Source organism: Euleptes europaea, chromosome 20 (assembly GCF_029931775.1).
Source record: "Euleptes europaea isolate rEulEur1 chromosome 20, rEulEur1.hap1, whole genome shotgun sequence".
In the NCBI taxonomy this organism is placed as follows: domain Eukaryota; kingdom Metazoa; phylum Chordata; class Lepidosauria; order Squamata; family Sphaerodactylidae; genus Euleptes; species Euleptes europaea.
In genome coordinates, this window is record NC_079331.1 from 7531654 (window position 1) to 7587312 (window position 55659).

Consider the following 55659-nt stretch of genomic DNA (forward strand, 5'->3'; position numbering starts at 1 on the left):
TTTTTTATTGCAGCCCTAAGCTCGTTGGACAGAGCTCACTGATTCCTGCTAAGGAAAGAAGCAGCCTTCCTTCAAAAGCAGCCTTCCTTCCTCCCTCTTTCCACTGGAGGAAGGCTCCTCACTTTGCCGATTAGCGTTACCAACTCCAGGTTTGGAAATTCCTGGAGACTTTGGGGGTAGAGCCTGGTGAAAGTGGAGTTTTGGGAGGGAAGGGACTTCTGTGGGAAATAATGCCATAGAGTCCGCCCCCCAAAGCTGCCATTTTCTCCAGAGGATGTCTGTAGACCGGAGATCAGTTGTAATTCTGGAAGATCTCCAGTTCCTACCTGTAGGTTGGGAACCCAATTGCAAACAGAAATCATTGGATCCAACCCTTCTGATTTGAACAAGGTTCTGTACTTATTCATTTGGAATTCTGTTTGTTTATCTAGATCATCTTTATGCCTCATTTCTACCCCAAGATGGATTTCTGATTAACTTCTTGAATTTTCTCTTCAAAGAATCCTAAACTGTAATCAAATGCCACTAAAAGAGTATATTCTCAGTTTTAAACAGGTTGTTAAAAACAACACCCAGGCACAAGGTTACTGTTGATTTAAGTTCAATTTTTACAGTTATTTATTATAGTCATACCAGTCAATCAATTACCACATCTTCTCTCAGCGAGCCACTCTGTTAACCGTATCCAATCTACCACACCGTATCCAATCTACCACAAATCCTACCACACAATCTAACAAATCAGCCACACTTTACCCATTAATATAGAATAACAAAGAAGAGGACAAAGAAAAAAAAACGAATGTGGAAAACCTGACAAACAAGCTCAATTGTTTAGAAGGTTTAGTTTAGTTTATTGTTGTTAGGGTCGTAGGCCAGCACAGTTGTTTAGAAGGAGAGAAAAATCGGAGGTGAAAAATAAATTCCTGCACTAGTACCAGTGAGCAAAAACTATACAAAGTGAGGCTGGTGAAGCTCTGTGGCACCCAGGCGCTGATGGAAATACCCCCCTGTGCCACCCTAAGTGCCCACTATCATGGGATAAATGGGCACTTACGCCAGCTCGGGGTCACGTCGGCTCCTAAGCTGGTTCGGGCCTCCCCTTAGGAATGCGCCCAAAATCTTTTAAAAACCCATATCACTAAATAGGATGAAAAAAGAAAGGTTTAAAGATGGCCTTTCCTTCAGAGTAATAATGATGGTTGCTCAAATTCCATCACACCTAAGGGGCAGCTTTTGCATTCTTACTAATCTCTGTTTTGCAATATGTGAATGTTCATTGGTGACATTGGTGAATGTTCATCTTGTTCTGGTCAATATTTTCATTGGAAATGAAGACAGGAGAACATTGATGATGATAAATATTTTGCCTTTTACTAAGGATTTTGTGGACAGGAGCAAGTTGATGAAATGTGCTAATGAAGAAGGCATTGTTAATAACTATCAGGACCAGGAAGCTAGGAACAAGGAACAAGGTGATTCATGAAACAAAGGACCAGAAATAGAAAGGAATTTAATATTACTAAATCGAAATGGAAGGTCAATAAGTCGTGGAGATAATAATCATGTTAGCCGTTTTCTGGAAACAGCTAAGCAAATAATACTAAAGCAAACCTGGGAATCTCGGTTGATCATAGGTTTATTATGGGCCACTTAAAACAAATACTGTAATTGCTTATGGTGAGCCAGAATTCCCCAATAGAGGTTTTAAAGCCATGGAATGAGATATTAGTGAGACCACATTTGTACCTGTATAGCCAGGTCTGGAGATCAATTCTAAAATGGTCTACTCAGGATTAAGTCCTATTTATTCAATGGGGCTTACTCCCAGGAAACTGTTCTTAGGGCTGCAGTCTTATAGTGTAATCCTTAGCAGACCTGTGCTCTTCTAAGTCCACTGATTTAGAATCATAGAGTTGGAAGGGACCACCAGGGTCATCTAGTCCAACCCCCTGCACAATGCAGGAATTTCACAACTGCCTCCCCCACACACTTCAATGTAACTTCAACGTAACTCAGCTGTAACTCTGCTTAGGGTGGCACTAGATATGAACGCAGAGTGCAGTTATTTAGATGGCAGGAGTTAAAGTATCATGGGCCGAGTTTCCAATACGTCTCAATAAAAACATCCTGCAACTTTAATAGAAGTTTAATGGGATATTATTGACCAGGTAATGTGACTTACCCCCAAGCCATGAAAAGCCTCAACTGTCCATTTGCACACAATAAGGCTCTATTAAAGGAACTGAACATCTTTCTCCAGGCCGGGTTTTTTCTTTGTTCCAACAAACTTCCTAGAGTGGCTATTCCAGAATTTGCATCTCTGTCACATAGAAACAAAAGAGTCTAGAACAAAAGAGCTGCAGCAAGAACTCAGACATGAACACATGAAGCTGCCTTATACTGAATCAGACCCTTGGTCCATCAAAGTCAGTATTGTCTACTCAGACCAGCAGTGGCCCTCCATGGTCTCGGGTAGAGGTCTTTCACATCACCTACTTGCCTAGTCCCTTTAACTGGAGATGCTGGGGTTTGAACCTGGGACCTTCTGCATGCAAAGCAGATGCTCTACCACTGAGCCATTGCCCTTCCCCAAAGAGCAAATGGTCACATTCCCCTCCACTCCACAGAGTCCAGCCAGTCATTTTCCCCTAATATTTGAGTTCCCTTTCAGTTTCATGGACTTTGTTATGCATTCTCCTTGACAAGTGTTAGCTAGGTGGGAATTAAAGGTTTGCACCTCCTCGACTCAGCCACCCTGAAAAGCCTATCTAGGAGAACATATGAGGTGTCATGGCTAGAGTTTTGGATTAGGACTAGGAAGACCTGAGTTCGGATCCTCACTTAGCCATGACGTGACCTTGGACCACCATCAAACGTGCACTGATATGTTGCCCATTCTACCACGAAGTTAGATCAAAGCTGATTTCCCCCCTACTTGGTAAATTCCCTGAAGAGTCAGTTGAGCTTTTGGCAAAGAAGCCCCTATTAGGAGAAGACCCTCAGCTTACGCTCCAAACTGCCAAGTTCTGTGCTGTTGCTATTAAAATATGCAGAATTTTATTAAGAGAATGATTGTTAGAATATTTTACAATTTTATCAATTATAAGATGATAATTTGAAAAACAGGGGTTGTTTTTATTGATCTTACACCTTAATATGTCTGTGATTCTGCGGTGCAAAACTATGGAGTCTGGAAATTTTGTCATGTTGGCATGTGATTGGTCAGTCGACCATATTAACAAATTTGAATTTGACCTTGGACGAACTGCTCTCTTGCAGGCTTGTTGTAAGGATAAAAAGAATGGGGAGAGTCACGTCCACCATCCGGAAGTTACTGGAGGAGAGATGCAATAAAAACGTCATTGATGGGATTCTCGGCAGGAGTGTAACATGTACTTAGTGTACTTTTCTGATTGTTTCTCTGCTTATTATTTCTTCCTTATGGTTTGGCTGAAACCTAGATTTTTGGGGAAATAGCATTACAAACAACGTTCTCCGGGAATCGCTGTTGTGAATCCCAGCATGGATTTGTTGCATCAGGGCGTTGTGACCTTCATGATCATTGTCTCTAGAAACCTACGTTGTGTACGTGCTCAACGGTGAGGAAAGGCTAATATTGCAATTGTGTCATAATTATGAAAGGTAACGTTTATGACAATAAGGAAATTGGGGTGTGGCTTTCTAACAGGGTTGGTGGATTTGCATTTTTCGTCTCTGTTTGCAGGAGGCTGAAGGCCAAAAGGTTACAGGAGACAGGGGACTTAGATGTGAGTCTAGAGAGAGCCCCACCTATCCTTCAAGCGCAGTACAGGGCGATGATGCAGTGTTTTGGCATCATGAGTCTGGTTTTGCCAATCACACCCTGTGGAGGTACTGCCAGGCATCATTTCTCTGGCATGCCACTTGAAACATTGGGTCCATTTGAATTGTACTTATTCTCCATCTTGAGATAGGGTTGTCAGCTAGGCAGTAAAGCAGAATTAGTTCTCATTGCTTCCAATTTGCAGGGCTTAGTTATTAGGGTTTTTCTCCTTCGGTTTGGGTACTGAACTGCAGCATTTCCCCTCCAAGCTTTCTACATAACACTGCTGCCCGTATTCTTGTCTTTCCTTGGTTTGCTCCTCCCTCCTCCCTACTTTCTCAAAAATCGGGCCAAAGGCAGTTTGAGAAAGCACAGGGAAATTATAAGGAAACCACAGAAAGATAACCAATGGGCACAAATGTTGTCAGGAAGCTTGGAGAAAAACTGCAGGCATATGGCACCCAAAGGTCAGGAAAACTTCTATGTCAAAGACCCTGCAGGGTACTAAAGGGCTTCAAATCAGATCCACTGTCATCATTATGATTGTAATCAAGAGGAACATAAAGGCGGAGACCTTCACTGAACATGTGGAGGAGAGAAACATTGGGAACACCCACAATGCTCTTCCTTCTGACCTCCACATGTTAATTCACACAAAGGTCTGCATTTTACCTCAAGCGCTGCACAGTGGGGTTAGGAGGTCAGTGAGATTTATCGCTACATAGGACGGTTGCCAGTAAGCAAAGGTGAACACATTGAGGCCAAAAGATGTACAACGCTACAAGTATCCGGGTAGAGCTCAGTTTGCCCAGTGTTGAATCATCGTTTTTGACTCTGTCCATTCAGAAAATTTGACTGCTGCAATTTCTGCACCCAAGGGTGGGGTTTGGTTTCCTCTTCTTTGTTAGACTTTGTTAGACCCTCTGGGTTTCCTCTTCTTTGTTAGACTTCCCTGTCCACTAGCGTGAGTTGAAACTATTGCTTGGAAGGGGTTGCCCAATGGAAATGTCAACCAGCACATGACCCTAGAGGGATTTTGGATGGCAGCTAAAGAATTCATAGGTTCTTGTGTTCCTTATTGCATACTGAACAGCAGAGAGCCCAGACTTGGTGTTTTTCCACATCAGCATCTAAAGCAAAAGTATTTTATTAGGCCTGTGACATGTAATCAATTAATTGGTCTAGTTAATGGATCAAAAACCTTTTGATCAGCTAAAAAGGTATGCCAAGGAACTGGTTGGCAGATTTAAAAAAATATATGGTTTTTCAAAACATGTACACAAAAAAATTAAGAGCAGAGATCCCCGACTTTTTTGAGTCCGAAGGCATCTTTGGAATTCTGGCACAGCATAGTGGACGCAGCCAAAAAATGGCCACCACACAATTGCTGGTTCAGTAGGTGGTCCCAACCACAAAATGACTGTTGCATCCGTCCTTCAGTTACACAGTGAAGATCCTTGTACTGTGGAGGCAGCTGCTGTCAAAGCAATGCTTTTAAATAGCTACACAGCCAATCAAATCTCTAGGGGCCAATCAAAAGCCTTGCCTGCCCTAGGGACGCCAGCCTCCAGATGGGACCTGGGGATCAGTCGAAATTACAGCTCATCTCCAGACTACAGAGATCACTTCCCCTGGAGAAAGTGGATGTTTTGGAGGGTGGACTGTATGGCATTGTACCTCACTGAGGTACCTGTCCTCCCCAGGCTCTGTCTCCAAATCTCCAGTACTTTCCCAACCTGGATCTGGCACCCCTGACCCCCCCATCCTCCACTGGTGGCCCTACCCTAACTGGCCCTACCCACTTTCTAAAAGCACTTGGTGGGTGCCAGGAAAGGTGCCAGTGGGTAACATGGTACCCACTTTGAAGACTCCTGTCATAGACGGCAAATGCCATCATAAAAGAGAGACCGCACATTCTCCTTTTTTCTCACTTACAGTGCATTCCTAAAGAGAGTTACTCCAGTCTAATCCCGTTGAAATGAATGGGCTTAGACTGGAATAACTCTCCTTAGGAATGCAGTGTTAGAGAGCGAAGGCCTTATGACAAGCAGTGTTGCCAAGAATGATAATTGCTTCAGAGGGGCAGGACTGCCAAGTCATGCCATTTGACACCAAAATATTGTGTCACAGAGATTTCTATGTTTGTTTGGTTCCTCTTCAGGTTTTTCTGAAAAAGTTCCTACTTCCTGATAAAGGACCTGCAAGAACCGGTGTTTGGGCTGCAGATTACTAACCAGCATTTCCGTTCTTAATAACGTTAATTAGCATATTTTCAGTGATGCGAATGGGCTTTCTAACACTGGCTGGTCGTTGTTCTCACAGGAGGCACTTAGATTGTTTTAAACGAGGAGTCTTGTGGCAACAGATTTATTACGTGGATCTGAGCCTGCTTTAGTCAGATGCCCTAAACATTGTGGTTAACTTCAGTTGGCAGACAGAGAAAGAGGGGGAGAGAGAGAAGGGAAGGTACAAAATGTAAGCAGTAAAGGGCAATAAAATGCAAGAAGGCATTGCGAACGGCAAAAACCTGTTGCTACACTTTTGTATTACATGGACATTTGACCTTGTTATTTATAAAAATTATATATAACTCCAGATTCTGTCTCCCTCCCCCCGCATTTCCCAAGAGCCAAGTTCGTTAGAGTTGAAATTCTGCTTAAAAATTGCCCTCTTTCTTTTTTTTGTATCACGTTGAAAAAATTCCAGCGCGACTCTTTGGATGCTTAAAAGTATCTCTTGTGAAATCTTGCAGTTATCCTGCCAATAAGCACCATTATTCTTATTAAAGGGTGCCACCTAGAGGCCGTGGTTATGAGAACCTTGGGAATGGAGACTTTGACCCGAAGCTTAAAAATGTGACTTTAATTGCTCAAACTTCTGCTCCTGTCTTTCCCTTGGACTGAATGCTCCTTCCTCTCTTGATCAGAGACGATCTTTGCAAACAGTCAGCGACCCTGAAGTCAAGTGGTAATTCAGTACTAGAGTTCTCGAATGGGTAATCAAGAAGCTATACAGAAACAATTGTCATTTTGCTTAGAATGTTCCAAAATCCAAAGCAGAAGCCAGTATGAACACACTGAAGCACATTTTTTTGGGCATTTCTAAGAGTATAAATGTAAACAAGATCTTTAATCACTAGACTTTTCAAGAACATCGAGTCATAGGAAATATCACAAATCAGTTGAATATAGGGCCAGAGAAGTGCATTTTTTATTTTACTTTTTTTATTTCTTGCCTGCCCTCCCCAGCCAAGGCCAGCTTCAGGGCAGGTTACATCATTTAAAATACACATCAGTGCACATAAAAAAACCCATTTAATGTACATTTGGCAACCCTTCCAGTAGCAAAATTCAGAGTAAAAGTAACCTGGCAGAATGAGAACAAGAACCACAAGGAAGAATATTGCGAAACGGAGTGCGCTCTTCCTAAGAAAATGTTGTTTATAACTTTCGTTTCAAGTTTGGTTTCTTATTAGATAAAAAACTAGTATCATTCTGTATACAGTACACCAGGTAACCAGAGCGGCCTGGGATGAAATCCCGTATCTCCCCAAGATACTTCTTCATCTCTTTAGCAGAAGCATAACCTAGAGCAATTTAATACATAAATAAAGTAAACACGAAGAGGCATACCCATGACAAGCACAATACCATGAGGTTTGGGTTTAGAAACTGTTATTTTCAAAAATACAGGAAGACCAAAGAAAGAAGGCTAAGCCAAAAGAAAGAAATTATGGTCACAAATATTATAGTCTGGAGAAAATAAAAGGCCATGCCGGTCACTAAGGGATGAAAAATAAGGCCAAGGACTTTACTTTCCAAGTAAAGGAAAAATTTAAAAAGTATATTTTATTACTAAGTTAACCCCCCCCCCTTTTTAGCTGAGTAATAAATTATATTTTTCCTTTACTTGCTTTGGCCTTATTTTTATCTAGAAGGAGGAGGAGGAGGCTTTTATATGCCAACTTTCTCTACCACTTAAGGAAGAATCAAACTGGGTTACAATCACCTTCCCTTCCCCTCCCCACAACAGACACCCTGTGAGGTAGGTGGAGTGGAGAGAATTTGGAGCAAACTGTGACTAGCCCAAGGTCACTCAGCTGGCTTCATGTGGAGGAGTGGGGAAACCAACCTGGCTCACCAGATTAGAGTCTGCCGCTCTTAACCACTACACCACACTGGCAGAGCACGAGTGGGGAGGCCAGTAGGTACATTGTCCCACCTTGAACACTAATTTGCCCTACCTAAGACTTTATTTAAAAACAAGTTTTCACTTCTATCTCAGGGAAGAAAGCTTGTTGAAAGGGACAGTGTCCGATTTTAAAAATTCATTCTGCTGCAGCCCACTGCAGTAAGATTTCAGTGGATTTAGAATGGAGTAACTCTGTGTAGGATTACAGTATCTGTCAAGCTAAAATGAAACCCACACTTTTTGCTTAATGAGTACGCTGGACAGATGACATTAAACAGTAGTAATTCCTTTGAAAAACACCCTCTTTTACCTGTCACCATGTTACTTGCTGGATAATCCTGCAGTGGAATATAGGCCACCCTCGTTCTTTCTGGTGTCCCTGGGGTTTGATGGCCTTCACTGTAATGACAGCAAACTGTGTTATTTGTGATAGTAGGTGACTTCTGTTTTGTTTGGTTCAATTTTTTTTGCCTCAGAGATGGAACTGACAACCAGAATTCATCTGTAAAGGCTTCCTGGATCACACCACAGCACACTGCCTACCTAGGGCTGCCAACCTCCAGGTACTAACTGGAGATCTCCTGCTCTTACAACTGATTTCCAGCCGATAGAGATCAGTTCACCTGGAGAAAATGGACGCTTTGGCAATTGGACTCTATAGCATAGGTCCTGGCAATGCTATACCTACTCTTAATATGGCTCTGAGACAATCAAACTGAGAAAAGGATTTTGTCCCAGGCCTCTTGTCCATATGCAAGTCTTGAGTTTTTAATCCTGCCCTTCCTCCAGGGATATCAGGGCAACGTACAAAGGTCTTCTCGTGTGATAACGGAAACCGTGACCCTACCAATGCCCAACCCACAAGTCAGACAGCAATCTCAATGGAAAGAAAATGTACCTTCTCTCCAACCCTCTCGTGTCATTTAGCTCTTGGTCATTCCTGCCATGCCTCTCTTCAGCGAGTAAGCTGGGCTGCAGATGTTCAATAATTATCATTAAAACTCAGCACAAAACTCACGATGTGTTTTTATGAGCAAGCTGGGAAATCAGGTCCATAAATATTCATTTTATCCTTCACTAATAAATACACCAGGATTAAAATCATAGATATTCTTCTTACCTGAGGCTTCAGGGGTTCAGTTAGTTGCTCCCATATAAAACTGCCAATTTTCCCCCTAATTTCTGTATTGAATGTAAAAAAATATTCATGAATGCCATTTTACACTGAGTCCCCCTTCAAGGAAAAAAAATAGCAGTTATCGACAGCACAGTACCGCCCTGCAATTCGTCGTTGTGGTTCTGAGTTTTGAACAGTAGTGCTGACTTCCCAAGCACATAAATACAACTTTCCCCAACAGAAGAATATCTGCATTAGTATAAAACTCTTGAAAGAGCATGCTCCCAGCTCACCAGACATATTTGGGAATGTTCTCTGGTGAGTTGCAGGTTCATAGATGTAATTTGCAAGACAGATATACTTATTTCTTTATTCCAAGTGGCTTGTGACATTTTAAAAATGTAATTTCTCTTTCCTTTTCTTCTAGTTCCTAATATATTACCCCCCATTGTTAGGTATGGAGGGGTAGTGACTTAATGCAGTTACCCCTGTATTTTCACACAGCATATGTGTTTCCAAGTGAAATCAACACAACACAGGAAAGACCTTTAGGCTCTTGGGTATATTTGAACTGCTGACTACATGTAACTTTTTAGACAATTTCCATGAACAGGGAGACACCCACACCCACATGCACTAACCTTCTTGTAGGCAGGCAGGTGGAAGGAGGAAATGTCCCAGTGGAACCGTGGTTTTAATTTCAGAGTTGGCACTTGCATTGAGAAAACAGGAATGAAAAACTTCAATTCTGTCTTCTAGATAATCTAAGCTCTCATGTATTCTAGAGGGGGAAGAAGGAAAGGAATATAATTTTAAGAATAAAGAGAAAACAACCAAAGGCAATTATTTTCATTGTTGTTTTAAATTAATGTTGAAACAGTTGAATTCCAAGTTAAGCAGCTGAATCCCCAATGTCATTTGGCCCTTGAATTGTTACTGAGCTAGTAAATCTGTCTAGAAAGCACCCCCTCAATTTGCAACTAGCGGCTTGCATGATTGAATTATTCTCAATAATAAACAAACAAAATCCCTTTACATTGAGAACTGGCACGCAAGGAAGAAGGGTGGACTAGAAATCTTGCCTTTGTCTTCTATATGCAAAGTTTTAAACACGAATTTTTGCTTTCAGGAGCATTCAGTTAAAACAGAATGCATCTGATGAATTCCTATGTTCACCTGGCTAATGAGAGCACCTGAATATGGCCCAAAAAATAAATAAATCTGTCCCTTTGCCCTTTCCTTGTATGTGTTATTTTCATGTTTGCAAGGCTCTTTATCTTTTCCCTTGTGGGATTAATAGTTATTCATGGAATAGTATATTGATGAAAGCTGAACCAAACAGGCAGCGTAGAACATACCTTTTTGTGTCAGGGTGGGAAGCATCACTGCTGAACAGGTAATCGGCATCCTTGTGGTTTGTGATCACCCCTCCTTCAGCAACTGCAGAAAAACGCCACAGTCTTGATTTGGCAATGTAGACGTTGAATGTTCAAAAGTGTATGCTTTTAGTATGCAGATTTTTGGCTGCATCAATAAAATCATGGCATCCAGGTCACCTAGAAGTAATAATTCTACCCTATTCTACTAGTGAGCTCTGATTTGGAGATCCATGACCAGTTCTGGGTGCCGCATTTTAAGAGAGATATTGACCAATTGTAATGGGTTTGGAGGAGGGCAAATGAACATGAGGATAAATTTCCTAATGGTAAGAGTGGTTTGATAATGGAACCAGTTGCCTAGATGGGGTGGCCTGCCTCTCTGGAGGTTGTCAAGCAGAGACTGGACAGCCAATATGTTGTAATGGACTGGATTTCCTGCATTGTGTGGGAAGTTAGACTAGATTACCTATAAAGTATGAGAGTTGGTGGGCTCTGAAGGGCTTTAATACCATCCTCTTGCATTAGGGTCAGAAGTGTGCACAATGGATGTAATACAATCTGAATGCCGCTGAGTCTCTTAACATTTGTCAGGAGATACGTAACCACGTTCTGCAGCAACTGAAGCTTCAGGGTTGCCTTCAAAGGCAGAGCCGCATATCCTGTGGTACGAATCTGGCCTGAAGTTACAATAATGAATCAACATTGCAAGATCTCCTCTATCCAGGAGGAGGCAGCATCTGCATGGGAAATGAAGCTGTTAAAAAAGCATTTCTAGTTACCGTGGCCGCAAAGATTTCTACTTCTGTAACAGACCTAATGTTGAACTAGATTTCAATGTTAACCCTACTTTATTTGCTTACTTCATTTTTACCCCCCCTTTCTCCTCACAACAACATTGTGAGGTACTTTGTCTATCTAAAATAGTCTGCAGGTGCTGGGGTTAGATCTGGGCCCCTGAGGATAGTTCAGCTAGCTAGGGTTGCCAGCTTTCGGCAACCATTGGCCTACCAGTCGCCAACCCAAAAGCAAGTGAAATGGCTAAGAGGAACTACGGCTATAGTGTTGCGATGCTCTATTTTCCATTATCTTGTCTCGTTTTTCTCTCACCGTTCCTCCGAGAAGCTCAGGGCAGAATGTACGGTTCACCCTCCTCTGTTTTACCCTCACAACAACCTTGTGAGGTGGGTTAAACCGACAGAGAATGACTGGCCCCCGTGGACATCCAGTGAGCTTTGAGGGGTCTATAGAGTCCTTTAGGAAAAGTGGAGGGCAGCAGGAAAAGAGGAAGACCCAACAAGAGATGGACGGACTCAATAAAGGAAGCCACGGCCCTCAGTTTGCAAGACCTGAGCAAGGCTGTTAAAGAGAGGATGTTTTGGAGGACTTTCATTCATAGGGTCGCCATGAGTCGGAAGCGACTTGATGGCACTTAACACGCGCACAGAGTCCTTGTCTGACGCGCTACACCACACTGTCAGCCACGACCTGCCGGCTGGCTGAAAACACGATAAGAGATCAGTTCGCCTGGAGGAAAACGGGCCGCTTTGGCCATTGGGCTCTATGGCGTCGAAGCCCCTCCCCAAACCCTGCCCTCCTCAGGCTCCACCCCCCCAAAGAGGGACCCGGCCCCCCTCACCCCAGAGGTCGCAGAGCTCCCGGGTGACGCTCTGGGAGAACCAGGCCCGGCGGCCGCCGAACATTTCGCTTTTCCCGCCTTTTTCTTCGGAGCCGGACGCCCGGGAGTGGGTCGTGGGGGGCGCTCCGCCCCGCCCGTTTGTCACACCGAGCCTTCCCCCCACACACACCCACGGGTGCGATAATCACTCCCTTTGCAAGCGCACGGATCCCGCTGTGTGCCCCCGCAACAGTGCGCTCCGCTGAGTAGCCAAAGACACCAAATCCCTGTCAGAGGTTAAAAAGGGCCAGAGTCCAGTAGCACCTTAAAGACTAACAAAAATATTTTCTGGTAGGGCGTGAGCTTTCGTGAGCCACAGCTCACTTCTTCAGATAACAGCTCGAATGTGAATCCATCTGTCTTTAATTCACAGTGGGTAGCCGTGTTAGTCTGTCTGCAGTAGTAGAAAAGGGCAAGAGTCCAGTAGCACCTTAAAGACTAACAACAATATTTTCTGGTAGGGTGTGAGCTTTCGTGAGCCACAGTTCACTTCTTCAGATAACAGCTTGAATGTGAATCCATCTGTCTTTAATTCACAGTGGGTAGCCATGTTAGTCTGTCTGCAGGAATAGAAAAGGGCAAGAGTCCAGTAGCACCTTAAAGACTAACAACAATATTTTCTGGTAGGGTATGAGCTTTCGTGAGCCACAGCTCACTTCTTCAGATACAGCTCGAATGTGAATCCATCGGTCTAAGTAGAGGAACAGTATGTTCCTCTACTCACGAAAGCTCATACCCAACCAGAAAATATTTTTGTTAGTCTTTAAGGTGCTACTGGACTCTTGCCCTTTTTGACTACTGCAAACAGACTAACACGGCGACCCACTGGGAATTACCTGTCAGAGGTGGTCTTTTGATTCTTCACTGAATGTCTCCCGAGTCCTTTCCTAGCCGTGCTGGGGCTGGCCCGTACAAGAGGTCAGGCTCCTGACGTGAGTTAGGCCGGTGTTTGCATGTTTCCGTTGCTGTTCATTTACTCTGGTGTTCCCGTTCCCTGTTCCCTTCCCCCCCCCCCCCGCTCCCTTTGCCTTGGCCTTGAGTGGCTAAGGAGCAGTACTGTGTTTAGGCTCCCTTCTCCCTCCTTCCGGCCAAGCACCATTATCTATTCCGTTCCCAGGCCGTTTGAAACCTGCACCTGTGATGTAACCACGCTTTAAGTTATGCCTCTTAGTCTGGCTCGTCATTAGCAGCTTTGAACCTGCAAGTTGCCTTAGCTGCACCTGTTGCTTCTTCAGTAAAGTTTACCTGCTTCTGACCTGACAGTCCGAGCGAGTGGCTTTTTTGGGAATTGCCCAGGTTGGCTGGAGAACCTGACAATCCCAGTACAGGAACGGATTTGTCCCTGTGGGTTCCAACTCCCTGGATACAATTGAACACACACTGTTTGACTGTTCGCTGTACAAAACATCCCGTGGGAAATGGTTAAAAACGTGGTTATGTTCAAAACATCACCTGTCTAATAAAGTGAAACGTCCATTTTTATTGAATGGTTCGGTACCGGAGATTACTGAGGGTGTTGCCAATTTTCTAGTGGATGTGATGAAAGTGCAAAAACGTGCAAGCTCTGATATTTGATTATATTGTTCTTTGTTTTATTTCACTGTTTTTGTTTTATGATCCCTTTTTGTAACAATCATAATAATTTTTATGCCATTAAAGGTTTATGATGATGATGATGATGAGTAGCCAAATACAATATTCACGCACACCACGAGAGCTGCTGGTCACTTCAATCGGGGGTCGGGGTTGCCAATTGGTCAGGGGTGGGTGGGAACTGGCTTTATTCGCTCCTTGTGCTTTTCACAGCAATTTGACCTGCTGGTGAAACTTTTCACAGCCAGGAGCTAAATGTGGAGGTTTTGGCTGGAGCTGGCGTGGCGTAGTGGTTAAGAGCGGCGGTTTGGAGCGGCGGAGTCCGATCTGGAGGACCGGGTTCGGTTCCCCCACTCCCTCCGCGTGAGCGGCGGAGGCTAATCTGGGGAACTGGATCTGTTTCTCCCGCTCCCACACACGAAGCCGGCTGGGTGACCTTGGGGCTAGTCATGGCTCTCTTAGAGCTCTCTCAGCCCCACCTACCTCACAGGGGGGGGGAGGGGAAGGGAAGGTGATTGTAAGCCGGATTGAGTCTCCCTTAAGTGGTAGAGAAAGTCGGCATATAAAAAACAACTCTTCTTCTTCTGGAAAGCCTATAAGGCCTGTGCCTGTCGTGGATACCAACCAATTGGGGGGCACAAAACAGCTTACATCCTTCTCCTCGCCTCCATTTTATCCTCACAACAACCCCGTGAGGTAGGACAGGCTGAGAGTATGTGCCTGACTCGAGGTCACCCAGCAAGCTCCCATGGTGGAGAGGGGATTCGAACCTGGGTCTCCCAGATCCTAGTCTGACACTGAAACCACTAGACCACTCTGGCTGTCACCATTGACCTGTTGGGAAGGAGCAATTTGAAAAGTTGGCAACCCTCCTGAGGGGGCCCCAGGAAGTCTCCTGGCCAGGCACTGACCTGTTTAGTGATAGTGTATGACAGCTGTGTGACTTGTCAAGCTTTCTAACTATGTACATGTCATCACATCTGTTTGTCTGACTGCATATATCTGTTGACGTAACACATTTATGTGTGTATGTATGGGGTGACAGTGAAATGTAGGGCTTGATTTCCCAGTGCACTACTATAAATCCATCCAAATTCATCATTTGTTTACCATAGAACTGGGATAAGGCAAACAAAGAGCATACACGCAAAGCCAGCTGGGTGACCTTGGGCTAGTCACAGCTCTGAGCCCCACCTACCTCACAGGTTGTCTGTTGTGGGGAGGGGGAGGGAAGGTGATTGTAAGCTGGTTTGAGTCTCCCTTAAGTGGTGGAGAAAGTCAGCATATAAAAACCAACTCTTCTTCTTCTACATAAATATCTGCCCCTCAGGAGCTGATAAACGTAGCAGTGAAATTGAGATTATTGCTCGTTGGTTGGATTTTACCAAAAAAAGACAAGGGATAAATGTAAACTTTTTTTTAATTGGGAGATGCCCATTATTGGAGATTTCTTAACAGTTCAAATTCCGACCGTTGCAGAGTGTCAAATTTTATCTTTATTTCTGCTCTGGATAAGACATCCTCTTTTGCTCTTTCCCCTACTGGACACATCTAAGGTCAAATTTAAAAAAAATGAATATATCATGTAGACAATTTTTAATAGCGGGATAAAATTATTTAGCAAAATTAACTCAATTTTTTGTTGTTGCTCTCATTTCAAATAGCGGTTAGTATAATGCATTCTTCTCGCACTAACAGCTCCTCTCCACTGCTGCAATTCAGAAGAGACAGACAGATGATACTATTGCAGTCCAGGTATACTGACCCTCTCCATCAGCATGAGGTCACCTGGCCCTGGATCTTATAAATTGCCTTCATGTAGCCACTCAGCAGATTCAGACTGTAAAGAGGCTTGCTCACAGCCCGTCTACACGCCAAAAGTCACAATTTTCAGTGGTTCCCTGTTTTCCCCAGAGTCGTTCAGACACGGGCAGAAGTAGGGGTAAAGCTTCTCTTCGAAAGTGTCCATGAAAGTGTAGACATGAGTCAGTCTGTCCGCATCATAAAAGGACACCTGGCCCGCCTCGTAGTCCAGGTACACCCCGACTCGATGGAGCGTACTGGACAGGGAGAGCTGGCGGGGAGGCATATCTACAGCCTTTAACTCTTTCTTGCTCCTTAGCTTTATAAGCCAGTGGCCCGCCTTGGGGGACAGCGGATAGTTGCCTTTACGGTTAATGCTCTCCTTCACGACTCCTAGGGTCCACTTGGTCTTGTTGCCCACCATCACTTCCCAGTAGTGCTTCCCGGAAGTAAACCCTTCGGATCCCAGGATGGAAACGCTGCAGTCGAATCTCGCGGGGGTGTCTGGCAGCGATAGCTTTGTGTCGTCGTGTCTTACGCAGGTCAGATCGTCAGAAAGAACCAGGTTCGGATGTGCCGTTGCGGGGTCCAGAGTCAGGAAGGAAATATCTGGTTAATAAAGCATAGGAAAGCGATTATAAAAGTGCTAAGTGAGAGCCAGCGTGGTGTAGTGGTTAAGAACGGTGTTTTGGAATGGTGGATTCTGAAATGGACTACTTAATCCGCTGAATGTAAATTCTGCGGGAAATCCAACGGGGACGGATTAAGTAGTCCATTTCCTGATACGGACCTACCATAGAACAATTAGGAATTATTTGCATCTAGAGGACCAGCTCTTACAAAGACTGTTATTATACAGGGAAAGTCCTAAGGACTGAGAGGAAAACTTATGACATAGATTTTTTGTACATAGAATTGTTCTTTGTTACGGTACTTGTTGTACCACATTTTCCTGTTTGATGACCTTTCACTTGTAGATATTGTTGCACTACCTTTTGTATTGACTATCTCTCTTTTGAATACATGCTTAGAACTGAGCCCAGTGCTGATTATTTTTGCATAGCCATTCATATTGCACAGTGAATTGTTTTGTTAACCTCCAGGTAGTAGCTGGAGATCTCCTGTTATTACAACTGATCTCTAGCCGACAGAGATCAGTTCCCCTGGAGAAAATGGCCACTTTGGCAATTGGACTCTATGGCACTGAAGTCCCTCCCATCCCCAAACCCCGCCCTCAGGCTCCGCCCCAAAAACCTCCCACTGGTAGTGAAGAGGGGCCTGGCAACCCTAGCTGAGCCTGTGTGGTGTATTGGTTAGAGTTCTAGGCTAGGACTGGGGAGACCTGGATTCAAATCCCACTCTGCCAAGAAACTTACTGTGTGATCTAGGTCTAGTCACTGTTGGCATAACCTGCCTCACAGGGTTGTTGTGAGGATAAAATGGAGCAGAGGAGAGCCATGTATGCTGCTGTGAGCTCCACAGATGAAAGGTGGTTTTAAAAATGCATTAAATAATAATTAATGTAGATTAAATTATATTTCTGTTCTGGTTTAAGACCACCACCCGCATTGGAACACAGAAGAATCCTCAAGAGTTCCATTCACAGTTCTCCCAGCAAGCTTGGCTCTCATTCTCTAAACTTAGCATTCATCTATTTGGATGCCTCCTCATGCCCTTTAATTGAAAGAAGGCTTTCCTCTCCCTAATGTAAACGCAAATATTTCCAGTAATGAAACTATTGCACAAACAGAATTACTGCTCTATAAAGCATAGTCGCCTTCTTTCTGAAACTTCCTTTTCTAAGTTAAAGGGGTGAGGTTGATTTTAATTTAGGCCTTTTACGCATGGGTTGTTTCTGTGGAGGTCACCCCTGACTCCTTCAGAGTTTAATTTCATCATGCACATCTTTTTTGACCTTTAGAAGACGCTTCACTCTCCCCCCTGCGTTTCCCCCGCGTTTTCTTAACAAACAGGAGGAATTCTGAACATGGATATAACGCAACTTGGCCTTTACTCCACTTCGGTGTGATTTAGCGATGGATAACCAGGAACCAGGCTTACCTGGGCTGAGCGTGGACTTCATTTCCTTCCACACCATGTATTGTATTGGCCCTTTGAAATGCCCTGTGCTCAAAGATCCCGAGACCAGCTCTCCCATAGACGAGTCTTCTGTTTTCTTCTCCACCCTGCACAGATTATTAATGCAAGCTACCGTTAGGAGGCTGTGATAGTGTTTGTGTGTGTGTGTGTGGGTGGGGGGAATTGTTCTAGAAAATATTAATTAGAGTAATTTTAATATTATTACTTGGTTAAAGTTAAGGGACAGTTTCGGCCACACACGAACACAGGAAGCTGCCTTATACTGAATCAGGCCCTTGATCCATCAAAGTCAGTATTGTCTACTCAGACTGGCAGCGGCTCTCCAGGGTCTCAGGCAGAGGTATTTCACATCACGTACTTGCCTAGTCCCTTTAACTGGAGATGCCGGGGATTGAACCTGGGACCTTCTGCATGCCAAGCAGAGGCTCTACAAACTAAGCCATAGCCCCTCCCCTCGGAATGCATCCGAATGCTGTGAAATTGCCGCCTGTGTTTTGAATCGTTGTATGGGGTTTGGCCAAAAAGTGACATAACCGTGTGGGAGCTAAGACTGGGGATAAAACAAGAGTCATCTTCCTCAGATCTGGATAGCCCAAGCTAGTCCGATCTTGTCCAGATTTAGCTGGATCAACGTGCCAGACACCTTAATATATATTTTTTTGGTATAAGCTTGAAGCCCTCCCAAGGTCAGCATTGGATTTGGAATCAGGGGCAAGTGTTGTTATGAGAGCCAACAAAAAGGGAAGCCATGCTCAACCTGGAACAGACTTCCGTAAGTAAGGACAAGCACCGCAAGGGTGGACTGATATGATTGTTTGAAAACACCTGCTATAGACCCACACTTACCGATCCATGAAGATTTGTATATCCTGTAAGAGAAAGGAGGGGGGGAAACCTTGTTTACTAACTGACTTCTTTAGAATGTATAGTATGTGCATAACCCAGCAGATAAACTGGGTGATTTTTGAGGGTACCAAATGCAGGTGTTTCCTCGAAACCCACAAACATGAGTTTGTCCCCCACATCCAACCCACCACAACAACTGTTATTTGGTGGTACACTGCCTCCAAAAATACAGGTTACATTTGATAATGATAATGATGATGATAAGGTTTGTTTGGAGCCCCGTGGCACAGAGTGGTAAGCTGCAGTACTGCAGTCCAAGCTCTGCTCATGACCTGAGTTCGATCCCGACGGAAGTCGGTTTCAGGTAGCCGGCTCAAGGTGGACTCAGCCTTCCATCCTTCCGAGGTCGGTAAAATGAGTACCCAGCTTGCTGGGGGTAAAGGGAAGATGACTGGGGAAGGCACTGGCAAACCACTCCGTAAACAAAGTCTGCCTAGGAAACGTCGGGATGTGACGTCACCCCATGGGTCAGGAATGACCTGGTGCTTGCACAGGGGACTTTTACCTTTTTAATGTTTGTTTATATTCCACCCTCACAACACAGCATAAATACATTATGATATATATCAGCAATAACAATGAATACACATTAAATAAAAACGAGACATAACCACAACTTTAAAAGCACTAATAGCCATTGATCGAGTCAAATGTATCCCCCTTTAATTTGCTTGGACTATCTCTCTTATGCTCAGGGATTAACCGAGGAACAATATTTCAGACCCAGGTGTGCTATCAAGTCTGGATTCCTTACTTTTAGGAAGCTAGCAGAATTCTGCTGGTACAGCCGGGACTGAATGTGCCCCAGGATATCCTTCGCATTCTGCGATTGATCTTGGAGCCGGTTTAAATTCCCCTCCATCTCCTGGAGGAGGATTTCACCCTCTTCCTTTAACTGTTTGATTAACATTTTCTCCTTGCCGTGAAGAAACTGGTGCAGTTTTAGGAATTCCAAGGAGATGTGGTATTGAAGTTGCAATTTGTCCTCCTGGAAAGGCATGTAAGAACATTTATTAACCATAAAATATATTTATTGAAGGCAGCAACAAGCACCCGGGCAACTGATAATACCTTTGCTTTTTAAATTGTTAATCTGTTACCTGCCTCATAAGAGTTCTAAGAAGGCAAAACCTGCCTTGGGGAAAAACAGAATTGACTTCGGTGTATGCTTCCTACATCCTACAGTGGGTACAATCAAGAGAAAGTTAAGATTTTCTGCCCTTGGAGAGGAAATCTAGAATCTCAGTGCCACCAGAGAAAAGGTGTAACCCTCACTGTATCTCAGACTTATAGAGGCATATTGGAAAATCTGATGACCAAAGTGTACAGGAGCACGCATGTCTATATGTGAGCATGCAATCCTCAAAATATCCTGGACTTAGGCCTTTGAAACTAGCATTTAGACTTTTCCCTGAGACTAACCGGGAGCCAGTGCAGTTGGTAAAACATGAGAATTCTATGATCCAAGTAGCCAGCCCTAGGTAACAAAGGGGGCTGCAAACTAATAGATATAGGAGGGGTTTCCTGTATCAACGTTACCCACTTTATGACTCGAAATCTTCTCTTCCTGAGCGTTCTTCAACACCTCTAGCTTCACTAGGATAGACCTCAGGTGAATTCTCAGGGAGATCAGTTTTTCCTGCAGAGAGAACGCCACAAGGGTTATTCTGGTTAGGTTTCCTGAGAAAGGGGTCATTCACACCTATATCGTGCAATGAACAACATGAAAGAGCCATGTGAAATACTGCAACAAAGTAGGGTGCCCCACTTCGTACTTTTAGAAGGTACCAACCCAAGGAGATGGTTCTTAATACCATCCTCAAAACAAGCTGAGGGCCCATCAGCTGTTACAAAGGGTGGGATCTTGTGCTATCTGCCTGGAAACAACATATACATAAAGAAATCCATCGTTATAACAGGCCTACGAAATGCATGGGCTACAGCTGTGGGGATCCAAGTATGATACAAACGTCTGCTCAGCCATTTGTAAGGCCTACTGCTTGTCAATGGACAAGTCAGTCTAACAGGCCTCTCTTGGCTGAACGAAGGGTAAATTGTAAGCTTCCCTGGGAAAGGGTGCGAGTTCTCTAAATATTAAGATTGACTCTCAGCAAAAATGCTGCCTCGAATCGTTTGACAATAATTTTGGTATGATACATCATTGTTTGCAAAGGCCATCAAGCTGCTTCTGATTAGTAGGAATGCTCTTTCAGCAAAAGACCTACTTGGTGAATTCCATTGAACACATGAAGCTGCCTTCTACTGAATCAGACCCTTGGTCCATCAAAGTCAGTATTGTCTACTCAGACCAGCAGCGGCTCTCCAGGGTCTCAGGCAGAGGTCTTTCCCATCACCTACTTGCCTAGTCCCTTTAACTGGAGATGCCAGGGATTGAACCTGGGACCTTCTGCATGCCAAGTAGATGCTCTACCGCTGAGCTATGACCTTTCCCCACATTGCTCCTGTGTTAGCAGCAGTGTAGTTTCTCTCTCTCACTTTCTCTCTCTCTGGGTGCGGGTACTCATATGCAAGGTTGTGCCACTTTCCACCAATTCCCCCCCTCAGGACTTTGGAGAGCCCCTCCCCCCCAAAAAAAGGTGCTGCTACACAATACTGGTGAGCACTACCACAAAAAAGCCCTGATTTATATACAGGGCCCATTAATTTAGTTTTAAAAAATCAACATGGCTTTTTAAAAAAGCTTATATACATCTGGAGCATCTCCTAGATAACGGGCTGGACCCAGACTAAATTTTCTGATGGCAGAATGGAATTTTCCTGCATTCCTTTCCCCCCCCCCCCCAGAGCCCACCACAAAATACTGCTTCTGGGGAACAGGAGACCCTGAGGAATGAGAGGAGAGGGTCTGCAGCAGAACGTTTGTGCCCGTTACCGTATAGATCTGCACAGCGTCCGGAATTAGGAGGAACTGGGTGCTTTGGTCTTTGGGCTTCTGAGCTTCTCTGCAGCTGAAGCAGGCGAGTTTCCCTTGCGGCTTCCAGTAGAGCGTCACAGTTTCGTTGTGCTCCATGCACTTCTGCTGGGCGCTCCCCACGTGAGAGCCCTTGAGCTTCTCCACCATCTTCTGCAGCACAATGTTCTCGACGTACTTTTGGTCCGAAAACCTCGTTTGGCACTCCGGGCAGATGAAGGCTCCTTTCTTCAGCCGCATGTTCTCAATGCACTGTTTGCAGAAGTTGTGGCCGCAGGGCAGGATCATGGGGTCTCTGAATAGTTCCAGGCACAGGGTGCAGGTCAGTTCTTTGGTGAAGTCTTCCGCTTTCTTGTCCCATAAAGAGTCGGATGAGCTGTGGAGGATGGGGAGCGGCTCTCTGTCGTTGCCGGACGTCATTGAGGAAGTGGAAGGGTTTTTGCCGATGGAGGACATGGCGGTGGTAACGTTCATGACTTGATCATCCTGCTGGAAGAAAAAGCCCTGCAATGAGATTTCTATTCCTGCCATCAGGCACAGATGCCAGAACACCATAATGGTGGTGTGATAGCTTCGTCTAACTAACTGTAGAATAACTGGCGCCCATTGTGAGAACAAAACCTGGGATCTCCCGGAATTACAGCTCATCTCCAGACTACAGAGATCAGTTTCCCCGGGAGAAAATGGATGCTTTGGAGGGTGGACTCTATGGCTTTGTACTCCACTGAGGTCTTTGTTCTTCCCGGGTTCCACCCCAAAGCCTCCAGGAGTTTCCCAACCCAGAGCTGGCAACCCTACCCCCCCACACACACACACTGGTGGCCAGGGGGTGACCTGGCAACCCTAGCATCCAAACAGGCAACCCTGGACCACTCATGGACAAAACAAGGATCTCTACATACCCAGGAATGCAGGAAAGGAGGAGATTTGTGGGGAGAGGGTTTCCATATTGTTCCTCCCCTCCTTTGAGTTCCCTCTGGCCCCCAGTTTGTCAATTAAGAAGGGTTGCCAGCTCTGGGTTGAGAAGTACCTGGAGATATTTGTGGAGGGGAGGGTTTGTGGAGGGGAGGGACCTCAGAAAGGTATAATGCCATTGGAGTCCACCTTCCAAAGCAGCTGTTTTTTCCAGGTGAATTGATCAATCAATCAATCTTTATTTAAAAAAAAAAAAAAACAGTCATAGACCAGCTCAGCTCTTTGCAATTTAGGTGAATTGCTCTCCATCGCTTGGAGATCAGTTGTAATCCCAAGAGATTACGTGCCAGACTAGGGACTAAGACCTGACTTTCCTAGACCCTTGTCAGACACTGTAACCACTACACTTCCTACCACCATCTGCTTCCAGGAGGCCCCGATTCTCATTTGCGCACCGTGCCAGCTCATGAACACATGAAGCTGCCTTATACTAAATCAGACCCTTGGTCCATCAAAGTTAGTATTGTCCACTCAGACCAGCAGCGGTTCTCCAGGGCCTCAGGCTGAGGTCTTTCCCATCACCTACTTGCCTGGTCCCTTTAACTGGAGATGCCAGGGATTAAACCTGGGACCTTCTGCATGCCAAGCAGAGGCTCTACCACTGAGCCACAGCCTCCCCTTTAGAAAGTAGACTTAGCTACTGTCACACATGAACACATGAAGCTGCCTTAGTCCGAATCAGACCCTTGGTCCATCAAAGGCAGTATTGTCCACTCAGACCGGCAGCGGCTCTCCGGGGTCTCAGGCAGGGGTCTTTCACATCCCCTACTTGCCTGGTCCCTTTAACTGGAGATGCCAGGGGTTGAACCTGGGACCTTCTGCATGCCAAGCAGAGGCTCTACCACTGAGCCACGGCCCCACCCTTTCTCACTGACCTCGCCTAGCGAAGCCCTGGGTTTCCCGGCGGTCCCCGTGCCCTTTCCAGTGCACCACATTGTGCAGCCGCGGAGTCCTCCCTAACTGTCGTTTGCCAACTGTTCCCCTCTTCTAGAAGCTTCTCTCTGCATTCCTGTGTGGCAGTTTGCTCTCGGCCGCCGCTTGAGCCTCTTGAGGATGGAAATCGGGTTTTGGGATCGAGCCTGTCTTTGCCTTTACTCCTTTCTGAAAAATAAAAAGGGTGGAACTATAGTTGTTCGACTTGTAGTACCCACAAAACCAAAAAAACAGCTCTGGCTATATCCAGCTGTGCACTAAATTATATTTCAAAGGTTTCCAATACAACTATATTATTTGTCATATTCACTATAAAGATTCTTAACAGTTCCCAGTTTAACAACATTCACAACGGAGATTCACATGACACAAATTACAATAGGATACTAATATTAATATTAAAGTTGTATATTTCATGTACTATAGAGTGGCCATTCTATGCAAGTTGAATTGGTGTTATACAGGGCATAGCAAGGTGTGTTGTTTTAATTGAACAAATTACAACATACCATGAAATATTACTCCTTTCTGAGCTCTGTCTTGCTGGAGGCTCACGTGCACAGAAGTACCTTTCAAAACAAGACAGATCAGTAGAGAACCGTTTACAGAGCTGGGTGTTTAAAAATGGCCAGTGCAATTGCCGCAGATTTAGTATGGGGTGTCTTCCTGAGCTCAGTCTTTTCTTCTCTATGAGGAGGCTTTGGAGTGGACCAATATGGGATCCCTTTGCCTCAGTTTCCTGTCTGTATTATGTAATCAAAGATGTAAAAAAAATTTTTTTTTACTTCATCTATACTCTGCCTTCCTCCCCAGTCGGGGACCCAAAGTGGCTCACGTCATTCCCATTTTTTTTCTATTTTACCTTCACCACAACCTGGCGAGGTACCGGTAGATTAGGCTAAGAGCGTGTGAGTGGTCCACGGTCGCCCAGCAAGTTTCCATGGCGTAGGGATTCGAACCGGCATCTCCCAGATCCTAGTTAGACTATACCACACGTCACCGTGTCTTGTAAAGCTACAAAAATGATTGCTGATAGCTAGGAATTGTACTTTATTTCAACAGGTGATTAAAAATAAAAAATAAACTCTCATCCCAGATTAATAGCTCCCCTCCCCAGGATTGGTGCCTGGGCTGCATTGACCTAAACACTCATCCCACATTAATAGCTCCCCTCCCCAGGATTGGTGCCTGGGCTGCATTGACCTAAACAGTCCTGTTAACTTCAGAGGATTGAATCTCTCCTTATCCGTTGTTTTGTGAGAGGTATTTCTCGCATCCAATATTCTGTGCCCATTGGGGCAGGGAGGCGGTTTGTGGCATTCCCCTCTTTACTCATACATGGGCAGTGAATGGCACAGCCCTCGTGGGTGTGCTGGTTAGAATGAACATAAGAACATAAGAAAAGCCCTGCTGGATCAGACCCAGGCCCATCAAGTCCAGCAGTCTGTTCACACAGTGGCCAACCAGGTGCCTCTAGGAAGCCCACAAGCAAGACGACTGCAGCAGCACCACCCTGCCTGTGTTTCACGCCACCTAATATGCATGCTCCTCTGATCCTAGAGATAATAGGTATGCATCATGACTAGTGTTCATTTTAACTAGTAGCCATGAATACCCCTCTCCTCCATCAACATGTCCATTCCCTTCTTAAAGCCTTCCAAGTTGGTTGCCGTCACATCCTGGGGCAGGGAGTTCCACAATTTAACGAATGCCCCACTCTGCCATGGAAGCTCGCTGGGTCACCTCTCTCGGCCTAGCCGACCTCACAGGGCTGTTGTTGCGAGGATAAAATGGAGGAGCAAAAAATGATATGTAAGCTGCTGTGGGTTCCCATTGGGGAGAAAGTGGGGGATGAATATCCAAATAAGTAAATGACGGCTGCTTTTGGTCGGGGGAAGGAAGCAGCTAACTGGGATTTTAAAAGGTGTTAATTGGCTGCTTTATTGTGCGCTGGTGCGCTCACGTAACCTTCCTTTCCCTGTTTAAAAAAACAAAAAGCCGGTACACATTGGATCAATCGTGCATACACCCTGCAATAAAAATTTAAAAAAAAATTATAAAATTAAAAAAAAATTTTTTAGAAAAAATTTAGAAAATTTAGAAAAAAACTGAAACAGCACCTACATCACAGCTGGCCGCTGTTTGAGAGCAGTTCCCACCCCCTTCCGCTTCCTCCCCGTAACCACACACACAAAAAAAACCCCTCCAAAGACGTGATGAATTTTCTTCCTTTTAAGAAAACATTTGCTTTCCCAATTCAAAAGTCCAGCGACTCCTTAAAGACTGATGACAATTGTCTCAGTATGAACTTCCATGAATCTCCACTCACTTCTTCTGATACTGATAACCTTTCTTTATGGGGCATCTGTAGGGTTGCCAGCTCTGGATGGGGAAATAGGGGGGTTAGAGGCTGGGAGGGTGGGGTTTGGGGAGGGACCTCAGCAGGGTACAGTACCACAGTCCTACCTCCAAAGCAGCCCTTTTCTCCAGTCAAGAGGGGCCAATACTGAACTTGCCAGACCCAATAGTCTTACTCAGTATAACACTGTTTCAGCCAGCATGGCGTAGTGGTTAAGAGCGGTGGTTTGGAGCGGTGGAGTCTGATTTGGAGAACTGGGTTTGATCCCCCACTCCTCCACATGAGCGGCGGAGGCTAATCTGGTGAACTGGATTTGTTTCCCCGCTCCTACACACGAAGCCAGCTGGGTGACCTTGGGATAGTCACTCTCTCTCAGCCCCACCTCCCTCACAGGGTGCCTGTTGTGGGGAGGGGAAGGGAAGGTGATGGCAAGCCGATTTGAGTCTCCCTTAAGTGGTAAAGTCGGCATATAAAAACCAGCTCTTCTTCTTCATGTATTCATTGAGCTCAGCCTCAGATTGAAGCCACGTGTATGGTGAGTGTACAAATTTAGAATGTAATTATTCTCCTTCTTTGGGTCCTCCCAACCATTAAGGCCTATGGGGTGGGTGGGGGGATTTCTAGTCCTTTCACCTGAGAAGGAAGACAGGTAGGAACCCAAAGTTGTTTTTTCTTCTTAGTTATGGCTCTGTGTGTATGTGTAGTGCCGTCAAGTCGCAGCCGACTTATGGCGACCCCTTTTTGGGGTTTTCATGGCAAGAAACTAACAGAGGTGGTTTACCAGTGCCTTCCTCTGCACAGCAACCCTGGACTTCCTTGGTGGTCTCCCATCCAAATACTAACCAGGGCTGACCCTGCTTAGCTTCTGAGATCTGACAAGATCAGGCTAGCCTGGGCCATCCAGGTCAGTTATGGCTCTAGGATTCTGGAATTCAGTGCAGCAGCAGATGTCTGAGCCTTCCCTAGCACATTTTTAGAAACATTCGCTAAACCTTTTGATACCTAAAACTATGCCGGTTCACAAGTCTGGGTATCGCTTTTAACCCAGTTAAAATGCCTTATTGTTGGTGCCTTATTGTAACTGAGCGAGTTATAGAAATATATGATTTTGTTTTGCATAAACACTTATTTGATGTGAGATTCCCCCCCCCCCGTGTATGTTGCCTGAAATTTTTGATTAAAGGATGCAATATTAAATGATGGAATAATCAAAAATCGCTAGGTCTGCTAGGCAGAGGCTGTAGAAGTGAAGTGAAGGGGTAAACTTGGGGCCAGTGTGGTGTAGTGGTTAAAAGCGGTGGTTTGGAGCATTGAACTGATCTGGAGAACCGGTTTTGATTCCCCACTCCTCCACATGAGTGGCGGAGGCTAATGTGGTGAACTGGATGTTTTCCCACTCCTCCACATGAAGCCAGCTGGGTGACCTTGGGCTTGTCACAGTTCTCTTAGAGCTCTCTCAGCCCCACCTACCTCACAGGGTGACTGTTGAGGGGAAGGGGACTGCAAGCCGGTTTGATTCTTCCTTAAGTGGTAAGAGAAAGTCGGCATATAAAAATCAACTCTTCTTCTTTGTATCTCTGGTGTAACCGTGCAAAATGTAAATTGGATCCAAGAAGTGTAGGCCTATGGGAGCAATTCTAAGCAGGTCTACTCAGAAATAAAAGTTATTTTATTCAGTGATGCTTACTCCTGAGAGAACACTTCTAGCCACCTTCATGAGCTAAATTAGCTCCTTATGACTGAAACTCGAATGTGGAGAGACGTTGCAGGTTGGCCTAAGAGGTTGACACCAGATTATTTGGCTGACTAATACACCATAAATCCTCAAATTAATAGACAATCACAAAGAAAACATTAAAGGTCAGTAGATGAACTTTATTGTGAGGGCATTTCAGATTCACAAGATAAGTGGTCTGAACCCAATTTATATATCTTCGCAGCATACTTCCCTTTTCAGCATACTTCCCTTCACCAGTACATTCCAACAAAATTCCAGAAGATATTAACAGATGAATTTAAAACAAAAGCAATACAATAGCTAAATTACTATCAAAATTAAAGTTGCAAAATCTCTGCATGTTGCAATAAATGCATGATAGCTCTACTTTTCAGGGTGCTCCTCAATTCTATGCCTGCCTTGGAGACGCATAAAGGAAAGCTCTATTTCCGCAGCCACTTCTGTCTGTTAATCTAGAACGGCTTATGATTGTCTGTCCCAATTCATTGGGCAGTTCCTTTTTTTAAAAAGTGATTATTTTTAAACAAAAACTTAACCAACACCGGGGGGGGGGGGGAGCAAGCATCCTCTTAGAAGAGACATTTCAAATTTTTGTCTTGTGACATGTATGGGAATACTCCTTAAACAAGAAAATTATTTCTTTCTCCAGCAATACTGTTTCTTTCATGTGCTAATTTACACAGGTTTAACTGACTGACTTTACGGCTCTAATTCATTCGATGGTTTGACTGACATTTCCTTAACTAGATGACAGTCCTTCTAAATCCACGTGACTCAAAATCTCAAGCTTCATATAGCAACAGGCCTCAGGAGACACCCGGCACACTTAATTCACTGTTCACACACGTAAAAATTGTTTCCATAGTTCTGCAGTCATTTGAAAGCAGGGACAGAACAGGAAGAAAAGTTAAGGATTGCATGGCTGGAAATCGCCTCAAATGGCCAAGGTCTTCCAACCTGGAGAGAGGGAAAAGATCAAGTTTTATATTCAATCATCTCAGAACTGCTTTGCTTTAAAAAGTCTGCTGCATCGAGTTTGAAACAACAAATGGAATGGTGCAGTGCTAGATTGGCAGACCCAGGGCCACGGTGCACGTGACACTGGGGGCCCGCGATGAGATCTCCTGCTGTGGACTTAAAAAGCATCCATACAGCTGCCAATCTGGAATTTGGCCATGGTGCTGGGGAAAGGGGCAGCTGTTTCTCTGTGCAGGATTCTCCCGACAGAAATTGCACTGGCGTACCCCAATATTAGGCTGGGGTGGGGAGACAGGTACAATGCAGGTGTCCCAATCCAAATCAGAGGGGCCCTGCGACTGCTTTTTAAAGCAGATAGCCAGCATGGTATAGTGGTTAAGAGCAGTGGTTTGGAGCGGTGGACTCTGATCTGGAGAACCAGCTTTGATTCCCCACTCTTCCACATGAGCGGTGGACTCTAATCTAGTCAGATTTGTGGATTTGTTTCCCCACTTCTGCACATGAAGCCAGCTGGGTGACCTTGGGCTATTCACTCTCTCAGCCCCACCTACCTCACAGGGTGTTTATTGTGGGGAGGGGAAGGTGATTGTAAGCCGGTTTGAGTCTCCCTTAAGTGGTGGAAAGTGGGCATATAAAAACTAACTCTTCTTCATTAGCAGCATCAATCACAGCCCCCCATGCTCCAAGTGGTCTGTATCCTACTGCTCCAGTATGTAGAGTTTGAACCCTTCCTCCAATTTAAGTGGCTCTTCTTCTAGTGGAAAAAAATCACTTAAGGTAGAGGAATTTCCTCTGGCCTAAGGTAGGATGCCCATTATGTTTGGGTTCTAGGGTCACATTAGTTCCTTACGGTTCCTAGGGCTGCCCCTCCTCAATAAAAAAATCTGCTAACTGGGCCCAATTCTAGATACAAATTACAGTTTTATTTATTTAAAGAATTTATTAGCTTGCAGGCTTAAAAAGATTGGGGACCCCTGGTTTAGTCATTCCTACTGAGTGCTACTTACAAGCTTTGCAATTATACAACCTACAATACAATCTTGTGCAGTTACAACAGTCTGTCCACAGAAGCCAATGGGATTTAAACCAGAGTAACCATGCATAGGATTGCACTATTCATATATTATTACCTAATATTTATTGATAGCCCATCCTTATCACACACTTACACTAGATGACCCAATTTGCAGGCATGTACATCCACTGTGCAAATTGCTAAGTTGTGGGCCATGTGGAATGGAGCCTGAATAATTTGCTGTGAGCCCCCCATTTTATGTTATATCTTGTTCATTTCCAGTTTTGGACTGGCTAACATAACATTCACTACAATTGTTGGGAAATATCTATACTTTACCTTCTTTTCCTGAGAACTTCTGCTCAGTAATCTGTAAAGAGAACAGTGTCAGTATACGTTTTTGGCTGCGGGTGTTTTTTTTTGGGGGGGGGGGCTCCCATAAGCTAAGAGATTGGGCTGCATTTCAAGGAGCTGAGACAAAAGGAAAGGGGGGCACGAATGGGATCAAAACAAGAAAAGCGCTCACCAAGTTCGACTGTCCGGGGATGAGCCAAGGTTTCGTGCTCCACCCTGCAGGCATAATTGATATTCGCGTCCATAGTGGTGTTGGCGAAGACAAGCCGATGGAAAGCCCAGTTCTGGTTAAAGGAAAGGTCACTTTGCTGACTCTCCATTGGCTGGCCGTTCTTCAGAAGCGTGATGGTGATTTTGGGAGGATGGAACCCGTCAACATAGCACTGCACGGTGTTCTCCTTGCCAATCTCCACAGGATAGCGAGTAAACACATGCACAGAGGGTATTCCTGTACAAATTGGGAAAAGCCAGGAGACTCGTTGAACGACACAAGAACACATGAAGCTGCCTTCTACTGAATCAGACCCTCGGTCCATCAAAGCATTGTCTAAGACCGGCAGCGGTTCTCCAAGGTCTCAGGCAGAGGTCTTTCACGTCACCTAGTCCCTTGAACTGAAGATGCCAGGGACTGAACCTGGGACCTTCTGCAAGCCAAGCAGATGCTCTGCCCCTGAGCCACAGCCCCACCCTATGGGGGGAAATGCAAAGTGACCTTATACTGAACCTCTTCATTGGTCTGTTCAGGTCAGTCTTGCCTTCTTTGACGAGGGTCTCAAGTGCTGAGGTCCTTTGCATCACCAACTCCCTGATCCTTGCTAGCTTGAGATGCCGGGAATCAAACCCGGGACCTTCTGCACACCAAGCAGAAGCTCTGCCACTGAACAACAGCCCCTTCCCCACAGAGGATCCGCCATCGAGTGCCCACACATTGGACAAATTTCCTCCGTAGACGTCTCTTCCACATAAGAAAACGGCTGCAGGAGATCCAGAGCCCGGATAACCCAGGCTAGCCTGATCTCATAAGCTCTCGAAAGCTAAGCAGGCCCTGGCTAGTATTTGGAAGGGAGACCTCCAAGGAATATCGGGGTTGTGACGCAGAGGGAAGGCAATGGCAAACCACCTCTGAATGTGCCTTGCCTTGAAAACCCTACTGTGGTGAGAAGATTGCCACAAATCAGCTGTGTCATGATGGCTGGCCCTTTCCATTCAATTCCAGAAACCAAATGAGGATCTGGTGAGACAATACTAGCCAACTCAGACTAAATACTTGGACTTAATACTCAGCTGGCACTTGTGAACGTCTCTCGACTTGAAAAACCCTACAGGGTCACAGTACGTCTTCTGTGACTTGGCGTTGTACAGGAAGCAAGAAAAAAAAAGGAGGGGAATAAAACCCAACCTAAAAACAGAAGCCGGGTACCCAAGGTTGGGTGAAAAGAAAATATATATAAGTCTATGTATAAATACTGAAAGTATAATTTATTGGAAGCGCCATGTAAAAGTTAAAATTATTTAAAAGCATTAAAATAGCACAATGGCATTTTCTGAGGTTGATAACTGTAACCACATACCAAACGCGTTTCGGCCTATGGGGCCTTCATCAGTGGTTAATTAAAACCCTTGTTAAGCCTGCACACATTTACAGAAATACATTAATAAATACAGACAGTTCAAACCCAACCAGGCATGTGTATATGTTGTAAAATCTATTCCCAATTACTCAAACATCTGGTATAATAGGTTCTAGTTGTAATACTGATTAGTATATATCTCATATACTATATGTGCAGGTATCAACCTAGTAAAGCAGGAAGCACCATTGTACAGGAAGCGCCATAGTTAGGAAAACGCACTTTGTTTCCCAAACAACAACCCCCCCTTTCGCCCTTGTAGAATTTGCCTGGTAATCCCCCAGTAATAAACAGGAGACTGTGGCTTCTCAGAGACAAACTAGTTTTCCTTTCAGCATAATAGCTTTTTGCGGACTGGTTGGCACCCCCTCTTTGTGAGATGCTTGCAGCGGGTGCCCGTGGCACAACAGGCAGGCTCTAGCCCACAAAAAAGGTTATGCTAGAGGAAAACCTTATTACTCTTGGAGGGGAAACAAAAATCATGCTTATTTTGTACTGTCCCCAGACTTAACACGGTTATTCCTCGAGGAATCGCTGCCCTTCCCAGATGTCCCACAATCCATTTTGTTTTGTGGACTGCCAGAAAAAGAAGAAAAAAAGAAAGCAGGAAGCAAGAAGAACGAGAGAGAGAGAGAGAGAGAGAGAGAGAGAGAGAGAGAGAGAGTGAGAGAAAGGAAGAGAGAGAAAGGAAGATCCTTTCCCACACCCACACCCTCTGGCATCTGCGCCAAAAGGCAGATGCTATATGCTATACACACACAACACACACACACACACAAGAAACAATATGCCATATATGCATGGGAGGTTTTGCCTTGGATTTGCCACTCTCTAGATGCACATTTTCCCCATTTGAACTCTCAAAACTCTGCATGGGGGGCTTATTGTTGAGTTTTGAGAATTCGGATGGGGGTAAAGTGCATCTAGAGTGGCAAATCCAAGGCAAAACCTCCCATGCATATATGGCATATTGTTTCTTGTGTGTGTGTGTGTGTGTGTGTGTGTGTGTAAAGTGCATCTAAAGAGTGGCAAATCCAAGGCAAAACCTCCCATGCATATATGGCATATTGTTTCTTTTGTGTGTGTGTGTGTGGGGGGACTCTTGGCGACCCTATGAATGAAAGTCCTCCAAAACGTCCTATCTTTGACAGCCTTGCTCAGATCCTGCAAATTGAAGGCTGTGGCTTCCTTTATTGAGCCAATCCATCTCTTGTTGGGTCTTCCTCTTTTCCTGCTGCTACTTTTGTTTCTTCTACTCCGTGCTCATGAATCCGGATTATTCCCCCCCCCCTGCAAACGACGCAAAAGAAACAGAGCCCACGGATTATCAGCTAGTGGAAAGATTTTGGACGGGGGTGTGGGGGTACCCTTCCTCCCCTCCCCTTGGATAGGTCACTCGCGTCAAGCGGGTCGTGAGAACGCGCCCGCGGGTCTCAACCCGTTACAGCCCCCTCCCCCGAAAAGGGATCCAGGCACGCCCGGAAAACTTCCGCTCGCCCTGCAAAGAAGACCTTCCCGGGGGAAAGGACTCACTCTTTTCGGCGTTGAGGGTGTGGAGGCAGGCCACCACCAGGACGCACCAGAGCACGGCTTCCTTCGCCATCGCAGCCGCGTCTTGCTCCGAGCTCCTCGGACTCCGAATCTGCCCCGACGGGCTGGGGAACGCCCGGACTCGCCTCTCCAGGGCCAATCGCAATCGAGGACGGCCGCCTCGTCACTAGTAGCCGGGCAGGCGACTGATCGCAAGTGCGGGGAAAGGGCCGCGGGGCTTTCCGGCGCATGCGCGCTGCCGGCCCGCCGCTTTCGCTTTCCCTTTGCAGGAAGGCGCGTGGATTCCGGGAAAGCGCCCGGTCCCGAGCAGGGGGATTCCGCGTGCCGTAGAAGCTAAACAAGCTACAGCTTAGGGCCCCCAAAAAATTTAAAGGGAAAAAAAAACTGGATGTCCAAAATATAAGATAAAAAATATATATAAGATAAAAAAACTGGATGCCCAAAATATAAGATAAAAAATATATATAAGATAAAAAAACTGGATGTCCAAAATATAAGATAAAAAAATATATATAAGATAAAAAACTGGATGTCCAAAATATAAGATTAAAAATATATATAAGATAAAAAAACTGGATGCCCAAAATATAAGATAAAAAATATATATAAGATAAAAAAACTGGATGCCCAAAATATAAGATAAAAATATATATAAGATAAAAAACTGGATGCCCAAAATATAAGATAATATATATATATATTATCTTATATTATCTTATATATATAAGATAAAAAAATATATAAGATAAAAAAACTGGATGCCCAAAATATAAGATAAAAAACAAATAAAATAAAACCTACATACAGCAACAGTGTTTGCATTATTAAGTTTGTTATGCTAGGAAAAGTTGAGGGCAGCAGGAAAAGAGGAAGACCCAACAAGAGATGGATGGACTCAATAAAGGAAGCCACAGCCTTCAGTTTGCAAGATCTGAGCAAGGCTGTCAAAGAGAGGACATTTTGGAGGACTTTCATTCATAGGGTAGCCATGAGTCGGAAGCGACTTGACGGCACTTAACACACACAAATGAATAAAAAATCATTTTAAGTTAGAGCTTAATCATTATTTAACTATTAATATACTTCTTCTTAATTGTATTCCAGTTCAACAATTACTTTGATAAAATACATATTTTGTTCTGTGCAAAATGGCTTTAGGTACCTATTAGGTCCATAAATTACCGTATAGCATATTCCACAGTGGGTAGCCGTGTTAGTCTGTCTGCAGTAGAAGAAAAGAGCAAGAGTTCAGTAGCACCTTAAAGACTAACAAAAATATTTTCTGGCAAGGTATGAGCTTTCTGGTATCTGAAGAAGTGAGCTGTGGCTCACGAAAGCTCATACCCTGCCAGAAAATATTTTTGTTAGTCTTTAAGGTGCTACTGGACTCTTGCTCTTTTCTACTACATATAGCATATATTCAACACAAAAAAACAGAGACAATTTGTTGTTGACAAAGGACAGCTGGACATATAAAGGGCCCCATTACCTTCAATAGTTTAGGGCCTCATCAAACCTAAATCCAGCCCTGCATGGGAGGTTCCCCCCATCCAAATTCTCAACACTCAGCAAGCCCCCATGCAGTGTTTTGAGAATTCGGATGGGGAAAATGTGCCTCTAGAGAAACCTCCCCAGGCATAAATGGCCTAAGAGTAACTAGCCGAAGGTCAGCCAGCTGGCTTCATGTATTGGAGTGGGGAAACCAACCTGGTTCACCAGATTAGCCTCTGCAGCTCATGTGGAGGAGTGGGGAATCAAACTGGGTTCTCCTGAAGCTGCCTTATACTGAATCAGACCCTTGGTCCATCAAAGTCAGTATTGCCTAACGCAGACCTGCAGCGGCTCTCCAGGGTGTCTTAGGCAGGGGTCTTTCACATCACCTACTCACCTAGTCCCTTTAACTGGAGATGCCGGGGATTGAACCTGGAACCTTCTGCATGCCAAGCAGAGGCTCTACCACTGAGCCACAGCCCCTCTTCCATGGCTCTCTGGGGTCTCAGGCAGAGGTCTTTCACATCACCTGCTTGCCTAGTCCCTTTAATTGGAGATGCCGGGGATTGAACCTGGGACCTTCTGCATGCTAAGCAGATGCTCTGCCACTGAGCCACAGCCCCACTCCATGGTTCTCCAGGCAGAGGTCTTTCACCTCCCCTACTTGCCTAGTCCCTTTAACTGGAGATGCTGGGGATTGAACCTGGGACCTTCTGCATGCCAAGCAGAGGTCTTTCACATCACCTACTTGCCTAGTCTCTTTAACTGGAGATGCCGGGGATTGAACCTGGGGCCTTCTGCATGCTAAGCAGATGCTCTGCCACTGAGCCACAGCCCCACTCCATGGTTCTCCAGGCAGAGGTCTTTCACCTCCCCTACTTGCCTAGTCCCTTTAACTGGAGATGCTGGGGATTGAACCTGGGACCTTCTGCATGCTAAGCAGACGCTCTACCACTGAGCCACGGCCCCTCACAGGATTGATTCGACCTAGTACCCACTTGTTTGTTTGTTTTTGGCGGTCCGGGGCATCCTAACACCCTCCCCCAGATTGCATGCAACGTTATCCCCCCCCCCCCGCCAGCCACCAACGCGCCTTTACTGCTAACAGCTTTCCTAAATAACAACCTAAATGCAACCCCCGCGTGCCTGCCCTGCCCCGCCCCGGGGAAGGGGCTTCAAAAGAAGCGCGGCCGGAGACCGCGAGCGACGGAGGCAAGCGCGCGCGCGCGCGAGATGGCCGAGGGAGGCGGGGTCGCGCGGCCAGTGGTGAGTGGCTTGCAGAAAGGACCCTTCCCCCCCCTCCCTTTCTTTCAGGGATGCTGAGGCGAGAGAGCAGCCTTCTCCTCCTTGAGCTGGGTGGCCTGCTTCTGTGACCCCCTTATTCTTGGGGGTGGGGTGGGGGTTCATTTAGGCGTCAGCCCAGGTTTTGCCCTCGAAACGAGCGAGAGCTTGGGGCTCCGAAGGTTTTGCTGCTTGGGTTTGCTGCTCTCTAGATGCACGTTTGCCCCCCCCCCCGCCCGAATTCTCAAAACCTGAGGCCCTTTACGCCTGGAAGGTTTTGCCTTGGGGCTGGCTGCTCTCTAGGTGCACGTTTCCCCCATCTGAATTCTCAAAACTCTACAAGGGAGCTTATTGTTGAGTTTTTGAGCGTTTGGATGGGGAAAGGTTGCGTCTAGAGAGCGGCAGATCCAAGGCAAAACTTCCCGTGCGTAAATGGTCAAAAATAAGCCCCCATGCAGAGTTTTGAGAATTTGGATGGAGAAAATGTACATAGAGGGAGTGGCAAATCCAAGGCAAAACCTCCCAAATCCCTATACAGAGTTATTCCAGATGAATACATGAAGCTGCCTTATACTGAATCAGACCCTTGGTCCATCCAAGTCAGTATTGTCTGCTCAGACCGGCAGCAGCTCTTCAGGGTCTCAGGCTGAGGTCTTTCACATCACCTGCTTGCCTGGTCCCTTTACCTGGAGATGCCGGGGATTGAACCTGGGACCTTCTGCGTGCCAAGCAGAGGCTCTACTACTGAGCCATGGCATATCCCCATGAAGCTCCCTTATACTGAACCAGACCCTTGGTCCATCGAAGTCAGTATTGTCTGCTCAGACCGGCAGCAGCTCTTCAGGGTCTCAGGCTGAGGTCTTTCACATCACCTACTTGCTTGGTCCCTTTAACTGGAGATGCCGGGGACTGAACCTGGGGCCTTCTGCATGCCAAGCAGAGGCTCTACCACCGAGCCACAGCCCCTCCCATGAACAGATGAAGCTGCCTTCTACTGAACCAGACCCTTGGTCCATCCAAGTCAGTATTGTCTACTCAGACCGGCAGCGGCTCTCCAGGGTCTCAGGCAGAAGGTCTTTCACATTACCTGCTTGCCTTGTCCCTTTAACTGGAGATGAACCTGGGACCTTGTGTGTGCTAAGCAGATGCTCTACCCCTGAGCCACCGCCCCTCCCCAGTCTAATGGGGAAATGAATGGGTTTAGACTGCAGTAACTCTCTTTAGGATTATACAGTTAAAGACTGAGCTGCATTTATTGTAGCATGAGGCTTTCCTGAATTTTAGCTCATTTCTTCACCTATGGGTGCAGTGCTTCCCATAGGGAAGAGAGGCTGCAGGCTGAGTTTTTATAGAGGCAAGCAACTGCTAGCCCCCACCTTGGGCGTGTTTACTCGGGAGTAAGACCTCCACACGCGCTCAGAGTTCAAGCTACTTGCTTACCCCCCCCCCCGAATTATTACTATTTAAAACCTTTATTGGCCGCCTTTCTTCCTTATGGAGCTCAAGGCAACTTACAATAAAAATAGGAGTAAAACCAAAACTTTGAAATCAGGATTTAGGGCTGCTTTAATGAAATGCAATCCGAAATAGAACCATTTTCAGCCTCTTCCTAAAGACTGAAAGTGAGAGGGGGGTGCACCTCTCTCGGGGAGGTGATTCTTCCCTGCCTGAATGAATATGAAGGGCGTATAGGGCTGCACCTTTCAACGTGCTTGGCTAAGCCCTCTTTGCAGGAAGGAATGTGGAGTAAAAACTATATATATATACATTTTTTGAGTCTCATGTTCTGATGGGGCGTGCTGGTAGGACCCATGGGAGAAGTTTGCTCATTTCACTTCCCGCCCAGGACATCCTTGTTCTGGTGAAAGCAGCATGATTCCAATGGGAGAGGGTGCAGAGAGCCTCATTTTTAAAGCAACAGACCTGTGAACTGTCAAGGCTTGGAATACCCCGAAATGCAGGCTATGACCTCACTGGGACTTCAGGGAGGAAGGACTGTGCGGTTGCGAATTAACAGCTGAGGACTCGGTTATCTCAGGCCGGTGAGGAAAAGAAGTTGTACAGGAGTTACGGGCTGTTACCCTTGGAGAGAAAGTGATATGGTACCCACAAGAACCCCTTCCGAGTATGTTGCAGTTAAATGTCTGAGAGGTGCCGACCAAGTATAGCATATCTTTTTGCTTTTCGTGATGCCCCCTTAAGTCCTGGGATTGTATCTGGGACCTTCTGCATGCCAAGCAGATGCTCTACCACTGAGCCACGGCCCCTCCCCACTGATAGCAGGCCAGCTTAAATGAGAAGCTGGGCATATGCACAGTCACAATGGGCAAGTTCGTTTTGTTCCCTAGTGTTGTGTTGGCCCTAACCTGGGTGGCCCAGGCTAGCTTGATCTCATCAGATCTCAGGAGCTAAGCAAGGTTGGCCCTGGTTAGTGTTTGTATGGGAGACCACCGAGGAAGTGTAGGGTTGCGATGCAGAGGCAGGCGATGGCAGACCACTTCTGTTCGACTCTTGCCTTGAAAGCCCCATGAGGAGTCGCCAAAAGTCAGCTGCAACATGCCCCTTTCCTCCTTCACCAGTATCGTGTTGAAATCATGCTTCAAGTTTGGCAGATAACTCTGTGTCCAAGGGAGAGGTTATAGGTGCAGAAAGATAGCATTGGGGCCCTTGTTTTGGCACTGAATAGAATGCTGCATATTCTGTTTTGAAAGCGGTTTTGATCCTGTTCCTACTTTCTCCCAGGAGGGAGTTGGCAACAGGATCAGTCTCAATATTGTCTTTCCAACCAGATTCTGGAGGATTACTTTATGGCAGAAGAAGAACTTCTGCTTGACAAAACAGCTGAAGAGGATGATATTGATCTTTACAATAATCTGACCTTCACTTCATCAGGTAAGGGCTTAAACTTCCTAAAGGCACCTATTTGGCCACTGCGTGAATAGACTGCTGGACTTGATGGGCCTTGGTCGGATCCAGCAGGGCCTTTCTTATGCTTTTATTAGCTGCAAATGACATGAAAAAAATCAGTCCTCAGCCCAAGTTCGCTTTGTCCTCTCTTCACTGATCTGACACTGTTTTTTTCCCTCCCTCCCTCCTAAAGCCTATCTGGAAGAAAGTCAGGCAAAATCCTTGGCTGCAGACCCAGAGGAAGCTCCTGTGAATGGAGTCGAAGAACCGGTGGCCGTAGGGGGAGAGGCAGGGTGTTCAGAACCCACAGAGGAGCCGCTGATGCTAGAGGATGTGTCGGAAGACGAAAGCCACCACTCCGAGCCACCGCTTGCTGACGAAGCCACAGAGGAGATGGGGGAAGAGGAGATGGACGTGGCCGAACAGGAGGAGGAGGAGCGGCCTAGCGAGGAAACAGAGGAGCAGAACGACCTGGGCGACCCTGCGGTCATGAGGGCCGTGCGTGGCCGGTTTGCCTTGGAGGCGAGGTGGTCTCCTAGGCCAGGTCTGCTCCATATGGCCTCTTTGTCGAGCTTGTCTGACTGCCACATCCCTTCTGATGCCCCATGGGCAAGTGTGTGGGGCGTGGAGGGAAAGGTAAGGGGGGGTGAGTGAGAGGACTGGCGGGTGGGGGGTGGGTGGGTGTCCGTGAACTGGGACATGGAGCATCTGGAAGTCTACGAAGGGTGCTTGGGGTTTTTTGATCTAGAATGGGGCTGGCCATGAGGCAAAAAAATCTTGTACCACAACGAATTTGTCTGTGGACGTGGTAGAAATGTGGAGTAAAAGGTAAAGGTCCCCTGTGCAAGCACCGGGTCATTCCTGACCCATGGGGTGACCTGGTCCATGGGGTGACGTCACATCCCAACATTTACTAGGCAGACTTTGTTTTCCGGGGTGGTTTGCCAGTGCCTTCCCCAGTCATCTTCCCTTTACCCCCAGCAAGCTGGGTCCTCGTTTGACCGACCTCAGAAGCATGGGAGGCTGAGTCGACCTTGAGCCCGCTACCTGAAACCGACTTCCATTGGGATCGAACTCAGGTCATGAGCAGAGCTTGGACTGCAGTACTGCAGCTTACCATTCTGCACCACGGGGCTCCTTAGAAATGTGGAGGCCTGGACAAAAAATCAGAAAAGTTAGGGGGGGAACTGTTCCCCCCCCCCAAGGCCTTTAAAAAAAATTCCAATGGAAAAATCAGAAATTTTGGGGAGTGTGAGAAATGTGGGGAAATAGGATACTGTGTGAATAAGGAAAAATAAGAATAATAGTCCTGTATTCCTATACAGTGCCTCTAGTTGCAACGTGATACAACAGCAGCATAAAAAAAGTAGTGGGGTTGATCTTCCTTCCTAGATCCCCTAGAACACTGATTTAGCAGTGCAGTTCTAAACAGAGTTGCACCCTTCTAAGCTCACTGATTGAGGTGTAACTGCGAACACACGAAGCTGCCTTATACTGAATCAGGCCCTTAGTCCGACAAAGTCAGTATTGTCTACTCAGACCGGCAGCGGCTCTCTGGGGTCTCAGTCAGAGGTCTTTCACATCACCTACTTGCCTAGTCCCTTTAACTGGAGAGGCTGGGGTTTGAACCTGGGGCCTTCTGCATGCCAAGCAGATGCTCTGCCACTGAGCCACGGCCCCTCCCCGTGCTTTGGGAGCAGAGATGGGGAATTCTCGAGGACTGATCTGCCCCTTGTTCCACGCATCAGTGATTGTGATTTGCTTTAAGTTCTCTTATTGCTCTGCAGAGAGAGGATTCTGCTGTACTTGACGGTAGGATTGCCAGCAGCCTTCCAGAGTACACTACCGATTACTTGGTAAGAGTGCTATCCTGACTTCTTCCTCTATAAACCCCTTAGATCCACAAGGAGGAAAAATGAGAAAAAGTTGGAACATAGGCTTGGATAGCGCATGACAAGGTGTTCCAGTTCCAGCTGAGCTGGAAAGAGTACAGAAGAGGGCAACGGGAATGATTAAGAGGGTTGGAGTACCTTTCCTAAGAGGAAAGGCTTGAAGAGTCTGGCGCTCATAAGTTTAGAAAAGGGATGACTAAGAGGGGACATGAAAGAGGCTTATAAAATAATGCACGGGGTAGAGAGTGGACAGAGAACTTTTTTCTCCTTAAGGACATAAGAAAGGCCCTGCTGGATCGGACCAAGGTCCATCAAGTCCAGCAGTCTCTTCACACAGTGGCTAACCAGGCCGGTCCTTCTCTCAAAATACTAGAACTCGGGGGCTTCCAATGAAGTTGAAGGGCAGTGAATTCGGGATGGACAAAAGGAAATACTCATTTACTTATCAAGGAATTAAAATGTGAAATTCAATGCCAGAGACTGAAGTTATAGCCATGGGCATAGACCCCTTTAAACAGGGATTAGACAGGTTAAAGGAGGATAGGTCTAGTATTGGTTACTAGACATGGTGCCTCCATGTCCGAAGGCAATGTGTGTGTGTGTGTTAAGTGCCGTCAAGTCGCTTCCGACTCATGGCGACCCTATGAATGAAAGTCCTCCAAAATGTCCTATCTTTAACAGCCTTGCTCAGATCTTGCAAATTGAAGGCTGTGGCTTCCTTTATTGAGTCAATCCATCTCTTGTTGGGTCTTCCTCTTTTCCTGCTGCCCTCAACTTTTCCTATCATTCCGGAGGCAATAAACCTCTGTAATACCAGTGCCAGGAGGCAATATTGGAGGAAGGCCATGGCCTTTGTGCTTTGTTGTTGGCCCTCCAGAGGAACTGGCTGGCCGCTGTGTGAGACAGGATGCTGGACTAGATGGACCACTGGTCTGATCCGGCAGGGCTCTTACATTCTGTTCTATAACATGCTTCTCTCACCTTTGTGCCTTTTTTCCTGCCCATCAATTTACTGGATTAATCTCTCCAGGATAATCACTTTGAGGCAGCCTCAAAATCTGATTTGTGGAACTCCGCACTGAGACGTGCCTCATCCCGATCTGTGATGGAGGTGAGCAGTTCTTTGTGCCCTTTTCTTCCCCTGACTTGAATCGGGGGGGGGGGGGATGAAACGCTTCCTTGCACTGTCTCGACCAGAGAGCCAGCTAAAGCAGACATACCTAGTTGCTTGAGAGTAGCCTGACGGCTGTTGAAAGTTCTCAACCTTTGGTATGCGGAGTTCAAGACCATGACATTTGATGTGTTTGTTGCAAGTGGGAGCTCAGGTGGGAAAGGGGCAAAAAAAGCATGTAAAATCCCCTGCATAATACTAACGTTGTAGAAAGTCTAAGGGGAGAAGACCTGGATGGCCCAGGCTAGCCTGATCTTGTCAGATCTCAGAAGCGAAGCAGGGTCCACCCTGGTTAGTATTTGGATGGGAGACCACCAAGGAATACCAGGGTTGCTGTGCAGAGGAAGGCACTGGCAAACCAGCTCTGTTAGTCTCTTGCCATGAAAACCCCCAAAAAGGGGTCGCCATAAGTCGGCTGCGACTTGATGGCACTTTACACACACGCAAGGGAAGCAGAATACAAAAAAATAAAAATAAAAAAATCCTGGTAGCAGACAATGTGCATGACTAACTTGGAAATGGCTCCCTACCCGGTAGATTTTGGAGTCTCCTCTGCAAAATGTAATATCTTTTCATCTTTCGGTAGCCTCTCTTGTAACTTATTCCCATTTGACATGCTAGAAGGCTACCATACCAGAAACACCTAATCTGGTGAAATTTGATGACTACTATTGCCCTTCAACAGAGGGCATTTATGCTCACCAGGCTGAATGACCTTCCTTCAGCGTTTAAAATGGCAGGTTTAAAAATATTCCTTTTGAGGAAAGATTATGTGTATGTGGCTTCAGTCAACACGATACGTTACAGCATATAATCATAAATTGTCACCTGCACGGCGGTCCTTGTAAAAAAAAAAAAACAATTCTACCCTTGATTGATAAAATGAAATCTAGCCAAGAATTCTCCGTATGCCGGTTTTTGTTGAATGATACTATTCCTGAAGCCACGTTAAAGGTGGCGGAATTTTTGATGGAAGTTTTCAATATAAGGACAAGTCTAGTCTAAACCGTATTTAAATCGAAAATGTATGGACAGTGAATTTTGTGTACTGCTTACGTCATGTTTCTGAGTCGGTTGATTGATTGATTGGACTATTACTCTTGGTTGTCCCTTGGGCGAGGGGTCCGCAACATAGTGCCCGTGGGTACCGTGGCACCTGCTGCCACCTTTCATGGTGCCTGCCAAGTGTTTTTAGAAAGTGGGTGAGGCTAGGTGGGGGGGCTTTTTGCCCACCAAGCTTCTAATTGGGCCATTGGAGATTTGGTCGGCTGTGCAATTTAAAACAAAACATTGCTTTGGCAGCAGCTGCCACCACGGCACAAGGGTCTTCACTGTGTGCCTGAAGGTAAACTTACCTTACAAGTGTACCTGAAGGTAAGCTGCGGCAGCCGTTTTGTGGCTGCGCCCACCACACTGTGTCAGAATTCCAGAGGTGCCCAGAGGCTCATAAAGGTTATGGACCCCTCCCTTAGGCACCGGACAGGGCTTCTTCTACCCTGTCCCACAGCGGCCGTGACTTCTTGGTTCCACTCTTGCAGGCAATTTACAGAGATGCTTGCGCCCTGGAGCGCTCAGCTTTCCGCGGGAGGACCCTCAAGCCCTCTTCCCAACGTTTCATGCGGCCGGTAAATGGAATCATCAAAAGCTCATTCCTCCTCAAATCTTAATCCTTGCTATCTTCATTCAGGGCCACCCTTTGGATCCCTTTCTATTTATTTATTTGCTTCTTTTATACCCCACCTTTCTCCACCATGGGAACCCAAGGTGGCTTGCATGATTTCCTTCTCCTCCAGTTTATCCTCACCACAGCCCTGTGGGTTAGGTTAGGCTGAGAGCGTGCGACTAGCCCAAGGTCACCCAGCAAGCTTTCATGGCGGAGCGGGGATTTGAACCTGGTTCTCCCATATCCTAGTTTGACGTTCTAACCCGGTGGTTCCCAAACTTTTTGGGCCACCGCCCCCTTGGTTCCACAAACTCAACCCCAGCGCCCCCTTACCCTGTCCAACAACACAGTTCAAGGGGACCACCTCTAGCGCCCCCCCCCGCTGCCCCCTTGCCTCTTAGTGCCCCCCTGGGTAATCTCACCGCCCCCTTGGAGGTGATACTTCCCACTTTGGGAATCGCTGCTCTAACCACTACACCACTCTGGCTCTTCTGTCCTGAGGACAAGGATTGTTTGGGTTTACGGAGTTGCAGGTTTTATATTTCCTATGTAACATTTAACTACAGCGTGAAATGTTACTGGTTTGCTGAGGCCGTTGCTTATTTCTTTCATTTACTACTGGTTTGGTAACAGTAATCTCTTGTCCTACAGCAGTCTCCCATGATGCCTGGCTCGATGCGATCGCCATATCCGTTCACACCGCCTCGCAGGACACGGCGTGTGTTTAGCCTGAACCGGGTAATGCACTCTGTTAGCCTTTTCCCTGAAACAGTAGCAGTAGTGGTAACGCTGGGCTCGTTGGATCAAGAAACTTGATATCTGTGGGAGTTGCCCTGTTCAAGTGTTGAGAAAAGGTTGTGACAAATAGAGGAACTCTTCCTCGATGCTTTTACCCGGAAGCTAAGCAGGGTCAGCCTTGTTTAGTACTTGGATGGGAGACCACCAAGGAAGTCCAGGGTTACTACGCAGAGGCAGGCAATGGCAAACCGCCTCTGTTCATCTCTTGCCTTGAACAACCCTGTAGGGTTGCCATAAATCAGCTACGACTTGACAACACTTCCCACTGCCAAAGGCATTAATGTCACGTTTACCACAGGTAACTTCTGTCCAGGAGCAGGGTTATAATTTCAGATTGGGGTAGGGGAGAAGTAATTTCGATTCAGAGTCAGCAAAATGTAACAGGAATACATAACCTGCTTCCTTTGTGTGACTGGATTTAGGCACTGACAGTCTCCCGTGTTAGTTTTGACTTGTTAAGCCCCAAATACCATGGCCATGTGTGTTAAGTGCTGTCAAGTCGCTTCCGACTCATGGTGACCCTATGAATCAGTGTCCTCCAAAATGTCCTATCTTTGACAGCCTTGCTCAGATCTGGCAAATTGAGGGCCATGGCTTCCTTTATTGAGTCAATCCATTTCTTGTTGGGTCTTCCTCTTTTCCTGCTGCCCTCAACTTTTCCTAGCATGGCTGTCTTTTCCAGTGACTCTTGTCTTCTCATAATGTGACCCAAGTATAATAGCCTCAGTTTAGTCATTTTAGCTTCTAGGGCCAGTTCAGGCTTGATATGATCTAGAACCCACTGATTTGGGTTTTTGGCAGTCCACAGTACCCAACACCACATTTCAGAGGAATCTACCATGGATGAATCTACCTGAACACTAGGAACTTGAGGACTTGGCACTACCTTCAGAAGTTGGCACTAGCAGTGACAGGGCCCATCCATTGTGATATCATGGCGCCCTGTTTATGGAACGCCCTCCCAAAATGTGGTTGTTTGGTGACCACGTTCTCCTAGGTGGCAGAGGAAGGCGGCCTTGTGTGTGGAAGCTCCTTATAGAATACGTTATATGCTGTGCATTGTATGTGGATTCTGTTCAGTGGCTGTCTTTCTTCCTTTCCGCCCAGACGTCAGGGTACGCTTCACCCTCCTTCAGGCCCTCATTTCCAAACATCAGCAGCCCAACCTGGCCTTTGAGTCGCTCTCTTGATCCTCTGCTCTTCAGCCCGTCAGCCAGCAGCCCGCAGAAATTCAGGTATGGAAGAGGATGTGTGGGGCAGGGCAGGACGGTTGCTATCCCAGGGAAAGTCCAGCTTGATCACATGAAGCTGCCTTCTACTGAATGAGACCCTTGGTCCATCAAAGTCAGTATTGGCTACTCAGACCGGCAGCAGCTCTCCGGAGTCTCAGGCTGAGGTCTTTCCCATCACCTACTTGCCTAGTCCCTTTAACTGGAGATGCTGGGGATTGAACCTGGGACCTTCTGCGTGCCAAGCAGAGGCTCTACCACTGAGCCACAACCCCTCCCCTTTGGGTATTTTGAGTATGACTGAAGTGGCTGTCCTGTTTCGAGTCTTGGACTGCGAGCTACATCTGGTTAGAGCTGTAGTTGTGTATCATGTTAATAGTTAGGCTTTCTTTCAGTTCCGTTTTTAGACTTCTAATTGATTCCCTGATCCTATTGTATTGTTTATTGAATTGTCTGTTGTCAATTGTAATTGACTTGCTCTGTGTAATCCACCTTGAGTCCAAGTGAGAAAGACAGACTATAAATAATGTAAATAAAAATTTAAAAAATAATAAAGAAATCATCATGTTAGGCAAGTGCTTCGCTACTTGAAGGGCCTTTTAAATCCCTGGTTCTCTTGCGGCACGGGCTCAAGAACCGTTCTGCCGAAGGCGCTCTGCTCTCCTCTTTCTATCCCTCCGCTGCTAGGAAAGGATGGGAGTTGGTTTCCACTGCTTCATTCTCGTCCCCTGTCCTTCACAGCTTGCCCAGCGCCATGACGCAGCTGCATCCTCTACACCAGCGGATCCTGACTCAAAGGCAACAGCGAGGTGGAGAGCGGAGGTGAGGGGGGGGGGTCCAAAGGAAAGCTGAACGCAACTGGGCGGGCGTGTGTTTGGGAAGCATGAATAGCTGGAACTTAAAGTAGGTGAGGGCGGCTTGTGGCAATCTTGGGGCAACTTTTTATTGTGGCGTTTCATCTGACGGACGTTTATTCTTGGTGAAGAAGAGTTGGTTTTTATATGCCGACTTTCTCTACCTCTTAAGGAAGAATCAAACTGGCTTGCAATCACCTTCCCTTCCCCACAGCAGACACCCTGTGAAGTGGGTGGGGCTGAGAGAGTTCATACAGAGCTGTGACTAGCCCAAGGTTACCCAGCTGGCTTTCATGTGTAGGAGTGGGGAAAGAAATCCAGTCCACCAGATTAGCCTCCGCCGCTCGTGTGGAGGTGTGTGGAATCAAACCCGGTTCTCCGGATCAGGGTCCACTGCTCCAAACTACTGCTCTTAACCACTACACCACGCTGGCTAACCACTATACCACACTGGCTATTCACAACTCGATGTGTAAATGTGCGTATTTGAAATAGGTTTGGCCTGTGCAAGTTTTATCCTACAATAAAGCTTTCAATCTTTACATTGCTACCAGGCTCATTTTTTAAAACAGGAGTAGCTGTATGGTGTAGTGGGTAGAGGTTTGAACTGGAGTCTGGGTGACCCAGGTTTGAATCCCCATTTTTCCTTGGACGCTCACTGGGTGACCCTGGGTGAGCCTCTCAGCCTAACTTACATCACAGTGGGTGGTTGTGGTGATAAAATGGAGAACAGTGTTGTAAGCTGCTTTTCCTCCTTGTTCTGAAGAAAAGCAGGGTATAACATAATTTAGGTTACCCTTAACCTGGTAGATAAAAGTACCAGGTTCTGGTTTTGTGTGTGCTATATTCTTGATCAAATTTAGACTTACAGCCATTCTGAAATTTCTGGTATGATGGTTATGACTAAAAATGTCTTGGGGGAACCAACTGTTTATTTTGAAGTGGTTCGCTATGTCCTGAGCCAGTTACAAAAAAAAAAAAGTCTTTAGCTCTGTGTGGGACAGAGCCCAACCCAATGGAAGCAGGAGATTGCTTTAAAATAATTTTCTGAGCCGGTCTCTCTCTCTCTCTCTCTCTTTCTCTTTATCTCAAAGAATCCACTGTGTGGAGCCCCTGCCTCCAGAGACCGATCCTTATGGGGCACTCATGACAACCCTGGAAAAGGACTGGGTGATAAAAGTGCAGATGATGCAGTTACAGAGTGAAAACCCCCAAAAGGATGACTACTACTACCAGGTGAGGCTAGAAAAGACAAAAATTCATCTGGGTGATGTCGATAATTATAGCAAAATCTGGGGCCCAAGAAAACTTTAGTGACTGATTCCTCTGTGCTGTTTCCCTAATCCTCTTCTACCCACACCCCAAGTAGTTGCTTTGACTCTTAGAGTTGGAAGGGACCACCAGGGCCATCAAGTCCAACCCCCTGCACAATGCAGGAAATTCACAACTACCTCCCCCCTCCACACCCCTAGTGACCAGAAGATGGCCAAGATGCCCTCCCTCTCATCATCTGCCTAAGGTCACAGAATCAGCATTGTTGACAGATGGCCATCTAACCTCTTCTTAAAAACCTCCAGGGAAGGAGAGCTTACCACCTCCCGAGGAAGCCTGATCCACTGAGGAACAGCTCTAACTGTTAGAAAATTCTTCCTGATGTCTAGACGGAAAATTCTTCCTAATGTCTAGACGGAAACTCTAGACATTAAAACATTTCTGTCCCACCTTTCCTCATGGCTGAAAGGAAATGCCTTTTAAATACCATTTAGACCATTTGTGGGGGGGGGGGCAGGTTGGCTTCTGGAGAACTGAGACTGGTCTGACCGAAGATGAGTTAATAGCAGTGGTAGGCTCAGGGGCCCTGTTGACCGGTCTCTCTGTAAATAGCGCGGTAACAGGTGTGAGATATGCTTGCCCTGCCTTCAGCAGTGAGCTGTCTTATCCTGCCCCCCCCCCAGGAGTATTATCACAAGCTGGAGCATAAGCAGGTGCAGAAGGGACTCCTGGGCGGGTGCAAGCACGAAGTCCCAAAGCTGATCACGCCGTACATCCAGAAAGTGGAGACGTACGAATCGGGTGAGTGCCTTGCAAGGAAGAGGGTGACTGTAGGAGATATAGATGGGTGGTGGGGGTGGGAAGTGCCGTCAAGTTGTGGTCGACGTACTGTCCCCCCATATGGTTGTCAAGGCAAGAGTCAAATTCAGCCGGTTTGCCATTGCCTGCCTCCACGTAGCCACCCTGGATTTCCTTGTACTAAGCCCTGGACCCTGGATTTCCATGTACAAAGCAGGGCTGACCCTGCTTAGCTTCTGAGATCTGACAAGGTTGGGTTAGCCTGAGCCACTCAGGTCAAGGGATATAGATGGGTACATCCTGATAATGGCTTCTTCCTCTAGTGGTTCGGATCCCGGGCTCCTTGGGCCAGGTGGCTGTGTCCACGTGCTATAGCCCTCGCAGGGCTATCGATGCTGTACATCACATCCCACTGGAGCAGGTCTGTACCAGTCACCCCTTACCAATTTTATCCAAAAGCTGGAAGAGGGGGTGGGTAGCTAGCTGAGTGGGACTGGTTTCATACCAGACTGTAAGAGGCAGCTGAGGCCCTTGGGCCAATAATGAATTTCTGCCAGGATTTGGTACTGGATCTTTCATCAGCTTTTTTCATTCTGTTAGTGGGGGTTACCGCACTTTGTATTCCCAGCGATGTATTAAGAGTTTGAAAATGTTATAAAAAACATCGCTTTAAAAGGGTTTTTGGATACCACGGCTTATAAATGGTTGGAAGACGCCTTCACAGCTAAAGGGGCCAAACAAAGTGCGAACAGTATTTTTTATAATGTTTTCAAACTCTTAATACATTGGTGGGAATACATAGAAAGTGCGAACAGTATTTTTTATAACATTTTCGAACTCTTAATACATCTCTGAGAATACAAGTGCGGTAACCCTGTTAGTTGGGTTGGGAAAACGGCACCCGAAGTCGAGATTTGCATACTGCAGTATTTCTGTAAATGATTTTGCAAAGACCTCTGAGCTTTCTCAGGTAGCATCTCGGAAATGCCAAGCCAGATCTGGCCTCTGTACTCACTGTGAGTTTAATTTTTCTCCCCCCACCCCCAAATCTTTGAAGGCCGTCGGGAATCAGCGGCTGCAAGTGCTGTATCAGATTGAGAAGGTGAGAGCAGGGGGTGTTGAGTGGGGGGCATGTGCTAGACTGATGCCTGAGCATTTGAGGTCCAGAGCCGCTGCTTGGTGGCACCAAGGTTGTCATGGGTGGGGGCTGCTCTCAGGGGAACTGTGTGTGTCCCCCACAAATGCTGCAGCTGGGTACTCCTGCTCTGGAACTTTGTGGCTTAGTGGCACAACTGGAATCCCAATGAAATTAAAAGAACTCCCCCTCTAAAGCACAAATATTAGGCTCCCTTCGTAAATCCCGTGACACATGGGTACAAGAATACTGTTTGGCTGCTGTTTTTCATAAGGTGGCAGGTGGAACGTAACTGGTGAAATCATCTGCTGAAGCTGGAGGGTGAGAGATTCAAATCAGATAAAAAGGAAGTATTTCTTCACATAATGCATAGTTAAATTTTGGAACTCCCTGCCCCAGGATGATGTGATGGCTGCCAACTTGGAAGGTTTTAAGAAGGGAGTGGACATGTTGATGGAGGAGAGGGGTATTCATGGCTACTAGTTAAAATGAACACTAGTCATGATGCATACCTATTCTCTCCAGGATCAGAGGAGCATGCATATTAGGTGGCGTGAAACACAGGCAGGGTAATGCTGCTGCAGTCGTCTCACTTGTGGGCTTCCTAGAGGCACCTGGTTGGCCGCTGTGTGAACAGACTGCTGGACTTGATGGACCTTGGTCTGATCCAGCAGGGCCTTTCTTATGTTCTTATGTAACCTCCAGCAAAGCACATAGGGAGGTTATAAAGCTATGACCGAGGAACGTATGTGGGGCTTGGACCTTGCCTTATAGACCTGCCGCCCTTGGTTCACGTTATCTGTGTCGCCCTGGGACAGATGTACCTGCAGCTGCTGGATATCGAGGACACTCAGCGGAAACTGGTCCTGGCCCCGGAGGAACAACATTCTCACTTCTGTGAGAAACTGGCTCACGAGGTGGGGCACATCTACCAAACTCTGAGCGTCGAACAGTGCAACAACGAAGAGTGAGTTGCGGGGGAAATTTTTTGTTTTGGCAGTGGCGATAATCGTGGGGGTGGGGGGGAGGCCCGAAAAAAAGAACGAGGCAACGGTTGCGCTGAGTTACTTCCTGTCTGTCAGATTAACTCGAGAGTGTTTTCAAACCTCGCTCATGCTGGCAAAAAAGCCTTCCGCAGGCTTAAATCCATGCTGTCCTCCCTCCCTCTAGTGGAGAAGCCAGAAGAAGTTCGGTCCTTTTGTTTTGAGCTGCAGATAGCAAATTGGGGGGTGACCGCACTTGTATTCCCAGCGATGTATTAAGAGTTTGAAAATGTTATTAAAAATACTGTTTGCACTTTCTAAGTATTCCCAGCGATGTATTAAGAGTTTGAAAACGTTATAAAAAATACTGTTCGCACTTTGTTTGGCCTCTTTAGCTGTGAAGACGTCTTCCAACCATTTATAAGCCGTGATATCCAAAAACCCTTTTAAAGCGATGTTTTTTATAACATTTTCAAACTCTTAATACATCGCTGGGAATACAAAGTGCGGTAACCCCCTCGGTTTAAAATCCGGCTTCTGAATTCCACACGAGTACAACGTGGGGTGTGGGGGGGTCATCTTTTGCTGAATTTGTTCCTGGCCCTCATCTGTTTTAGAATCTTGAGCTGGTTTGATGCAGCGTGGTGTAGTGGTTAAGAGCGGTGGTTTGGAGCGGCGGACTCTGATCTGGAGAACCGGGTTCGACTCCCCACTCCTCCACATGAGCGGCGGAGGTTAATCTGGTGAACTGGGTTTGTTTCCCCTGCTCCTACACACGAAGCCAGCTGGATGACCTTGGGCAAGTTACAAATCTGTTGGAGCTCTCTCAGCCCCACCTACCTCACAGGGTGTCTGTTGTGGGGAGGAAAGGGGAAGGTGATTGTAAGCCAGTCTGAGTCTCCCTTAAGTGGTAGAGAAAGTTGGCATATAAAACTCTTCTTCTTTTTCTTCATTGTCTGTGTGTGCATATTTTGGACTAGTAGTGGTGGGAAGCACCCTCAAGCCCTAGCGGTCATATGGAGACCCTTAGGGCAGGGGTGTGGAACTCAGTTGTTACGAGGGCCGGATATGATGTAAATATCACTTGTTCAATCCAGGCGATGCCTCACCAGTCCAGATTGAGAGTGGGGTGTGTGGGAGGCTGGCTCATGGGCCGGATAAGAGCTGTCAGGGGGCTGGATCTGGCTCGTGAGCCTTATGTTTGACACCCCTGCTGTAGGGTTTTCAAGGCAAGAGAAGTTCAGAAGGGGTTTGCTATTGCCTGCCTCCGTGTGGGCTGGGAGAGTTCTGAAGGATCTGTGACGGGCCCAAGGTCACCCAGCAGGCTTCACATGAAGCTGCCTTATACTGAATCAGACCCTTGGTCCATCAAAGTCAGTATTGTCCACTCAGACCGGCAGCGGCTCTCCAGGGTCTCAGGCAGAGGTATTTCCCATCACCTACTTGCCTGGTCCCTTTAACTGGAGATGATGGGGATTGAACCTGGGACCTTCTGCATGCCAAGCAGAGGCTCTACCACTGAGCCACAGCCCCTGGGAGAGCGGGGAATCAAACCCAGTTCTCCAGGTTGGAGTCCTCCTCTCTTAACCACTGCACCACGCTGGCTCTCGTATGTTGGACTAGTTGGTCTCTTTCAGGGAAATGAAAGACGAGTTCCTACAAATCCTGCTGGTGGGGAAAGGGAAGAGGCTGGTGGCCCGTCTGTTGCCACACCTGAGCCCGGAACAGGCCAAGCAGGTCCTCCTCACCCTCACACGGCGCCTGCCTTTCCTTATCAAGAAGGACCTACTGGACGAGGTACCGGTCTGGGGAACGGAGGGGTGTTAAGGAGCCGCTGTTTGCAAGGGATGAGACAAGCGGTTTTTGTGCTCTGGGCCACTTTGACCGGAGGGGGTCTCTGATGCAGGGTATTGGATCTAAAGGCTAGACACAGAGCTGTTTTATTTTATTTATTCAAATTTGTAGCCCGCCCTCATCACCAGCAACCCAGGCTCGGGGCAGGAAACAACCGCTAAAATACATAAAATCCTCAATATCATTAAAACATCATTCTCAAACTTCTAAAACCTCAAAAAACATCAGTAGGATATACTACAATCATAAGTAGGTAGCCTTAAATTTGCCTGGTGCCACCATGCAACAAAATTTAGCAGGTCAACCCCCCCCCCACAGTTGTCGGGATGGGGAGGCCAGTAATGTTGGATTGTTTGTGCTAAAGAATTAACTCTTACAATTAGGGAAAAGCTGGATTTTGCATCTTGCGTTTTTACCGAAGTGATTTTTGCCTAATTCAGTCGGGGGGGGGGGGGGCGTTCCTTCAGACTTTGCTCCTCTGTATGTTGAGCCAAGAGGCCCTGCCTCCCAAATACCCGAAATCTTTATCCATCCCCCCTCCAGTTTCTGAAATTTCAGCAGACACTACTCTTGAGTCTTCAAGCCACGGGGAGTTTTATTTAAATATCGCTGAGATCTTGGAAGTGAAGTTCAGCACAAGCACTCTTGCAGAATCTCTGACCTCACAGAGCCCTAGGGGATGGGACAGTATGGAGTATTTCTAGCATGCTTGCAATTAAATTGGTGTCAAAAGATATAAAGAAGGCTTATTAAAAAAAAACTAGTTTGGTATTTTGCTCCCTGAGCGATAGAAACACTGTAATAATCTAAAGGGTGAGAAGTGAGCTGGCCCCTTGAATGTTTACCTGCTTGCTTATCCCTGTGTGTCTTGTGGGTGTGGCAGACCCTGCCCGTACTCTACAGCCCCCTCGGAGAAGTTGTTGAGCAGCTGACCTTCAGCGAGATGGTTGACGTCCTTCAGGAGCTGACCAGACTGCAGCCAGATTCTGTGAATCAGTCGCTCGCTACGATATTTGGGAACAAGGTGTGTTGGGCCGGGGGGGTGTTGGGCTGGGGATATTGGCTGAGTGCTTTGTGAAGAAAAATATACAAAACATAATTTGCTCATGCAATTCAAAGAAAATTGACCCATGATCTCATAAGATGATGGAACCACCGAGATGAATAGATCACCCCCATATTGGCGAGAATTCCTGCCCCCATAACAAGAGGCAAAATAGTCCCCTTTTTGCTGATGGGTAGAGATCCGAATATAACATTGGCCGTGGCCAAATATCTCTCCATTGTATTTTCCTCTAAGAAATAACTACTCAGGACCTATGGGTCGTAGGAGCAAAGAAGGAAAGGACAAAACAACGTAATGCCTCTTATAGAGGCCAACTGAAACATTTCAATGCGTTGTGTGAGCTCCCGGGTTTTGTAGAACCCTTCGTCAGGCAGCTGTTGTGACGATTAAAGAAATGAAGGCATTACAATAAAGCAGATGGTTCCAGGCCCAGATTTAAAGAGCCTATCATGCCGGCCTTTGATGCCGGGCTCTTTGTGGCCTGCCTTATCATCCAGAGGGATATTGTCTGGGATGCTTGATGCTGCTGGGGGAGCCACCTCCTTGGTGGTCCTCGTGACACGGCTTCCCCCGTCAAAGTTCATCCTTCCTCCCCTACAGTTCTCCGTCTCTCTCCTGTACTTGCTGCTGAGCCACGGCGAGAGATGCCTTTCCTCCGGCATGCCCCTGGAACCCCACAGCGGAGACTTTGAGAAATGGTGAGCGGACATGTCTGCCCATGGGGGGACTGCCCTAGGACCTCTGATCCAGTAGGCCCTCTTACGGTTGCATCTCCTCTCCTTTCCTAGGGTGGATACGGTGCTTCTTGTTGCTAGGGAGCTTTCTCAAGTGTCCAAGACGGCCATGGTGGAGCCCCTTTATATGCCCAGCAATCTTCTGTTTCTGTTCTGCCGCTACGTGGACAAAGAGACGGTGAATCGTTTGGATGTCAAGATGGAGTAGAGTGTTAGGTATGGCCAGAAGGGTAGGGTGGGGTGGGTAGATATGGGCATGTGTCTATACCTTACAGAGGAAATGGGCATGTGTCTATACCTTACAGAGGAAATAACGTGTGTTGTAAAAACTCCCTAACACGATAGGAGAGGGGCTCAGTGGTAGAGCCTCTGCTTGGCATGCAGAAGGTCCCAGGTTCAACGCCCGGCATCTCCAGTTAAAGGCACTAGGCAAGTAGGTGATGTGAAAGACCTCAGCCTGAGACCCTGGAGAGCTGCTGCCGGTCTGAATGGACAATACTGACTTTCATGGACCAAGGGTCTGATTTAGCATGAGGCAGCTTCATGGGGCTAGGCCATGACTCAGTGGTAGGAGCATCTGCTTGGCATGCAGAAGGTCCCAGGTTCAACCCCCGGCATCTCCAGTTAAAGGGACTAGGCAAGTAGGTGATGGGAAAGACCTCAGCCTGAGACCCTGGAGAGCTGCCGCTGGTCTGAATGGACAATACTGACTTTCATGGACCTTTTTATTGTTGCAGATGGTCCTTGCTGTTGTCAAAAACTCCTGGGATGCTTGGAGCCTGCTCTGTTCCTGCAGCAGTGTAGGACTTCTTCTGGTAGTGACATCTGTCTTTACCATGAGAACTGGAATACAGCAGCCGCTTATCAAATAGGATGCATAATTTAACTTCACAACCTTTTTTGTTTCTTCCTAGGGTTTAATTCCCCCCTCCTTAAGTGCTCCGTGCTGGTTTGTCGATAGACAATTCTGGCTGCAGAGCTTACAACACACAGTTAACTTATACAGCCCGAGTCAGTGGACATACGGCTAACCTGTACAGTGTAAATTAGGACCGTCCGGTGTGGGAAGGGAGGGCGAATTCTTTGTGTTTGGGGTTTTGTGTACAGCACTGAAAACAATAAAAGCAACTAACAGAAACTAACTTGGAATCCTAATGTCGGAAGGGATGGGTCACATTATATGCTGTCTTAAATAGCTAACTGCACGTATCCATAATTCCCTGAAGACCACAGTACTCCTTTTAGCCACAGTCCCATGCTGTGAGCTCGACAGAAGACTAGTAGAGATCTGGATCAGCAAACGTAGACACATTCATGATGCTAGACCAGAAAAGGCTCTCGATCTCACGCTGCGGGCCAGCGAGGTGTAATGGTTAAGACCGGTGGATTGGAGCAGTGGACTCTGATCTGGAGAACCGGGTTCGATTCCCCCACTCCCTCCACATGAGCGGCAGAGGCTAATCTGGTGAACTGGATTTGTTTCCCCCTCCTAGACA

General features: G+C 46.5%; 4 protein-coding genes across 4 annotated transcripts; 1 reads left to right on the plus strand and 3 right to left on the minus strand.

Moving 5' to 3' along the window:
* Positions 1-7245: 7245 nt before the first annotated feature.
* TERB2 (telomere repeat binding bouquet formation protein 2) lies at positions 7246-12192 on the minus strand. Its single transcript, XM_056866068.1, has 7 exons — positions 12129-12192; positions 10472-10553; positions 9755-9894; positions 9117-9178; positions 8895-8968; positions 8307-8395; positions 7246-7391 (listed from the first exon to the last, which is right to left on the minus strand). The coding sequence occupies exons 1-7, from the start codon at positions 12190-12192 to the stop codon at positions 7246-7248; spliced, it is 657 nt and encodes a 218-aa protein (XP_056722046.1).
* A 3435-nt stretch (positions 12193-15627) lies between these two features.
* On the minus strand, positions 15628-22032 carry TRIM69 (tripartite motif containing 69). The gene is made up of 6 exons (XM_056866069.1): positions 21463-22032; positions 20113-20208; positions 19324-19557; positions 18510-18532; positions 17625-17749; positions 15628-16172 (listed from the first exon to the last, which is right to left on the minus strand). The coding sequence occupies exons 1-6, from the start codon at positions 22030-22032 to the stop codon at positions 15628-15630; spliced, it is 1593 nt and encodes a 530-aa protein (XP_056722047.1).
* Positions 22033-29942: 7910 nt separating this feature from the next.
* On the minus strand, positions 29943-33087 carry B2M (beta-2-microglobulin). The gene is made up of 2 exons (XM_056866070.1): positions 33018-33087; positions 29943-30301 (listed from the first exon to the last, which is right to left on the minus strand). The coding sequence occupies exons 1-2, from the start codon at positions 33085-33087 to the stop codon at positions 29943-29945; spliced, it is 429 nt and encodes a 142-aa protein (XP_056722048.1).
* Positions 33088-35759: 2672 nt separating this feature from the next.
* PATL2 (PAT1 homolog 2) lies at positions 35760-54371 on the plus strand. Its single transcript, XM_056866071.1, has 19 exons — positions 35760-35792; positions 38597-38699; positions 38908-39236; positions 40502-40576; positions 41526-41546; positions 41637-41717; positions 43250-43402; positions 44092-44178; positions 45346-45473; positions 46209-46289; positions 47416-47557; positions 48277-48394; positions 48715-48812; positions 49449-49493; positions 50345-50493; positions 52147-52306; positions 53247-53387; positions 54030-54127; positions 54218-54371. Exons 1-19 carry the CDS (start codon positions 35760-35762, stop codon positions 54369-54371), a joined length of 2196 nt encoding a protein of 731 aa, XP_056722049.1.
* The last annotated feature ends 1288 nt before the right edge of the window (positions 54372-55659 follow it).

Excerpts from the sequence above, each read along its gene's own strand:
- TERB2 (XM_056866068.1), bottom strand. The coding sequence starts at position 12,192 with ATGTTCGGCGGCCGCCGGGCCTGGTTCTCCCAGAGCGTCACCCGGGAG. Across the intron at positions 9,179-9,754 it reads ACCTGCCTGCCTACAAGAAG|AAATTAGGGGGAAAATTGGC; the intron begins GTTAGTGCATGT and ends CATTCAATACAG. Across the intron at positions 8,396-8,894 it reads ACGAGAGGGTTGGAGAGAAG|TGAAGGCCATCAAACCCCAG; the intron begins GTACATTTTCTT and ends CTGTCATTACAG.
- PATL2 (XM_056866071.1), top strand. The coding sequence starts at position 35,760 with ATGGCCGAGGGAGGCGGGGTCGCGCGGCCAGTG. Across the intron at positions 47,558-48,276 it reads AGGATGACTACTACTACCAG|GAGTATTATCACAAGCTGGA; the intron begins GTGAGGCTAGAA and ends CCCCCCCCCCAG. Across the intron at positions 54,128-54,217 it reads AGCGGAGACTTTGAGAAATG|GGTGGATACGGTGCTTCTTG; the intron begins GTGAGCGGACAT and ends CTCCTTTCCTAG.
- TRIM69 (XM_056866069.1), bottom strand. The coding sequence starts at position 22,032 with ATGGCAGGAATAGAAATCTCATTGCAGGGCTTTTTCTTCCAGCAGGAT. Across the intron at positions 18,533-19,323 it reads ATTCTGCTAGCTTCCTAAAA|GATATACAAATCTTCATGGA; the intron begins GTAAGGAATCCA and ends TTTCTCTTACAG. Across the intron at positions 16,173-17,624 it reads GAAGTCCACGCTCAGCCCAG|ATATTTCCTTCCTGACTCTG; the intron begins GTAAGCCTGGTT and ends TTTATTAACCAG.
- B2M (XM_056866070.1), bottom strand. The coding sequence starts at position 33,087 with ATGGCGAAGGAAGCCGTGCTCTGGTGCGTCCTGGTGGTGGCCTGCCTC. Across the intron at positions 30,302-33,017 it reads CACCCTCAACGCCGAAAAGA|GAATACCCTCTGTGCATGTG; the intron begins GTGAGTCCTTTC and ends CAATTTGTACAG.